General features: G+C 43.6%; 3 protein-coding genes and 1 non-coding gene across 5 annotated transcripts; 2 read left to right on the top strand and 2 right to left on the bottom strand.

The window, feature by feature from the left end:
• Positions 1-24,961: 24,961 nt before the first annotated feature.
• On the bottom strand, positions 24,962-30,067 carry LOC106576860 (cytochrome c oxidase subunit 6B1). 2 transcript variants are annotated; one of them, XM_014154356.2, is made up of 4 exons: positions 29,863-30,067; positions 26,935-27,072; positions 25,865-25,965; positions 24,962-25,174 (listed from the first exon to the last, which is right to left on the bottom strand). In XM_014154356.2, exons 2-4 carry the CDS (start codon positions 27,038-27,040, stop codon positions 25,121-25,123), a joined length of 261 nt encoding a protein of 86 aa, XP_014009831.2. In that variant the 5' UTR covers positions 27,041-27,072; positions 29,863-30,067; the 3' UTR covers positions 24,962-25,120. The 2 variants fall into 2 exon arrangements, with proteins under 2 accessions (XP_014009831.2, XP_014009841.2); XM_014154366.2 differs by lacking the exon at positions 29,863-30,067 and adding an exon at positions 28,388-28,527.
• Positions 30,068-32,036: 1,969 nt separating this feature from the next.
• On the top strand, positions 32,037-45,166 carry LOC106576857 (ras-interacting protein 1). Its single transcript, XM_014154341.2, is given in 17 exon segments — positions 32,037-32,393; positions 33,377-33,507; positions 35,568-36,013; positions 36,414-36,614; positions 36,617-36,673; positions 36,795-37,039; positions 37,155-37,328; positions 37,733-37,937; positions 38,278-38,576; positions 38,806-38,967; positions 39,333-39,373; positions 40,080-40,234; positions 40,554-40,666; positions 40,777-41,071; positions 41,479-41,642; positions 42,093-42,234; positions 44,314-45,166. Coding segments are annotated over 16 exon segments (3,009 nt in total). The 5' UTR covers positions 32,037-32,393; the 3' UTR covers positions 44,493-45,166.
• Positions 45,167-52,760: 7,594 nt separating this feature from the next.
• LOC123739673 (U7 small nuclear RNA) lies at positions 52,761-52,813 on the top strand. The gene has a single exon (XR_006767851.1). It is a non-coding gene; the product is annotated as a U7 small nuclear RNA (small nuclear RNA).
• Positions 52,814-66,336: 13,523 nt separating this feature from the next.
• Positions 66,337-70,178, bottom strand: LOC123733659 (proline-rich extensin-like protein EPR1). Its single transcript, XM_045712847.1, has 3 exons — positions 70,096-70,178; positions 66,813-68,892; positions 66,337-66,351 (listed from the first exon to the last, which is right to left on the bottom strand). Exons 1-3 carry the CDS (start codon positions 70,176-70,178, stop codon positions 66,337-66,339), a joined length of 2,178 nt encoding a protein of 725 aa, XP_045568803.1.
• Positions 70,179-72,089: the final 1,911 nt, after the last annotated feature.

The following is a 72,089-nucleotide window of genomic DNA, read 5'->3' as shown; positions in this document are numbered from 1 at the left end:
TGTTCAGGATTATCATCATGATCTTCATTGAATAAACAGTCTCTAAACATTGAAAATAGTCTCATTAAGTTCCGGCTCCTCAGGATTGAATGTATCAACGGTGTCCATCAGGTCTGGATCTGTATATCGTTCATTCAATTGGTCAGACTCTGTGATGGGCCCATACCTCACCATCTGCTGAGTCACTGCATTCTCCAACGCCTTACTCACCAAACCTCGGACACAGGGAATAAAACAACAACCACATAATACCAGCATACCCATACAAACCATAGCAGCCCCCACAATAGTAGCTACTATGGTTTTCCATTTGCCAAACATTTCATCAAACCACCCTGTCTCAGATGTATTAACCCCAGAGTTCTCAGCCCATTCTTCACTTAGTGCGGTCAACCCAGCCAAGGCTCTAGTTACAGTCCCCTCTTGTGATGTATTATTTGGAATAAAAGTACATCAATGACCCCCCACCATTCTACAAACCCCGCCCTTCTCTTCCAATTCAAGAGCCAACCTATTTTACCAAGTCATGAGGGAGGTGGCAGATAATTGGTCAGAGATTCCCTTCACTGCATCGCTAGTCTGATTTACAAATCTTTGTTGATTATAATAGATATAGTTTATCCAATCCACATTCTTATTTATTGTAACCCGCCAAAAGAAAGCATTTGTGAACCCTCCTCTAGGGATCCCTATGGAATCCATACATATGGGCTACCCTCATCTAGGACCAGACTTCTTTTATTTCTTACTATTTTACTCATCACTGGCCGTTGATGACTAATCCTCCCTGGTTGAATCAATAACAACGGGGCACAAGTACCTACCCACCCTTTTGGTACCATCTGCCTTATGCGTCCTTGGTCAGTACATGCTCACCATACATCAGTTATAGGTGCTGTGAGGTTCAGAATTTTCTCCTGTACTTCCGAATCTAAGTCTGTCACATTCACTACTGTCTTACATCCATTAAAATCTCCCAAATCTCTACTGCCATTCCTGTGTCTATAACACTGATACTCTCCAGGAGTTAGAGTGAACTGAGGTGGATTGGCAGCGCTCTTTAATCTGGCCAACCCCATCCCTGTACAGTTGACCTCTTCCTGATTAGATCCTAAGTCTAACACACAAGAGAGCATCGTCTGTGGCATTGGAACAGTCAACATAGTTGGTCGCCCAGTAGAACATGCATAACAATTAGTTTGGCCCAGAGCCCTGGCCGTGTAATTCATCCATCTTAACCAGAGATTTTCATCTGGTATTCCTTCTATCTCCCCTTGGTTCCTTTCTTGGAGAAGGAAATCCTTCACATCAGGTAGACTAGTGGAACCAAAGGATTTTCCACCTGAATTATCAATTCCTAATAACGGATTTACTACTGTGTATTTCACTGTAGTGTCTGTCAACTTAAATGATATGCAGATATCCTTGCCATACTCATCAGCGCATGCCATATACTTCATTTGCATGTCATTCCTAGTCCCATTTTGTATAGTTACTACTATTCCCAACATACATGAGGGAATATCTTTATTCTGTTCAACACCCCACGTGCACTCCATTTGCAGATATACGTCTCATATTCCCTGCCCCATGTGTGTTTAAACACCTGTGACCAGGAATACATGGACATAGTTGGTTAAAACCTGTTGGGGCTAGGGGTCAGTATTTGCACAGCCGGATAAAAAACGTACCCGATTTAATCTGGTTACTACTCCTGCCCAGTAACTAGAATATGCATATAATTGTTTGATTTGGATAGAAAACACCCTAAAGTTTCTAAAACTGTTTGAATGGTGTCTGTGAGTATAACAGAACTCATTTGGCAGGCCAAAACCTGAGAAGATTCCAAACAGGAAGCGCTCTCTCTGACCATTTCTTGGCCTTCTTGATCATCTCTAACCAAAACAGGGGATCTCTGGCATGACATGACATTTTCTAACGCTCCCATAGGCTCTCAGAAGGTGCCAGAAAGCTGAATGGTGGCTTTGCAAGCCCTGGCTGAAAAACATTAGCGCATTTTGTAAGTGGTCGATCTGAGAACAATGAGACTGGAGGCGTGTGCCCGAGCCGACACCATGTTTACTTTCTCTCTCTTTGAACGAAAACAACCACTCCCGGTCGGAATATTAACGCTTTTTTACGAGAAAAATAGCATAAAAATTGATTTTAAACAGCGGTTGACATGCTTCGAAGTACGGTAATGGAATATTTAGAATTTTTTTGTCACGAAACACGTCGGGCGTGTCACCCTTCATTACCCATCGGATAGTGTCTTGAACGCACGAACAAAACGCCGCTATTTGGATATAACTATGGATTATTTTGAACCAAACCAACATTTGTTATTGAAGTAGAAGTCCTGGGAGTGCATTCTGACGAAGACAGCAAAGGTAATCAAACTTTTCTAATAGTAAATTGGAGTTTGGTGAGTACCACACTTGGTGGGTGTCAAAATAGCTAGCCTGTGACGGCCGGGCTATCTACTCAGAATATTGCAAAATGTGCTTTCACCGAAAAGCTATTTTAAAATCGGACATAGCGAGTGCATAAAGGAGTTCTGTATCTATAATTCTTAAAATAATTGTTATGTTTTTTGTGAACGTTTATCGTGAGTAATTTAGTAAATTCACCGGAAGTGTTCGGTGGGAATGCTAGTCACATGCTAGTCACATGCTAATGTAAAAAGCTGGTTTTTGATATAAATATGAACTTGATTGAACAAAACATGCATGTATTGTATAACATAATGTCCTAGGATTGTCATCTGATGAAGATCATCAAAGGTTAGTGCTGCATTTAGCTGTGGTTTGGGTTTATGTGACATTATATGCTAGCTTGAAAAATGGGTGTCTCATTATTTCTGGCTGGGTACTCTGCTGACATAATCTAATGTTTTGCTTTCGTTGTAAAGCCTTTTTGAAATCGGACAGTGTGGTTAGATTAACGAGAGTCTTGTCTTTAAAATGGTGTAAAATAGTCATATGTTTGAGAAATTGAAGTAATAGCATTTCTAAGGTATTTGAATATCGCGCCACGGGATTACACTGGCTGTTGAGTAGGTGGGATGCAAGCGTCCCACCTAGCCCATAGAGGTTAACAAAGTTAACCATTTTCACATTTCAGTGTCGAAAACATCTTTCAAGCTGTCAGGCATTCCCTTGACAGCAAGAGCCTCTCGGTGGATGCTGCAGTGTATCCAAGTGGCGTCGGGAGCAACTGTTTGCATGCGTGTTACCACTCCACTATGTCTCCCTGTCATGGCTTTTGCGGCATCAGTACAGATACCAACACATCTTGACCACCAAAGTACATTTGATGTCACAAAGCTGTCCAGTACTTTAAAAATATAATCTCCTGTTGTCCTGGTTTCCAGTGGTTTGCACAAGAGGATGCCTTCCTTAATTGACCCACCATAAACGTAACGGACATATACCAGGAGCTGTGCCAGGCCTGCCACGTCTGTTGACTCATCCAGCTGTAACGCATAAAATTCACTGGCTTGTAATTGTTTCAAAACATCTCCTATCATGTCACTGATGTGTCGTGAAACAGTGTTGTTTGATGGAGGCATTGTCTGTATAGTTTTTTTGTCCCTTTCCCCCAGCATTGTCCCAGCGATATCCGCGCAAGCAGGAAGAATTAAGTCCTCCACAACAGTATGGGGCTTGCCTGTCCTAGTCACTCGGTAGCTCACCATATAAGACGCTTTTTTTTACTTTTAATCCTCCTTAGTGATGTCACAAATAATAATTTTTCAGGACCTTTCATGGATTTTCACATATGTTGACATTTGTTTGGTGCTGGAGATAATGAATAGAAGACTGAACAGTGGAGGAATTGCCCTTTAAAAGAGAGACGTGCTTTAAAATATTCAACTAGGACGTTACAAAAATATTACATTGTTAAAAGAGAGAAGTGTCCCACCTAGCCCATAGAGGTTAACACAGGTATAAGGGGGTGTTGCTGTCAGTTATCTCCTTATAATAATGTCCCCTCCCGTTAGTCATATTTAGTACCCTCATCTTAAATCTCGTGTTTTGTCCTTCTCTAACCCCTATTTTATAAGTTACTTTTCATTGCCTGTCCTTATTTTGAGTAGTTTGTTTTTTGCTTCTTAACAATGGTAAAGATTCCGTACGATTTATGCCGACTGGTGATGGATCTGGATGTATCAAAAATATTATTAGTACTATGATGCAGCTTAGGGTCCCACATTTTCCCAAAAATCGCCAACCCCCTCCTGCCTGTAGCCTATCTGCCTGGAACCACCCCATACTCACACTCTAGGAGCACACACAGTGATGACAGGTCGGGTTAGGGAATCTTCGTTAAGGAGGTAACCCCCGAACCCTATTGGTAATCGGTTCTTCTTCTAACTCTGTGTGTGATCAGTAGTGCTCGTATGTGTTCCTACCTTCTTGCAGTGGGTAAGGTGGACCCAAGTGGCTCTCTCAGCTATTCTAACGGCAAAGGCAGTGGTTAACAGAACCTGGTAGGGTCCTTCCCAATGGGGCTGTTTCCAGTCTTTTTGTTTCAAAGATTGGATCCACACCCAGTCTCCAGGCTGTATTGCGTGGGTCACCTTCTTCTGTAATTCACCTGTTGGACACAAAATCTTGGACATACGGGTATGGTTAACAAACAGTCTTCATGTGTTCTGCTAGTATATCCTCAACTTCTATGTCTGCCTGTTCTAATCTCCCTAACTCTGGCATTCTATAGGCTCTACCTGATTAGCTAAATTGTATTCCATTATTTAAAGAAATAGATCCTAGTAAACCAACTCTAGGGATTATATCTTGACCTATTATTTTAGCTACCATAATCATGTCCACCAAGTAAGTTGGGAATGCTTCTACCCATGTACTATTCTTATCTATTATTGCTAACCCCACTTCTTTCCCTCACTTTGGAATAGGTTATAAAATATATCAATGAAGTCCATTTCCAATTGTTGGAATGTGGTGCTCTTTCTCTACCTTGATGATTATTCTATGCACAAATAATACACCTTGAACAATTTTTCTTTTTTAAAAATTATTTGTTATCCCGTATGCTACGAAATGTTTCCAAATTATTTCCATCATCCCCCCTGTTGATACATGGCTCTGCCCATGTATCAACATTGCTGCATACCTAAACAGAGACTTCGGTAATATAGGTAAATTACCCTGATACCAAATACCATCCTTATTCACCGCTCCTAGTTTTTCCCATTTAGAAATCTCCTTTACTGGTGCTCTAGACTGACTATCTTTTAGTAGGGTTTTGTCTATGTTCACTTCCTCTTTCAAATATTGCTGTGTAGGTGTATGTGGTTTAACCTGTCTGGGCTAGGGGCAGTATTTTCACGGCCGTATAAAAAACATACCCGATTTAAACTGGTTACTACTCTTTCCTAGAAATGAGAATATGCATATAATTAGTAGTTTTGGATAGAAAACACTCTGAAGTTTCTAAAACTGTTTGAATGGTGTCTGTGAGTATAACAGATCTCATATGGCAGGCAAAAACCTGAGAAAATTCCAAGCAGGATGTGGCCTGTCTGACAATTTGTAGTTCTTCTTTCTAGTCCCTTTCGAAACTACAGTATCTCTGGGGTTACGTTGCACTTTCTAAGGCTTCCATTGGCTTTCTAAAGCCTTCAGAAAGCGGATTGAGGCATCTCCTGTCTCTGGGCAGAGTATGGTAGCTCAGTTTGTCAGTGGTCTGCCTGGTGACTAAGAGACTGGATATGCTGTTTTTTATTTTCCTCTTTGAATGCAAACACTATTGTCCGGTTGGAATATTATCGCTATTTTACGAGAAAAATACCATAAAAATTGATTTTAAACAGCGTTTGACATGCTTCTAAGTATGGTAAAGGAACATTTAGAATTTTTTGTCTCGAAATGCGCTCACGCGTGAACAATACGGAGGTATTTGGACATAACTATGGATTATTTGGAACAAAAACAACATTTCTTGTGGAAGTAGCAGTCTTGGGAGTGCATTCTGACGAAGATCAGCAAAGGTAATACAATTTTTCTAATAGTAATTCTGAGTTTAATGAGCCCCGAAGTTGGCGGGTGTCAAAATAGCTAGCCGTGATGGCTGAGCTATGTACTCAGAATATTGCAAAATGTGCTTTCACCGAAAAGCTATTTTAAAATCGGACATAGCGAGTGCATAAAGGAGTTCTGTATCTATAATTCTTAAAATAATTGTTATGTATTTTGTCAACATTTATGGTGAGTAATTTAGTAAATTCACCGGAAGTTTGCGGTCGGAATGCATGTTCTGAACATCACATGCCAATGTAAAAAGCTGTTTTTGGATATAAATATGAACTTGATTGAACAAAACATGTATGTATTGTATAACATAATGTCCTAGGAGTGTCATCTGATGAAGATCATCAAAGGTTAGTGCTTCATTTAGCTGTGTTTTGGGTTTATGTGACATATATGCTTGCTTTGAAAATGGCTGTGTGATTATTTGTGGCTATGTACTCTCCTAACATAATCTAATGTTTTGCTTTCGCTGTAAAGTCTTTTTGAAATCGGACAATGTGGTTAGATTAACGAGAGTCTTGTCTTTAAAATGGTGTAAAATAGTTGTATGTTTGAAAAATTGAAATGATTGCATTTTTGAGGTTTTGTATTTCGCGCCACATTCTTCCACTGGCTGTTGAATAGAGTGAGACAGTGACGTGCCACCTAGCCCATAGAAGTTAAAGCCTGTCTTTTTATTTTCTTCATCTGCCTTTCTGTTGCCATTGCTAATTTTATCTGTCTCTTTAACCTCACACTTACAAATAGCTAACTTTTCTGGTAAAAGTACAGCATCTAATAGGTTCAAAATCAACTGAGCATGTGTAATAGGTTTACCAGAAGTGGTTACCATTCCTCTTGTGGCAGAATTCCCAACTGGGGCTGCTCTCTTTGCCAAAACCTTGGAGAATTGCATTATGCATCACTTTCTCTAATTACACCCCCCTGTACCAAGTCTTCAAAGGTGGGAGTAATCTTTTTTATGGCCTCGGATTTCTGTGGGGGTGACAACCACATTCAACAGAATCCTTCAACAGGTTATCTAGACATAACCTGGAGTTCAGGATTGGAATGCATGCCTGCTCTCCCGACATCTCATGTTTCATAACCAATGGAGCAGACAGTCTTTCCACTGTCGGATGTCCGAAAGCTAAACAACCAAAATCTTTTCCTCAATAGTTCTTACTACTTCAGGCTTAAAATATATCCTAAATACTTAACCTCTCTGGGGCAGGCGGGACGAATTCGTCCCACCTACGTAACAGCCAGTTGAATCCTGTGGCGCGATTTTCAAAACCTTTGAAATGCTATTACTTCAATTTCTCAAACATATGACTATTTTACAGCTATTTAACCTCTATGGGACCGGCGGGAAGAATTCGTCCCACCTACGTAACAGCCACTGCCAGCCTGTGGCGCGATTTTCAAAACCTTAAAAATCCTATTACTTCAATTTCTCAAACATATGACTATTTTACAGCCATTTAAAGATAAGACTCTCGTTAATCTAACCACACTGTCCGATTTCAAAAAGGCTTTACAACGAAAGCAAAACATTAGATTATGTCAGCAGAGTACCAAGCCAGAAATAATCAGACACCCATTTTTCAAGCCAGCATATAATGTCACCAAAACCCAGAAGACAGCTAAATGCAGCACTCACCTTTGATGATCTTCATCAGATGACAACCCTAGGACATTATGTTATACAATACATGCATGTTTTGTTCAATCAAGTTCATATTTATATCAAAAACCAGCTTTTTACATTAGCATGTGACGTTCAGAACTAGCATACCCCCGCAAACTTCCGGGGAATTCGCTAACATTTTACTAAATTACTCACGATAAACGTTCACAAAAAGCATAACAATTATTTTAAGAATTATAGATACAGACCTCCTCTATGCACTCGATATGTCCGATTTTAAAATAGCTTTTTGGTGAAAGCACATTTTGCAATATTCTAAGTACATAGCCCAGGCATCACGGGCTCGCTATTTAGACACCCGGCAAGTTTAGCACTCACCATAATCATATTTACTATTATAAAAATGTCATTACCTTTTGTTGTCTTCGTCAGAATACACACCCAGGACAGCTACTTCAATAACAAATGTTGGTTTGGTCCAAAATAATCCATCGTTATATCCGAATAGCGGCGTTTTGTTCGTGCGTTCCAGACACTATCCGAAATAGTAAAGAAGTGTCGTGCGCTTGGCGCAATTCCTGACAATAAAATTCAAAGTATTCCATTACCGTACATCGAAGCATGTCAACCGCTGTTTAAAATCAATTTTTACGTCATTTTTCTCGTAGAAAAGCGATAATATTCCGACAGGGAATCTCCTTTTCGGCAAACAGAGGAAAAAATCCCAAAGGCGGGGGCGGTCGGGGTCACGCGCATAAGCTAGTGTCTCTTGATGGGCCACTTGAGAAAGGCGATAATGTGTTTCAGCCTGGGGCTGGAATGACGACATTCTGTTTTTTCCCGGGCTCTGAGAGCCTATGGAAGACGTGGGAAGTGTCACGTTAGAGCAGAGATCCTTAGTAAATGATAGAGATGGAAAACAAGTTCAACAAATGGTCAGACAGGCCACTTCCTGTAAAGGAATCTCTCAGGTTTTGACCTGCCATTTGAGTTCTGTTATACTCACAGACACCATTCAAACAGTTTTAGAAAATTTAGGGTGTTTTCTATCCATATGTAATAAGTATATGCATATTCTAGTTACTGAGTAGGAGTGGTAACCAGATTAAATCGGGTATGTTTTTTATCCAGCCGTGTCAATGCTGCCCCCTAGCCCTAACAGGTTAAAGACAAGACTCTCGTTAACCACTATGGGCTAGGTGGCAAGCGTCCCACCCGTGGTGCACTCCATCAACAGCAGGTGCATTTCAAGAGCGGCAAATTTGAAACCAAATAAATGTCAAAATTCAAATTTTTCAAACATACAACTATCTTACATCCTTTGAAAGATAAACATCTCCTTAATCTAACCACGTTGTCCGATTTCAAAAAGGTTTTACGGCGAAAGCATAAAGTTAGATTATGTTAGGAGAGTACATTGACAATAGCTGTGTGTAATGTTTTGTCAATTCAAAGACAGGCGTCACCAAAACCATAAAACCAGCTAAAATGATGCACTAACCTTTTACAATCTCCATCAGATGACACTCCTAGGACATTATGTTAGACAATGCATGCATTTTTAGTTCTATCAAGTTCATATTTATATCCAAAAACAGCGTTTTACTATGGCATTGATGTTGAGGAAATCGTTTCCCTCCAATAACCGGCAGTCAAGTCAGCACCACAAATTAAATAATTAAAATTAGAAAACATTGGTAAAATATTATATTGTCATTTAAAGAATTATAGATTTACATCTCTTGAACGCAATCAACTTGCCAGATTTAAAAATAACCTTACTGGGAAATCACACTTTGCAATAATCTGAGCACTGCGCCCAGAAAAATACGCGTTGCGATACAGACTAGCCGCCATGTTGGGGAGATCTAAAATCGAAAATACTATGTAAATAATCCATTACCTTTGATTCTCTTCATCAGATGTCACTTCCAGGTATCACAGGTCCATAACGAATGTAGTTTTGTTCAAAAAAGCTCATCATTTATGTCCAAAAATCTCCGTCTTGTTAGCACATGATCTAAGCCCGCCGGACTTCACTTCATGAACGAGGGGAAAAATATATTTACGTTCGTTCAAACATGTCAAACGTTGTATAGCATAAATCATTAGGGCCTTTTTTAACCAGAACATGAATAATATTCAAGGTGGACGAATGCATTCTCTTTTATAACGTATTGGAACGAGGGTACCCAACATGAACTCGCGCGCCAGAGTCTAATCGGCCATCACCGTTCCATGGCTCTTGTTCGGTCAGATCTCACAGTAAAAGACTCAAAACACTTTGTAAAGGCTGGTGACATCTAGTGGAAGCAATAGGAAGTGCCAAAATATTCCTCAGCCCCTGTGTTTTTCAATGGCATAGGTTTAAAGGTAATACAACACATCAGGTATCCACTTCCTGTCAGAAAATGTCTCAGGTTTTTGCCTGCCAAATGAGTTCTGTTATACTCACAGACACCATTCAAACAGTTTTAGAAACTTTAGGGTGTTTTCTATCCATATATAATAAGTATATGCATATTCTAGTTACTGGGTAGAATTAGTAACCAGATTAAATCGGGTACATTTTTTTATCCAGCCGTGCAAATACTGCCCCCTAGCCCTAACAGGTTAATCTAACCACACTGTCCGATTTCAAAAAGGCTTTACAACGAAAGCAAAACATTAGATTATGTCAGCAGAGTACCCAGCCAGAAATAATCAGACACCCATTTTTCAAGCTAGCATATAATGTCACAAAAAACAAAACCACAGCTAAATGAAGCACTAACCTTTGATGATCTTCATCAGATGACACTCCTAGGACATTATGTTATACAATACATGCATGTTTTGTTCAATCAAGTTCATATTTATATCAAAAAACAGCTTTTTACATTAGCATGTGACTAGCATTCCCACCGAACACTTCCGGTGAATTTACTAAATTACTCACGATAAACGTTCACAAAAAACATAACAATTATTATAAGAATTATAGATACAGAACTCCTTTATGCAATCGCGGTGTCCGATTTTAAAATAGCTTTTCGGTGAAAGCACATTTTGCAATATTCTGAGTAGATAGCCCGGCCATCACAGGCTAGCTATTTTGACACCCACCAAGTTTGGTACTCACCAAACTCAGATTTACTATAAGAAAAATTTGATTACCTTTGCTGTTCTTCGTCAGAATGCACTCCCAGGACTTCTACTTCAATAACAAATATTGGTTTGGTTCCAAATAATCCATAGTTATATCCAAATAGCGGCGTTTTGTTCGTGCGTTCAAGACACTATCCGAAGGGTAACGAAGGGTGATGTGCCCGGCGCGTATCGTGACAAAAAAATTCTAAATATTCCATTACCGTACTTCGAAGCATGTCAAACGCTGTTTAAAATCAATTTTTATGCGATTTTTCTCGTAAAAACGCGTTAATATTCTGACCGGGAGTTGTTGTTTTCGTTCAAAGACAGAGAAAGTAAAATGGACTCTTCACGTGCATGCGCGCACCTGTCTCATTGTTCTCAGATCGACCACTTACCAAATGCGCTACTGTTTTTCAGCCAGAGACTGGAGAGTCATCATTCAACATTCTGGCGCCGTCTGAGAGCCTATGGGAGCCTTAGAAAATGTCACGTTACAGCAGAGATCCTTTGTTTTGGAAAGAGATGACAAAGAAGGCCAAGAAATGGTCAGAGAGGGCGCTTCCTGTTTGGAATCTTCTCAGGTTTTGGCCTGCCATATGAGTTCTGTTATACTCACAGACACCATTCAAACAGTTTTAGAAGCTTTAGAGTGTTTTCTATCCAAATCAATTAATTATATGCATATTCTCATTTCTGGGCAAGAGTAGTAACCAGATTAAATCGGGTTCGTTTTTTATCCGGCCGTGCAAATACTGCCCCCTAGCCCCAACAGGTTAAGAGTGTGCTCCTAATCTCAGCTCGTTACCTGTATAAAAGACACCTGGGAGCCAGAAATCTTTCTGATTGAGAGGGGGTCAAATACTTATTTCCCTCATTAAAATGCAAATCAATTTATAAAATTTTTGACATGCATTTTTCTGGTTATTTTTGTTTTTATTCTGTCTCTCACTGTTCAAATAACCAACCACTAAAACTATAGACTGATCCTTTCTTTATCAGTGGGGAAACTTACAAAATCAGCAGGGGATCAAATACTTTTTTCCCCCACTGTATATCAATTTCACAGCCTTGTTGTGTTCAATTTCTTACACTGCCGTCTCATGTGCTTAAATTACAAATATGTCTAAGAGCTTTAAACTTAAATTATCAGTTATACAAATTTCCTTCAAATCAGTATCACAAATGACCTTAAATTCCCCATCCAAATGGCCCTCTCATGAAGCTGATCAGACCACAAAGGAAAGCCATGATAGAGGTCAAAAGTCATACCACCCTTTCAACAATGTGTTTCTTACTTTTTTAGACAAATTAAAGAAAAACCGTCAAACATTATCTACACGTTGTATCCCAGGTTCCCAGAACATTCCCTTATCAAAAGAATTCACATGTTTAATTAAACTCCAAAAATAAAATTCTAAAATTCCATGTGTGTATACCCCTTTAAGATATCGTGGCTCTAGGAAACATTCCAAAGAGAAATAATGAAGCATTCATTTTCCCAGAGGAAAAAAAACACAACCATTTGGTCAGCAATCATTATACTACACTGATTCAGAAACCCAAAAGTTGACTACAAACAAAACCTAATAATAATTCCACTGTACTCCCTCCAATCATTAGTTTTAAAATTCCTCAATGGTTATGTGTACTTAATTGAACATGCGCTACCATTGGATACAATACTGTACTTCGAATCTATGAAACTCCCCTATTTAACCTACTACTTGACTAGTTTGACCCAAGCTTGCTTTACAACATTTAAACCCCTTCAGTCTATCTGCAAACAGGCTCTCAAAGTGTTTGATAGGAATACTCTGCCATTAGACACACACAACTGTGATTAAGGTGCACTGTCCCTGTAAAAAATAAAATTAACTCAACCGGTAATCCACTTTACTGACCTGACATTGTTCCACGTAACGGAAACAGATTGTAATATTAGAATACATTAACTTCCTGTTTAATTAACTTCCTGTTTAATTGGTGTTACTAAACAATTTAACCTAGAATCAATAACCAGAAACTATCACAAAACTTTTACGATTCAACTATCCAGACCTGAATTGCTTACAGCCAATATATAGCCCAGCGCGCATAACCGTCTTCTTTTTTACCAAAATATAACCCCTACTCAACCAACGTTCTGCCTTACCTCTATCGTAAGATTAAAACATATGTTACAACTTTCTCCTCTCTTTCGGCTTCACACTTATGAAATGTCCAAGACTTTAAAAGTACCATGTAAATCGCCAAATTTATAAAATACTTCATTCAACTGTTTTAGAATAAAAAAACACATTTCGGTGGGTACAACTCTATCGCAATCACCTATCCGCTCATTATTATAATTAATTAGATTCAGGTAACTGTCTCTTCTTTGATTCAGATACTTAAAAACAACTCCATTCCCTTTATTTCATTTCAGCCGACCATTTAGGCAACGTACTACATTGAATTCGCCTCACTATTATTTTGAATGAATTAGTCCTTCAATTTAAACTAAACAAGCTATCAAAACGTTCGGTTTATATCTTAAACAAACACTAACAACCGTATCGTTCCAGGCAAAACATACCAATAGTTGAATGACAATAAGTAACTCAAATTTTAATCCACTGGTGCATAGGCCGGGAAATGAACCCTGGCCTCCTGCACGGCAGGTGTGAATTCTACCTCTGAACCACCAATGCTAATGCTTAGGGTTGCAATTTTGGTGGTTGTGTCCTACTCGGTCACAATGTTTACAGGGAGCCTTACACTCCCAGGCGAAATGTCCTGTCTTATTGCAATTGAAACACTTTCTATCGTCTGGTTCTATCCATTTTCTACTCTCCCTGTTTCCCCCTTTCTCTTTAAAATCTTTCCTGCTCTTTCCTGCAATGTCAAATATTCTGCTCCTGTCTGTTCTTTCTTACTTTTCTTTTCCCTGAAGCCTCCGTTATGCTTATCTACGATTATCTCGAGAGTTACTATCAGATGCTCTCCTTCTTTCTGTTCTTGCCTTCCTTCTCTCGTAGGTGCCTTACAGTCCCGTGAGATATGTTCCTTTTTATTACATCTTGAACACGGCCCCTTACACTCCCACGCAAAATGTCCTGTTTTATCGCAATTATAACACCTCCTATTATCAGACCCTGTCCATTTTCTGCCTTCTCTGTCTGGTCCACTTCCCTTAAAGCCTCCCTTTTTCTGACCTACAACTTCCCCAAGAGTATCTATTAGGTACTCGGCTCCTTTCAAGTCTCTCTTACTTTTCTTCTCCCTTTCATTCTGTTCATGGTGAATTGCATACCTCTTTACTTCGGCCAATGTATCTGTTCCCCACCCAACCAGAGTCTTTTTTATTGCTTGGCAATTTTCAGGTCTCATACCACTCAAGAAAGCTATTTTTAGCTGTTGGCGATATGGCCCATCTCCTCCTCTCCCAGGGCCAGGTTGGATCAGTCCACTATTTGTATTAAACACGTCCCTCAATCTTTCCAAATATTGACTAACTGTCTCACTGTCCCCCTGTCCACATTCCTGGATTTAAAAAAAATCAGCATACCTGTGATAATAATCCCTAAGATTATTGCATAGTTGATTGAGTTTATCCTGATAATTTCCGTCTGCAGTCCACTGCGGAACAACTCTGTCCCCCTGTCCTGGGGTCCAGTCTCCCTTCACGGCTACCCAATCTTTTCCCACTATCTGTCTAACTGCTCGTTCCAGCTCCCCGGTATTTAGTTTAAAACTTTCGGTCAATCCTTCCATGTCCCCCTAAACCCCTCTATTTCTGTCTTTGGGTGTACTATTCCCTCTACAGCACTTACAGCACTTACTACATCTCTCTTACGGGTCCTTTGTCTTTTCTCACCTCCATCCTTTTCGGCTATCTCTCCTAGAGTGGCCATTAGATACTCTTGGCTACTTCATTCTTCTTTCTTGACGACTTCCTTTTTCTCAGATTCCATATATCTCTCGTCCCCGGTTAATTCCGGGACCTCTTTGGAGGTTTTACTACCTATTATTAGTTAACCCTTCCCATTTTAGTAAAAGTATTTGATCCCCTGCTGATTTTGTACACTTGCACACTGACAAAGAAATGATCAGTCTATAATTTTAATGGTAGGTTTATTTGAACAGTGAGAGACAGAATAACAACAAAAAAATCCAGAAAAACACGTCAAAAATGTTATAAATTGATTTGCATTTTAATGAGGGAAATAAGTATTTGACCACCTCTCAATCAGAAAGATTTCTGGCTCCCAGGTGTCTTTTATACAGGTAACGAGCTGAGACTAGGAGCACACTCTTAAAGGGAGTGCTCCTAATCTTAGTTTGTTACCTGTATAAAAGACACCTGTCCACAGAAGCAATCAATCAATCAGATTCCAAACTCTCCACCATGGCCAAGACCAAAGAGCTCTCCAAGGATGTCAGGGACAAGATTGTAGACCTACACAAGGCTGGAATGGGCTACAAGACCATCGCCAAGCAAGGTGACAACAGTTGGTGGGATTATTCGCAAATGGAAGAAACACAAAAGAACTGTCAATCTCCCTTGGCCTGGGGCTCCATGCAAGATCTCACCTCATGGAGTTGCAATGATCATGAGAACGGTGAGGAATCAGCCCAGAACTACACGGGTGGATCTTGTCAAGGCAGCTGGGACCATAGTCACCAAGAAAACAATTGGTAACACACTACGCCGTGAAGGACTGAAATCCTGCAGCACCCGCAAGGTCCCCCTGCTCAAGAAAGCACATATACATGCACGTCTGAAGTTTGACAACTGGGTGAAAGTGTTGTGGTCAGATGAGACCAAAATGGAGCCCTTTGGAATCAATTCAACTCGCCGTGTTTGGAGGAGGAGGAATGCTGCCTATGACCCTAAGAACACCATCTCCACCGTCAAACATGGAGGTGTAAACATTATGCTTTGGGGGTGTTTTTCTGCTAAGGGGACAGGACCACTTCACCGCATCAAAGGGACGATGGACGGGGCCGTGTACCGTCAGATCTTGGGTGAGAACCTCCTTCCCTCAGCCAGGGCACTGAAAATGGGTCGTGGATGGGTATTGCAGCATGACAATGACCCAAAACACACAGCCAAGGCAACAAAGGAGTGGCTCAAGAAGAAGCACATTAAGGTCCTGGAGTGGCCTAGCCAGTCTCCAGACCTTAATCCCATAGAAAATCTGTGGAGGGAGCTGAAGGTTCGAGTTGCCAAACGTCAGCCTCGAAACCTTAATGACTTGGAGAAAATCTGCAAAGAGGAGTGGGACAAAATCCCTCCTGAGATGTGTGCAAACCTGGTGTCCAACTACAAGAAACGTCTGACCTCTGTGATTGCCAACAAGGGTTTTGCCACCAAGTACTAAGTCATGTTTTGCAGAGGGGTCAAATACTTATTTCCCTCATTAAAATGCAAATAATTTTATAACATTCTTGACATGTGTTTTTCTGGAGTTTTTTGTTGTTATTCTGTCTCTCACTGTTCAAATAAACCTACCATTAAAATTAGAGACTGATCATTTCTTTGTCAGTGGGCAAATGTACAAAATCAGCAGGGGATCAAATATTTTTTTCCCTCACTGTATATGAGATCCGGCTCGAAGGACCAATTGTTAAGGGAATTGGTTAAAGATACATTTAATCTTTAACCAATTCCCCTAGGTTTGTAAGACCCTGGGTTCACTAATAATTGGGCAAAGTCTCAGATTTTATAAAAAAGGTTCAAAGATCTTTATTCATGAGGGCTCTCAAGTCAAAAATGAGGACTCAGTCCTTTTATAATACACACATACATTCCTATCTTTAGACCACTCCCTTCTCAAACAACCAGTACTTTTCCACTAACCACAAAGAACCATAAAAGTTGTCACATTCTTCAAGGCTTTCACCTCCCCTCCCCCGTTGGGACCCTCTTGATTTTAAACCCTCTAATGATTTTCTATTATCTACTCTACAACTTCACTCTGTTTACATCCCTACTAAAGAATATAACATCATAGTATTACAATACTAACAGATCTACCCACATCCTGGTTTTATCTTCTCCTAATTATCAAACATTTCACCCTATCCTACAATTTCAGAGTGGAACACTTAAGTCATTATTCTAACCCATACAAATTATTCTAACAGTCCATTACATGAAATCCAAATAAAAATCTATTTAAATTGCAGATTGTAATGCAACAAAATAGGAAAAATGGCAAGGGGGATGAATACTTTTGCAAGGCACTGTACATGTTCAAATTACTTCTAACCTGTACTCCCGCACACTCACCCGGTACCCCCTGCATATAGCCTCATTATTGTTATGCTATTGTGTTACTTTTTATAATTTTTTACTTTAGTTTATTTGGTAAATATTTTCTTAACTCTTCTTGAACTGCACTGTTAGTTAAGGTCTTGTAAGTAAGCATTTCACGGTAAGGTCTACACTTGTTGTATTCGGCGCTTGTGACAAATAATGTTAGATTTTTTGAGAATAAGAGACTTGCTTGGGCCAAGAAACACAAGCAATGGACACTAGACTGATGGAAATCTGTCATTTGGTCTGATGAGTCCAAATTTGAGATTATTGGTTCCAACCGCTGTGTCTTTGTGAGACACAGAGTCGGTGAACGGATGATCTCCGCATGTGTGGTTCCCACTGTGAAGCATGGAGGAGGAGGTGTGATGGTGTGGGGGTGCTTTGCTGGTGACACTGTCAGTGATTTATTTAGAATTCAAGGCACACTTAACCAGTATGGCTACCACAGATTTCTGCAGTGATACACCATCCCGTCTTGTTGGCGTTTAGTGGGACTAACATTTGTTTTCAACAGGACAATGACCCAAAACACACCTCCAGGCTGTGTAAGGGCTATTTGACCAAGGAGAGGGATGGAATGCTGCATCAGATGACCTGGCCTCCACAATCACCCGACCTCAACCCAATTGAGATGGTTTGGGATGAGTTGGACCGCAGAGTGAAGGAAAAACAGCCAACAAGTGCTCAGCATATGTTGGAACGCCTTCAAGAGTGTTGGAAAAGCATTCCAGGTGAAGCTGGATGAGAGAATGCCAAGAGTGTGCAAAGCTGTCATCAAGGCAAAGGGTGGCTACTTTGAAGAATCTCAAATCTCAAATATATTTTGATTTGTTTAATGCTTTTTTGGTTACTACATGATTCCATATGTGTTATTTCATAGTTTTGATGTCTTCACTATTATTGTACAATGTAAAAAAATAATAAAGTAAAGAAAAACCCTTGAATCAGTAGGTGGGTCCAAACTTTTGAATGGTACTGTATGTTTTTGGAATGTTCGTTCAAATCACCTCATATTTTTTATTTTAGCTGTTCAGAAATATGAGGTAGAGACAGATGCCTGCTATATTACCTTTCATCCTCTCGGCATCAGCTTTCTGGCGCTGTTTTGAATGTGACTCGATGGTTCATTGTTCCTTGCATGCGATTGCTCTGGTGTTGGGCAGACCCATTGCCAGGATAAGGGGGTAGTTGAAATCATCAAGAGGGCAACATTTTTGGGGGCTCTTGCATTGAAATGATATTGAATTGTGCTTGTATCACGCTATACCACAATAAACAAAGTTAAAATTATGAGACTGAGATCATTGAGTGCTTTTGAAGTGACAGTGAGGTTGGCGTAAAATCTGTAGTCTATCTCAGCGAACAGAACAAAACAGAGGTACGAAGTAGTAGGCATAGTAAACTAAATATCAGATCAATAAAGGCATGACCTAATCTACTAAACAAAAATATAAACACAACATGTAAGGTGTTAGTCCCATGTTTCATGAGCTGAAATAAAAGGTCTCAGAAATTTTCCAAATGCACAAAATACTTACTTTTCTCAACTTTTGATCACAAATTTCTTTACATCCCTGTAAGTGAGCATTTCTCCTTTGCCAAGATAATCCATCAACCTGGCAGGTGTGGCATATCAAGAAGCTGATTGAACAGCATTATCATTATACAGGTGCACCTTGTGTTGGGGACAATAAAAGGCCACTCTAAAATGTGCAGTTTTGTCACACAACACAATGCTGGCAAATTTTGAGAGAGCGTGCAACTGGCATGCTGACAGCAGGAATGTCCACCAGAGCTGTTGCCAGATAATTTAATATTAATTTCTCTACCATGTCGTTTTCGAGAATTTGGCAGTATATCCGACCGGCCTCACAACCGCAGACCACGTGTACCCACGTCAGCCCAGGACCTCCATATCCGGCTTCTTCACCTGCATTATCATCTGAGACCAGCCACCTGGACAGCTGATGATACTGAGGAGTATTTCTGTCATAAAATAAAGCCCTTTTGTAGGGAAAAACTCATTCTGATTGGCTGGACCTGACTTCCCAGTGGTTGGGCCTGGCTCCAAAGTGGGTGAACCTATGCCCTCCCAGGCCCACCCATGGCTGTGCCCCTGCCCAGTCATGTGAAATCCATGGATTAGAGCCTAATGAATTGATTTCAGTTGACTGATTTCCTTATATGAAGTGGAACTCGACTTTTCTGAACACTTGCAGCCTCATTGATGCTCTGTGGAACTTCCTGAGTAATCGATCATTCCATTCTCTCCAAAACATTTTGTAAGATCCCCCTCAAATATGAATTGGATTAGTTAAGCTTTCATTCGGTGTAGCATGCTTCTTCTCTGCTGACTGAACACGTTTCTCTAAGTGGAAAATTAGTTCTCGCACTTAGCTTCCTCAGTGACAATCCCACTAATAAGCCCTATGATTTCATTTAGAATAATGTGTGATGTGTATGTGGCATTGTGGGGTGTAGTGCTAAACACCTTGGCAAGTTCCTTGTCTTTTCAGAGAGTATATTCCATCATAGATAGAAAAAAGTCCACTGCCACCCTCCCCTCTTGACTCTATTGTGTCCAATGTCCCCCCTCAGTGGTTGCTGGTTTGAAACAAGGAACTCAATAAATGTCAACAATCGCCGACACTTACATGTGATTTCTTGCCAGCTGCACATCATTAACAAGTGTTGACACCTGAGTACCCATACCCAAACTAAGTTTTCTTTCCACAGTACAGTGCATTTCAAATGCTCTTCGCGTTATGCATGCCTAGCGAATCCATTAGTATCAATAGCATGCTTCCAGTTAGAATACCTAGATTTGGTGAGGGCCTTGTCTGCATTAACATTGGACCCAACACAGAACTTTGGACATGGGATTTTTTTTTTTGCATCTGCAGTAACCAAGTATTCCAGACACTCTCTTCCTATGAACCAGTTACTATTAAACAAATGTTTTTGGACAGAAAACCTACAGCTAGGGTAGGATTCTAGGCTAACCTGAGCTGGCTCCTCTGTTCCAAGATCGTCAGGAACAGTCAGAGGTGTAATGGGCTGCGGAGCCATTATCCTGGCGGAACTTGTGAAAGAGGGGGAAGGCTCTGCACGCGGAGCTAGCTGGAGCTCGGCAGCATCATCGCTGCTGGGCTTGGCGGCGGCCTCTGTGGTTTGATGCTGCTGCTGCTCATTGCGCTCCTTCGGCTTTGTTTGGATACTTTGGCGGAGCCAATGTTTGATATCCATCGTGACAGTGGGAGATTAGTTGGTTTGAGCTAGCTAAATAGGCTACGGCTAATAACACTAACACTTTTTACAGATAGCTAAGAAGCTAACTAAACTATGTATTGGTGTGAGGCAGAGTTGAGTGATGCAGCTTCAATGGTAAACTTGTCCCCACCCATATAAATCAAAATAAAATATTACAGGAGGAGGCGAATCACGTTATTCACTTAGCCTACCACAGATGAGAAGCGTTTTTTCCGGTATGGTCTTGGCGGCATACAGCCTGGGAGACGAGCTGCCGGTTAGGCGCTGTTCAGGGCTTAAATGCCAGACGAGCCATCAGCTCTGAGTCGATGAGTTCAGTAAATACTGTAATGTGTGGACCAGTGGCGCAACAATATTTTTGTTTTTGCGCTTGACTGAATCTGGGGGACGACGTGCTCGGGAATGCGTGCGGATCGCGAGATTGAGAACAAACAGCCCCGGTGAATGGAAGCTTTGTGCTGCCCACCGCAAACCCGAGAACAAAAGACTATGGCCACTGAGTTCGGACACAAAAGCACGGTCATGCAGAAATCATGAGACCGGCACAGTGGGTGGTAAAACAACAGTAAGAATGGCCTGCTCATTTTAATCTCGATCAACACTTTCTAATCTTCATTGCCCACCAATTCCCTGTCTGGAACCTGACAAACTCTCCTGCCTAGACTACTGCATAATAATTTGTTTACTAAACATTGCTGTTCGTACCAATTCTGCTTTTTTTAATGTAGCATATTACTTTTATTATCCCTCACAAATGGCCCAAAAAAAGTGTTTATTATGCTTAGCCAACCCACTACCTCTCTAAATTCAGAACTCCTCCAGCAGAACAAAGAGGGAGAAGAACAGAGATAAAGAGAGAGAACTCAGAGAGGACAGGACATACTGTAGTGGCAGTGACAGGTGTGCTGACCTGGAAGATGGATGGATGTCTAGGTACAGAACAGAGGAGCAGGCTGCGTACAGAGAGGGCCTGACCAGGGCTTGTTGGAGCTGGCCGGTGGTGCATTATGGAAGAGGGTAGGGTGAGGGTATGAAGTGAAGAATGTTCTTAATTAGAACAAACGAGGCCTGGACTCTGCCAGAGAGTGGAGGAACACAGTGAATGAAAGGACTAGACACTGTTCTCTCTGCTAGTAATGGACCTGTCAACATACTGCTGCAGTTACAGTGTGTGTGTGTGTGTGTGTGTGTGTGTGTGTGATTTCTAAAGAATTTAATGCAGTGTGCTGCTGTTTCATTTTGTGTATGCACTTCTGAAAAACTTCTTACATTGGAGTCATTTAGCAGAAACTTAACCAGAATGACTCACGGTCAGTGCATTCAAATATATTTAGTAGGGTAAAACAACCACATATCACAGTCATTGCGAGTACTCTTCTTCAAAATAGCCGTTATCAGCAGAATCAGTGCAAGGAAGATAAGACAAGTTCAGGTATGAGTGCAAGAAATATAAGGTTGGTGAAGAGTTCTGTTTTCAGTTGTTTTCAAAACTTGGGGAGGGATACTGCTGTTCTGTCTTTCTCTGTCTGCAACTGTGAGTCTTGAGCCAACTTCCTTTTCTGAAACAGGAAACTGTGAAATGAGAACCGGAAGCAGTCACCAAGTGCAGCAGACAGATTCTCAGAAGTGTGATCATACAGTGAGAGCCAACCACTGTGACTTCCATTTGCATCCTCCATCCTGCACGAAACCCTAGACGTCATGCCTATGAAACCCTGCCCATTCTCCAAGATGTCACTGCCTATGAAATCCTGCCCGTTCTCCTAGAAGTCATGCCTATGAAACCCTGCCCGCTCCCATAGAGGTCATGCCTATGTAACCCTGCCCATTCGCCTAGAGGTCATGCCTATGAAACCCTTCCCGTTCTCCTAGAGGTCATGCCTATGTAACCCTGCCCGTTCGCCTAGAGGTCATGCCTATGAAACCCTTCCCGTTCTCCAAGACGTCATGCCTATGAAACCCTGCCCGTTCGCCTAGAGGTCATGCCTATGAAACCCTTCCCGTTCTCCTAGACGTCATGCCTATGAAACCCTGCCCGTTCTCCAAGACGTCATGCCTATGAAACCCTGCCCGTTCTCCTAGATGTCATGCCTATGAAACCCTGCCCGTTCTCCAAGACGTCATGCCTATGAAACCCTGCCCGTTCTCCAAGACGTCATGCCTATGAAACCCTGCCCGTTCTCCTAGATGTCATGCCTATGTAAGAATATTTTAAGATAATACACAATGCAGAGGACGAGAGGACTAAAGGTCAAGAGAGTACTAACAATCATTAGGGAATTATCAATGGAAATAGTTGGTTTTCAGTTCAACATTTGTTTAGAATCTGTGTAGGAATGTCAGTCCTGGACTCATAGCTACGTGTGCCACATTTTCATTGGTCTGAATCGTCTGTACATTGAGTTTAAAATAGAATACTTGTTATTTGGCCATTGGCCCAATTTTACTACAAGGAATTGTAATCGGTCAACCACAGGCTAGGGCTGGGGGTTATAAATTACACCGTGTCGCTTTGTTCTGTGGAGAGAATCACAGGGGAGAATCACTGAGGACAGGGGAGAATGAACATCCATCATCTACCTCCCCACATGATTTATCTCTTTCAATAAACCTATTTTCTTCCCCCTGATTTTCTTTGGGGTCGGTGTTATTAAAGAGTAACATCAACTGCTAACACCTATGAAACCCTGCCCGTTCTCCTCCAAGACATCACTGCCTATGAAATCCTGCATGCCCTCTAAGACATCACTGCCTATGAAACCCTGCATGCCCTCTAAGACATCACTGCCTATGAAACCCTGCCTGTCCTCCTCCAACACATCACTACTTATGAAACATCTATAAAATGAGAGGGATGTAGAGGAGGCACCTTCACTACTGAGAAGGAAAACCCTGCAGAAGAAACAGTTTCAACCATCCATACAAAAGCAGAATGACATGCATTGCTTAAGTCTAGTTTGGAATGTGTTTGCTTTCAGTCCAAAAACAAGTCAATCCTGACAAATACAAAAGGAATTTGGTTGTTTGACAGGGACCCAAAAGTTTGATTACGTGGGATTGACAGACATGACTTTTGTGTAGTCTATCACTCTCTCCCTCCTCTCTGTCACATTCTGTCTGTGGTCTCAGAGCTGTTGCCAGGGAAACCAATCGGCCAACATCTCCACTGGTCACGTGGTCTCGCTAAGCCAATAACATTGCCATGCCAGGGAGCTATGAAAGCCTGCTATAGTCAACAGAGGGAGGGGGAGAGAGAGGTGTGTTACGTGCACTCAGACACACTCCATATCCACCCTACTGATGTGGTCATGATATATGGCACAACAACAAAAAAAAAAAATCAGCAGACATTCTCACTGATCAGAAAGCTCTTCAAGATTGCCAGTATGAAGAAACTGGTTACTTAGCAGAAATGCATTGAATTGATCCAACACTGCCACCCTGTGTTACAAAGTGGGCATTGCATTGAATTTATTTCTAGTAATGACTACAGCCATCATATGGAGATTAGCTGCTATGGAAGACTTAGAAGCTGCAGAATCAATGTCAGTCTATGCTGTGCACTGAGCCCAATCATAAAATGTATAAGATTGATTGGAATTTCTCAGTCAAAAAAATTTGCATTCCTAATGACCAACAACTTTTCAATAGACCGACTATCACAGAAACATCATTGTAACTCAAACATGTCCAGCTGAATTAAGTGGTATATCAAAGTAAAAAGAACCCTGTCAAAATAGCGAGAATGGGTTGTATTTTCAACATTCAGTGTCTCTCCTGGCTCAAAGTAGATGAGATTGACCACATCACTCTTGTAAGAAACATACTGTTGAAAATTCTAAATTGTTTGTATCTCACTTACATACAGATGACACAGTACTTACCCCACCAGACATGCCACCAGGGGTCTCTTCACGGTCCCCAAATCCAGAACGCACTCAAGGTAATGCACAGTATTGTATCGAGCGATGGTTGCATGGAACTCACTTCCAACTCGGGTCACTCAGGCAAGCGGCAAAGTTAGTTTAAAAAAACAACAAAGTGAGGCAAAACCTTACAGCCTCTGACCCTGTATGACAGGAATCATAAACTAGATTCAGCCGCGGACCAAATTACAAATAATTTGTAGACTGCAAATTGACCACATAAAAAAGTCAAACGTTGCTTACGTTCATATACAATCATATATATCTCTATTATGTGTGGGAATACTTTGGATTACCAAAATTTAAATCACTGATTTGCTGGTGTGTTTTTAGTCTTTTATGTCCAACAATAAAAAATTAAATAACTTGGGGGTCCAAATAAAATAACCTGCGGGCCTGATTCGGCCCACCAGTTGGAGAACCCTGCCGTATGACCTAAAATCTTGTATGTATATGCTGTGTATATATATGCAGTACAGGACTTTTTTTAGTTGTATTGTTCTTATTTAAAATGTGTTTCTGTTCCTGTATATCAGTGTTATGTATTTTGCCACGTTTTAGGTTTTGTGTGGACCCAGGAAGATTAACTCCTGCAACGGCTAATGGGGATCCTAATAAAATACCAAATGAACCACCACCAGACAGGTTCAAAACAGGTGCGCATTTTTATTAAGTGTTTGTTACATTAGTAACACTGTTAATAACATTTAGAATGGTGTGGTACGAGGTCAACACATGTCCTTAGGCACGCTACAGGGGTCAAAGTTGAAGGTGTGGCTAACAGAATGTCCTGAGGTCAGCCATTTTAGATCTTGCCGGGAAAGCTTCCGGCCTCTATCTGGTCGTCCCACTTGGCGACCTGCAGGAGGAAATGCGCTCTTAAGGTTAAACTGTTAAACAGTGTAACTTACAGTTATAACACGGTAGCTACTGTAGCCTTCATTCTGCCTTCACTTTACACCCATCCCATGCTTTCAGATCTATGAAAAGTGTCTAAGGGTAGGGGGTAGGAATCGACTTCAGACTGGGACCATGGTCAGTTATTGGACTCACAACAGAGTGTATAAACACTTGCAACATAACAGAGTGTATAAACACTTGCAACATAACAGAGGTCCACACTGTATACCAACTACCACTTCAGGTAAGGACATTTGAGACACAGAAGAACAGGTACATTCATAACTGTACCACTCAGTGGACATGTCAGAACAGACTGTTGGCAGAGTTTAGACATGCCGGAACTACTAAAGGCTTCTATGGAATGTGGTGCTCAGACTGTTGGCACATTGTGAATAGTTGAGGCACTGCTAATGTGAGTGAAAGTAGGTTCTAACGTGAGCTGATTAAAGTGATTAATCATCCATCTCTAGCGGAGGTCCAATCATTGCTGACAATACTACACAACCATGGGAAGGCAGTTAGGGGGCATTGTGTGTATGCCCACTCCTTTAGGCTCTGTTTGAATAGTTTGCCACTCTATAGCTCTGCTTAAACTTATAAAGGAGTGCCCGCCCCATACTATGAGCCACAGTGGCAGCATACGTACCCAGCTCATGGGACAGATACTCTTGTAGACCCTCTGGTACCAGTCACAGGGAGCCACATCCTGGCCCTTGTCTGACAAAGCTTTGTTGCACCTGTGGAAGTCTAGAAAGAGAGGGAGGAGAGAGTTAATATTGACAGAATGAAGTGGTAAACATTAAGACAGTTATTACAACTTTTACTGACACTGGTGTTACGTTTCTGAACCTAAAACTCTAATAGCAAACAGCCACCACAAATGAACCCTTATCTGATGTGCTAAACAGTGGGGTCCCGTGTGCCTCAGTCGGTTGAGCACGGGCGCGTGCAACGCCAAGGTTGTGGGTTTGAATCCCACGGGAGACCAGTATGAAACAAAATAAATAAAATATATGCACTCACTACTGTTAGTGTGCTAAATGACTAAAATGTCAATGAAAAAAGGGGAAAAAAAGTACACCGACAGATACATTAGGCTATCCTTACTAAATGAGTGTTGAAGACCGAAAAGATCTGGCATACCCAAGTAGTACCCTTGCCTAACGGACATATCAGTCAGTACAGACAGTTGGCTTATGATGGCGTACCTTGGTGAATAGCTGAGGGACAGCCAACATTCTATCTGGTCTAATGTGAACTGATAGTGATTTAGATCACTCTGTCTGAGGTGCTTCTCATGGGGCTCTTATCAACCAAAGAAGTTGGACATGCATCAATGCTTCGAGAGCAAATACCACCGTTTACAATGCACATCAACTGCAAATCATCAACTGCATGATTCAAAGTGCAGGCAAATGAGTTTAAAATTGGCCTTCAGATAACAATCCTTGTTTTGTTAACCAACCCAGATCTTTATCTTTGTGAACAAAATTGCTGGGAAGGGAACCAAGAGTGTTCAGGGTGGCAGAAGAGCCTGATGGCTAGAAGTATCCTGTCCTTGCACCATTGTGTGTGTGTGTGTGTGTGTGTGTGTGTCAGTTGGGAGGTAGAAATGAGCAGTAGACTGCTGGCAGGCGCTGGAGAAAGAGGGGGAGAGGGAGATATAATGTGTGTCAGGTCAGAATACAGAAGTAGTTGATCAGCTAGCTAACTTACCCAGATAGTTCTGAAAGCAGTTGCGGGTCTGGTTGGTGTTGGGGAAGCGTGCGTCGAAGGGAGCCGTCCTGTAGTTCTTTATCTTCTCCTCAATAACGCCAGACATGCTGGCTAGCTGGCGGTCTCACTATGTCAACACTGAAACACATCGATAGGGAGATGAAACTAAACATGAGTTGTACACTAGTCTCACGAGGCCATCCTTCCAAATCGGCTCTCGTTGACTGGCGTGGGCTTCCGAAGCTAACTACACACAGTAGGAAATTATCTTGTTGTCATGATAATAGAATATGGAATGGACTAATTCAGATAGGCCTATTAGCTAGCAAAATACTTATCCATGAAAGCCTGTACAGCTGTCTATTTGACTAGGTCATAGCTAGTGCAATGACAACTCACAACTAGGACAGACAGACCGATAGAAAGCTTGTTTATTTTATTTATTTCATCTTTACTTAACCAGGTAGGCCAGTTGAGAACAAGTTCTCATTTATAACTGCAACCTGGCCAAGACAAAGCAAAGTAATGCAACAAAAACAACAGAGAGTTACACATGGGATAAACAAACGTACAGTCAGTAACACAATAGAAAAATCTATATACAGTGTGTGCAAATGTAGTAAGATTAGGGAGGTAAGGCAATAAATAGGCCATATTGGCAAAATAATTACAATTTAGCATTAACACTGGAGTGATAGATGTGCAGATGATTGTGTGCAAGTAGACACACCGGGGTGCAAAAGAGCAAATAAAATAAAATAAAGAAGAACAATATGGGGATGAGGTAGTTGGGTGTGCTATTTACAGATGGGCTGTGTACAGGTACAGTGATCGGTAAGCTGCTCTGACAGCTAATGCTTAAAGTTAGAGAGGGAGATAGAAGACTCCAGCTTCAGTGATTTTTGCAATTCGTTCCAGTCAATGGCAGCGGAAAACTGGAAGGAAAGGCGGGCAAAGGAGGAATTGGCTTTGGGGATGACAGGTGAAATATACCTGCTGGAGAGCATGCTACGGGTGGGTGTTGCTATGGTGACCAGTGAGCTGAGATAAGGCGGGGCTTTACCTAGCAAAGACTTATAGATGACCTGGAGCCAGTGGGTTTGGCAACGAATATAGTTGAAGTCGGAAGTTTACATACACTTAGGTTGGAGTCATTAAAACTCGTTTTTCAACCACTCCACAAATGTCTTGTTAACAAACTATAGTTTTGGCAAGTCGGTTAGGACATCTACTTTCTGCATGACAAGTAATTTTTCCAACAATTGTTTACAGATTATTTCACTGTATCACAATTCCAGTGGGTCAGAAGTTTAGATACACTAAGTTGACTGTGCCTTTAAACAGCATGGAAAATTCCAGAAAATTGTATCATGGCTTTAGAAGCTTCTGATAGGCTAATTGACATAATTTGAGTCAATTGGAGGTGTACCTGTGGATGTATTTCAAGGCCTACCTTCAAACTCAGTGCCTCTTTGCTTGACATCATGGGAAAATCAAAATAAATCAGCCAAGACCTCAGAAACAGAATTGTAGACCTCCACAAGTCTGGTTCATCCTTGGGAGCAATTGCCAAACACCTGAAGGTACCACGTTCATCTGTACAAACAATAGTACACAAGTATAAACACCATGGGACCACGCAGCCGTCATACCGCTCAGAAAGGAGCGTTCTGTCTACTAAAGATGAACGTACTTTGGGGCGAAAAGTGCAAATCAATCCCAGAACAACAGCAAAGGACCTTGTGAAGATGCTGGAGGAAACAAGTACAAAAGTATCTATATCCATAGTAAAACGAGTCCAATATCGACATAACCTCAAAGGCTGCTCATCAAGGAAGAAGTCACTTCTCCAAAACTGCCATAAAAAAGCCAGACTACGGTTTGCAACTGCACATGGGGACAAAGATTGTACTTTTTGTCCTCTGGTCTGATGAAACAAAAATAGAACTGTTTGGCCATAATGACCATCGTTATGTTTGGAGGAAAAATGGGGAGGCTTGCAAGCACCACCATGTTGTGGGGGTGCTTTGCTGCAGGAGGGACTGGTGCACTTCACAAAATAGATGGCATCATGGGGCAGGAAAATTATGTGGATATATTAAAGCAACATCTCAAGTCAGGAAGTTAAAGCCTGGTTGCAAATGGGTCTTCCAAATGGACAATGACCCCAAGCATACTGCCAAAGTTGTGGCAAAATGGCTAAGGACAACAAAGGCAAGGTATTGGAGTGGCCATCAAAGCCCTGACCTCTATCCTGTCAAATTTGTGGGTAGAACTAAAAAAGCGTGTGAGCAAGGAGGCGTACAAACCTGACTGAATTTTTACTAGAATTAAATGTCAGGAATTGTGAAAAACTGAGGTTAAATGTATTTGGCTACGGTGTATGTAAACTTCCGACTACAACTGTATGTAGCGAGGGTGGGTCGTATATGGGTTTTGGTGACAAAACGGATGGCACTGTGATAGACTACATCCAATTTGCTGAGTGGAGTGTTGGAGGCTATTTTGTAAACGACATCGCCGAAGTTGTAACCTTAGCTAGCTTGATTTCAGTCATGGAAGGTGACTTATCAATCCTTATTTTCTGGTAATTAACGTTAACAAATAAGTAAAATAATTTAATGGAGATTTCTGACTAGCTAGAAAGTTTAGAAATTACAGCTCACTAACCACATCGAATGAACTAATGTAGCATAGCTTGCTAGCATAGTTGACATAGCTTCAAATGTATTTGTTGGCTTGCTTGCTGGCTAGCTACATTAGCTTAAACTCAGCTAGCTAGCCGGCTGTATATCAAAACAGTGGCACGGCACACGTTATTTCCAAAGAATTGAAATACTTCCACACAAACAAAACAATACCGACCATCAGTATATTAATTGAAAGAGACAAATTCTTATGATTTTCCGGCAGTTTTCCACGACCTACCTTGGACTGTTTCTTGTGTCCTCTCTCACCGGAAGACCGTAACGCAGTGTATGCTGGGATGTTGTGAGTGGACTAGCAAGTGTAATCACCATGGTATGGGAATGAGAATAAAGTCATAGTTTCCCAGGTTTTTATGCATAATTCTTTTCTCTATTGTCTATAAACAATGATTAGAAACACAAATTATGGTAATCACTTTGGGATTTTTAAGCCATATGAAGTGTAATCACTGAATTTAGCATAATTTATTTACACTAAGAAGATCATGTCAAACATGTCAGTGATAGCCTAGTACAGTGTTTCCCAACGCCAGTCTCCCATTACCCCCAACAGCACATTTTCTGCTGTAGCCCCAGACAAAAACACCTGATCCAGTCCCAAATCAAAAGCCTGATCTCCTGCCTCAAATCAACAGGATGATATTCCGTCCCAAATCAATAGCATGACCTCCTGTCCAAACTCAACAGCATGATATCCTGTCCCAAATCAACAGGATGACGTCCTGTCCCAAATCAACAGCCTGACGTCTGTCCCAAATCAACAGGATGGCCAATGCTGTGAGTCATCTATTTTTACCCCTGCCTTTCAACATCTAGAAACCTCTGCAAATCTCTGTCCTCCAGCAGCGTTGTCTTGCTCATAAAAGTTGCTCACACATTTGTAAGCATTGTAGGCTGTGAGAAGAACTTGTTTGTTTTGTTAAAAAAATACAGGGCCCACAGTAGCAGGCCAAAATGGACATTGTGATAAAGCTTTGCCCAGGCTAAAAAAAGATCCCCCGCAACTGTGTCAGTATGTCTAACAATAGTAAAGATAAATGGCTTCTAACTCTTCTCTGTTCCCAAAGAAAAGAGAGAGGAGAACAAGGAAAAGAATACTATGTAGGCCCACACCTGAACTGTGCCAAGTTTAAAGTGTCATTCTTTTAGTTGACAGTTATTCCAACGAAAACCAACAGAGTTGCCTACCTGGAAAAGGGGATGAGCTGTCACCCGTGCGTCAAAAGCAAACATAACAAAGAAACTCCATGACGCAAAGGAGTGTTCACAGGCTGCTGTCACCCGTCCATCCCTGTCTGTGAGCACCTCTCCAAACCAAAGACCTCACTCAGGGTGTCTGGACGAGCTCACTACCTACTCAGTGGAAGTACACTGTGTGGTTTGGCACACTGTCTCATTTCGAAAGGAAGCGTCTAGTTTTTGTTTGTTTTGGTAGTACCTGTAATAGCCTATAATTTCAGTTGCATAGTTTCAATCTTTATTGTACATTTATTAACACATTGTAAGAATGGATGTCTACATACATCCCTTCCACTATATGTTATTATAGTGGAAGGGATGTATGTAGCCTTAGCCAACTGGTTCAGATATTATGATGAATCCAATGTAACTTTCTCTTTCTCCTTTTCTTGCTCCCCCTTGCTCCCTGCCTGTCCTCTCTTTTCCTGTCATCATCTTCCTGTTGTAGACAAGGTCAGAGGTCACAGGTGTCCCTCTTTCTCTGACTTCCTGTCTCACTGTTTCCTTCTTCCTCTTTTCAGCAAAAACCTGCTGCTCAAATTATGTCCTTTCTAGAAAACATTATAGGCCTGTTTCTTGATGCACTACAATGCAATTTCTTGGGCAATCAAAGATCTGAACTCTGGACTACACTTCAAAAGCAACATTCCTGTGGACAACTAGACAAAGGGTATACGTTCTGACTGACTGCTATCATTTTTAAGCTGGGAGCATAAACCTCTTTTCTCTCAGTGGCTGTGTTAAAGTAATTAGTTGTCCAAATTAATCACAGATTCTCACTGCCCCCAACCCCCTCCCCCTCCTCCACCCAATCTTCTCCGTACCCAACCCCAGCGCTCTGAAGCACCCTAATGCCAGAGACAATGGTCTAACGGAATCCGACCGGTGTCCACAAGTGTGCATGTGTGCTTGGGGGAGACAGGGGAATGCTGGATTAACCCCTCCTCTATTCCTAGTCTTATCTCTTTATAGTGTGTATGTACAGTATATACAGTATGTCCAGGGAGGGTACGAGGGGCCAGCAAGTGTGTGCATCACAAAATAATCTCCCAATTTCCTCTCTCTCTCTCTCTCTCTCTCTCTCTCTCTCTCTCTCTCTCTCTCTCTCTCTCTCTCTCTCTCTCTCAGGATATAGGTGTTGTCCAGCTTGAAGGAAGGAAATTCTGTCACTTAGAACAATGGGCCTGTTTCTCTATCTATAGACCCACAGAGGCAGAGAAAGAGAGAGAAGGAGCCGTTACCACCATTACCTAGAAGACAGACAGAAAACACAAAGAAAAAGAGAGAAAGTGGAGAAAAATATGTTCTGATTTTAAAGAGAGAGACTATATTGATGAAGAGAACGTGTTCAAGAGAAAGAGAGATACCTGTGGCGCAGATAGACGTTTCGAAAATGGAGTTTTTGTCTTGGGGAAAAAGGAAAATACTGAGTTGTTTTTAACCATTTCGTTTTTTTCTGTTGAGAAGGACTAATAAAACACTTATACGAAGAGGGAACTGCAGTCGTTCTCGGTAAGTACTTTCAAATTCGCTTTTATTGTAGAGGGCATATTGTGTTGCATTGGTTCGTTACTTTTCCATTAGATTTTTTAACATTTGAGCTGTCATCCATGATAAGCTAGAGGTCACAATATTGATCCTTTTCCAGCGTAAAATGTTGCTGATATGTTCTTGCTGTTTCTTTTGCCACATTGCATTATAAAAAGTAGAATAAAAAATGAAAATAGATTAGTTGGGTTCAAATTTGAACCGCTCTACTTTCATTTTTCAGTTTGACACATATCATTTTAGAAGGATAGAAGCTGCCCCTAAGCACAGATCTAGTATCAGTTTTCCCTCCCCAAACTCTACATTCCACCGTTACGAGTGAAAACTTCAGACTGACCTTAGGCTGAGGTACAGACATGTAGTGACCTTAAGAGTGGGGATTTCCCTTTCAACATGACAGCTGGATCTGAGGCCTGTACAACACACTTTCTGTTTGGATAAGGAGGAATGACACACATTCAATTTAGAGTACCTTTGTGACAAAGATGTCATTTACAGTGCTGTAACGTAAGAATTTGAGATGATTTGAGCCAAGTGTAACCTATCTACCATTTAATTTTTTTAATATATTTTTTTAACAATGGGGGGAAACAATCACTTCCACAGCCAAATTGCTTTGGTGTGTAGCAATGAACAATTCTACAAGGATCCGGAGGATCTCAAACTATTCATGATGATATCATTATTTGATAAGTTTAGGATTACATACCCCCAGTTGGGTTGTTTGGAGGAAAATGTCAGTCTTCCTCCCCCTGATAATTCAACCTTTGATTTATGTCCAAATAAATCAAGGGCCTGTTTCAGGCCCACATGAATAGAATGTAAAGCAGTATAGTCCACACACATCTTAATTAATTAACTCAAAGATTATGACCATTTGATCTATGTTCTTTGAGTTCTCACATTACACAATACCTTTCTCTCTCGCTCTCTCTTTTGGTTCTCAGATGGATCAGATGGAGGGGACTGACAGTCCTCGCTTCAGGAAGCTCCATTTCCCTGTGGGTCTGTGGATCAACTCTCCCAGGAAACATTTTGCCAAGCTGGGGGGCCGCTGGCCCAGCGCTGCCTCTGTCAAGTCAGTCTCTCTGCTACCTACAGTTGAAGTCGGAAGTTTACATACTCCTTAGCCAAATACATTTAAACTCAGTTTTTCACAATTCCTGACATTTAATCCTAGTAAAAATTCCCTGTCTTAGGTCAGTTAGGATCACCACTTTATTTTAAGAATGTGAAATGTCAGAATAATAGTAGAGAGAATTATTTATTTCAGCTTGTATTTCTTTCATCACATTCCCAGTGGGTCAGAAGTTTACATACACTCAATTAGTATTTGGTAGCATTGCCTTTAAATTGTTTAACTTGGGTCAAACATTTCGGGTAGCCTTCCACAAGCTTACACAATAAGTTGAGTGCATTTTGGCCCATTCCTCCTGACAGAGCTGGTGTAACTGAGTCAGGTTTGTAGGCCTCCTTGCTCGCACACGCTTTTTCAGTTCTGCCCACAAATTTTTGACAAGATTGAGGTCAGGGCTTTGTGATGGCCACTCCAATACCTTGACTTTGTTGTCCTTAAGCCATTTTGCAAGTATGCTTGGGGTCATTGTCTATTTGGAAGACCCATTTGCGACCAAGCTTTAACTTCCTGACTGATGTCTTGAGATGTTGCTTCAATATATCCACATAATTTACCTCCCTCATGATGCCATCTATTTTGTGAAGTGCAACAGTCCCTCTTGCAGCAGAGCACCCCCACAACATGATGCTGCCACCCCCATGCTTCACGGTTGGGATGGTGTTCTTCGGCTTGCAAGCCTCCCCATTTTTCCTCCAAACATAACGATGGTCATTATGGCCAAACAGTTCTATTTTTGTTTCATCAGACCAGAGGACATTTCTCCAAAAAGTACGATCTTTGTCCCCATGTGCAGTTCCAAACCATATTCTGGCTTTTTTATGGTGGTTTTGGAGAAGTGGCTTCTTCCTTGCTGAGTGGTCTTTCAGGTTATGTCTATATAGCACTCATTTTACTGTGGATATAGATACTTTTGTACCTGTTTCCTCCAGCATCTTCACAAGGTCCTTTTTGCACCAAAGTACGTCCATCTCTAGGAGACGTGTCACCTTCCTGAGTGGTATGATGGCTGCGTGGTCCCATGGTGTTTATACTTGTTTACTATTGTTTGTATAGATGAATGTGGTGCCTTCAGGCGTTTGGAAATTGCTCCCAAGGATGACCAGACTTGTGGAGGTCTACAACGTTTTTTCAGAGGGCTTGGCTGATTTCTTTTGATTTTCTCATGATGTCAAGCAAAAAGGCACTCAGTTTGAAGGTAGGCCTTGAAATACATCCACAGGTACACCTCCAATTGACTCAAATGATGTCAATTAGCCTATCAGAAGCTTCTAAAGCCATGATGACATTTTCTGGAATTTTCCAAGCTGTTTAAAGGCACAGTCAACTTCTGACCCACTGGAATTGCCATACAGTGAATTATAAGTGAAATAATCTGTCTGTAAACAATTGTTGGAAAAATTACTTGTGTCATGCACAAAGTAGATGTCCTAACCGACTTGCCAAAACTATAGTTTGTTAACAAGAAATTTGTGGAGTGGTTGAAGAACGAGTTTAAATGACTCCAACCTAAGTGTATGTAATCTTCCGACTTCAACTGTATGTACAGAACCTCAATGTCACTTAGTCCAATGTTGATTCTCAACGATTTTGTTCTAGTTCAGCCCTAACACATCTGACTCAACTAATCAACTTATCACACATCATCCCAGGTCTCTTAACTCCGTTGGTCTTTTCGGTCTGCTGACTCGCTGTTTTTTCAGTTTGTTCTGTATTCAGTTTGTTTATCCTTCAGTCCTCCTCACTATATCTCCAGCCACAGTCAAGTTAAATGTCTGACATGTTTTTGCATACAATAAATGAACCAAGACAACAGCTCGTTATGGACTGATTTGATTGTATGGTCATGTGTCACATGTCATGCAGTGTTCCTTGAATCCTGTGACCATTTTCTAGCAGTTAATATTGTCTATGTTCAGCTCTATCAGCCATAACTCCCAGCTGACATCCCCTACTCCTCCTCTCTCTCTTTCCTTCCCCCTCCTCTCCTTCTCTCTCACTAGGTCCACCACCAGCTCTGACGCAGCGTCCCTCCACGAGACCCCCTCTGCCCCTTCCTCTTCCCTCTCCATCTCCACCCCCTCCCTCGCTCCCCCATCCCCCTCTCCCTCTCCGGCCTTCCTCCGGCCCCGTCCCGCCGGACCCCAGTCCCGCACCAAGCGTCTTTCCCACCTCTTCCTGAGGGGGCGCTCCAACAGTGACCGAGACAAGGCCATAGGGGAGAAGGAGAGGGAGGTGTGGGCCCACTCTGCTGCCCCTTCCTCCCACCACTACCTGCCCCCTGCCTCCTCCACAGCCCCAGGCCTCATCAAGATCTATGGGGATGCTCTGTCTAGTGGGGCTAACTACCGCTCCTTGCTGGCCACCGCCCACTCTACTGCCAAACAGCTCATCGCCCAGGTCATCACCCGCTATACGGAGAGAGAGAGGGAGGAGACGGACAATGCAGGTAAGAGGCAGAAAGAGAGAGAGAGTACATACCGAGTACAGTACAGGGATTCATGCAAGAGAGGGGTGAAAGTACAGATAAACATGGGATTAGATTATTGTATGATTACCACACAATAACTATTATAGCCAAATGCTTTGGGACTTTCAGTATGTAGCCTATGCCTGTCATGGCAAAAGGACAGAAAATGACGGTAACTGCAGAGAAAGGGCCAGTGGCTTACTGGTATTCATATTCCTTGTTGACACATTTCATTGCACCATGAAGTCAGGCATCTAGCCAGAATTGTTCCAGTAAATAAACCACAGCTGTGAACACTTCAATTGAGCAATAATGTCCATTTTATGCAAGTCATATTCATAGGAAAAATTATTAGCCTGGTCGCCCTGCCTCCTCCTAGCCCTGCAGAAACACAGCCCGGAAGACTTCCTGTTGTGTGATGTCATTGGAAAGCCCATCCAGCAACCGGATGGAGCCGTCCAATGGGAGACAGAGTGTCGTAGGGGTGTGGCTGAATGGGAATGCCCGCTGCTATTGGTGGACATGTGGCGGCCCAAGGATGGGTTTGAACGCCGCTTTGAGATCCAGAGACGGGATGACTACAAAAAGAGGAGAAGGAGAAAGAGAAGGAGCGAGAGAGGGAAGGAGAGAACCACACAGGTAAAAGGACAATATAGTGTCTCTTGATGACCAGCTCTTGCATCTGGGATTTCCTACAGTCATCCAGTGAAAAGTGTAGTTTCTTTGTTTTTAATGATATGTCTGGTTGTCGTGGTAACAGGTGTACGTTGGAGGAGGAGCCGCATACAGTCGGGGGGCGGGGCTGAGGAGGGCGAGCGAGGTCATCGAGGACGGAACTCGGAACTCAGGAGGAGCATCAGCGACATGAACCTCAGCCTGAGGCGTCGCCAAGGAAACCACGTTGGCAATGACCCCCGTCGCTCCGGAAACCACCCTAACAACAGTGCAGGACTCCAGGACAGGAAGAACATTGTGAGCATGATAGCTCCATTGGAGCACGGAGAGGTGAGGATGAGGGGATGTGTTTCAACACATATTGCAACATGATAGCAACAGGTCAACCCCACCTAATCTCAGCAGTGCAGCAGTCTGACCATAAAGACTCCTCCCTCTGTCTTAGATGATGAGGTCAAAGGTCAGAGACGAGGTGGAGCGGAGGAACAAAGCAGACAAAGCAGTGGAGGAGGAGAAAGACTACTCAGCCTGCGACCTGGAAGTGATGTCACAGAGCCTGATCCTCCCGCCCATGGACCGACCCTACTTCCTGTTGCTGCAGGGCTACGACCAGAGCAAGGTTAGACCTGCGCCTCCCAGATGATCACACACACACACCCTGAACATGACATCATACCTGCATTCCCCTAATCGCCACATACCATCACTGTTTTCAACTTCCCCAGCCTCTCCCATTCAACCCTGAGCACAAAACAGACTCACAGCAACACAATACCTTTGGAGACACACAAAACCCCACTGTGTACATCACTCCATCTCTCACAATGACCTCACACAGGTCTTCATTGTAGCAAACTGTGACACACTTCATACCTTATCTCCTGACCTCCGCACAACTTAAGATCTCCAAGATGTCCCCTTATCATAACCATGGCCTTCGGATGATAACAGACTCCCTTCTCTCTTTCTTTCTTATTTTCTTCTTCCGTTCTCCTCTGTGTGTGTTTTCTGTGTTTTCTACAGGACTTTGTTTTGTACATCATGGCAGGGCACACACACGTTTTTGGGCGGAAGCCAACAATGAGGGAGAGAGAGAAGGACAGAGAAAGGGAGAGGAAGGGGAAGAGGCCTCTGAAGGTGGAAACGTTCCTCTCTGCTCCAGACATGCTGGCCAGGCACCTGTTGGTCAGGAGAGATTCAGCCGTACCCGACGCTCCCTCTGGGCAAGGTAGGTCTGGTCCACAAACAACCCTAGTCCTAAATCCTGGCCCTACCCCTGTGATGTTTGCAGACCTGAACAAACAGAAAAGTGCCTGCAAAATAGGGAGCCTTTTCCATATGTGCTTACATCTATCCAAAGAAGTAACAATTCCTTACTACACGTTGACACCTGATTTTACAGTATTTCCCTGTCCACAATCAACCTCTAGAGATCCTACCACTAGACACTTCTTGATACCCCCTTATATATGGTTAGAAAACTGTCATACCTTTTTATAAGCAGTTTATGAGCAGAACTTCAATTATAGTGTTACTAGTTAATCAACCTATTTTCTCTCTCCCCCCAGCTCTGATGCGTCCCTTCAGAGGAGGAGCTGTCACACACAACGGAGAAGCTCTCTACCGGGAGGCGGTGCTTAAACCTGGGGACGTGATTGGCATAGGAGGTCATTTTCTCTTCCTGTATCGTGACCCCCGCATGACCCCGGCACCTCCGCTGGCATTGGCGCTGCCTTGGCAAGCCGACGTTCCCTCCACCTGCTGCCTCTCGGGATTGGTGGACAGACAGGAAGCGTTGAGGCAGTACCTGGGGTCCACTGAGGCTCTGCTGCGGTTCCAGCCTCGCCACACTGACGCTCTGCTACAGGTGACAGAAGAAAGACCCCTGTGTCTGTTAGTTACACCACTGTGTCTGCTACCTGTCTGCTACAGATTAGAGTAGAGAACTGTGTTATATAAGTGGGGGGGGGGCGGTACCTGAAACTTAAAGTATCTATTGTTACCACATATATTACTTTCTTGGTTGATAACGGGTACATATGAGCTGAAACAGGACTATAAATTAAAGCCACTGTTTCTCACTCTTTCTCCATCAGGAGATAATCTCTAAGAACTCCTCTCCAGACTCAGAGGGCGGGCCTTTAGCCCCAGCCTTTCTCCTGTCAATCATAATTGACCACGCCTCCAAACACCTGGATCCCGCCCTCACGCCTCAGTTGCTGCTGAAAGCAGCCAATCAGATCAAAGGGATTGTTTGGGTGAGTTCATTTGAAAGACTGTCTAGGATCATCTCAGTTGTAATAACGCTAACTAGCCGTAGCTCAGTCAAGACTGACAGAGAAAGATACACACCAGATAAAATAGGATTGTAAAGGACTATAAAGCCAGCCCCAGATTGACACGTCTTTCTCTGAAACCCTGTAGACTGTGAACAGGGATTCAATCAGACAGACAGATGCCTGTCACTTTAGATGAACAGAACAGGGGATGAGCTGATGTCACTTCCTTCTGGAAACTGTGTTGTAATTGTCCTGGTGGCCTGTCCAGACTTTTTAATCCCCCCCCAAGCCAAGACGTGTCTCTCCTCTCATGTCCTCTCTTCTCTCTCCAACTCTTTTTACAGGATAACATTAAGGAATTTGGGGATAAGCATCCCACGCAAAAGTAAGATCATTTCTGCTCAACGTCATATTTCAGCTGTTTCCTGTGTTTAGAACTTCCCTTAGGGCTGTATTAGGGGGAATCAAGAGCAGTGATTGTCCAACTTGTGTGTCTAAATAATGTGATGAACATGCAGATACTATTTAGCATTATGCAAGGATTCATGATTAAAATATGTGACGTTTACACAAAGTATAAACTGTATATGATACTGATAATCTAATCTGTACACAAATATCTATTAATATTAATGTTCATTTAGCAGATGTTATCCCAAGCAAATAGCAGTTAACAGATGTAATGAGATGTAGTGGGACCCTGGGTCCCACTTTATTTGGATAGTCTGGATTGTCCATCTGTAGATGCTCTACATATGATCATGTTATCAACAAACTATCTGTTGATAAGTAACTGCATGCTAAGGTTACGGTTAGGGTTAAGTTTAGAATAAGAGCTAGGATAAGGGTTAAGTTGAGGGTTAGGTTAGGTTAGGGTTAGTAGACAGTTTGTTGAAATGTTACTGATAGTCTGTAGAGCATCTGCAGATGGACTATGCAAATAAAGTGTTACTGAACCCCGTCAAAGCATGCTTATTAAAATAGATCAAGGACTTGCTGTAATTCCTTGAGATAGATGAATAGATAGTGACAACAACTTCTATAACGCTGTGTGTGTTCTGTTCTGTTCTGTTCTGTTCTGTTCTGTCCAGTTCCACAGAGCAGGAGGTTGAACTGAGTGCGCCCAGTGCTCAGAAGCTGTCCTCTGACCTTCGACCTCTGATGTTCTGGATGTCCAATGCCACAGAGCTCCTCAACTTCTTCCAGGTCAAAGTTGAGGCTATGGAGAGAGACTGGGAGTTTGAGGGTGAGATACCTGTGTCATAAGTGTCCGTTTCCTCTTGGTCAATGCAGATCACCATCGATCATCTGCCAAAAAAGCTTCTTTCTACAATAAAAGCATTTTGTAATATTAACCTTGTCTCTCCTTTTGACGTCACATGGCTGTTTTATCTTTGTGTCTTCCTCTTCCTGTGTGACATTCCTGCTATCATCATTTTGCCCCACAGTAGTCAAAACAAGAGTTAGTTTCATCATTGAGAAGTGAAATATATTTTGTATTGTTCTGCAATAACAGTAGTTATATGAAAGTAGTTAGAAGTTAATGCATATATATTTACCCTCAGCTCCTGGTGACCCGGTGTTGTCAGCTGACCTGGACACCTGCTCCGAGGCCCTGGCGCAGCTTGATGACGTGATAATGCACACCTTCCAGCAGTGCGTGTACCACCTCACAAAGGTGAGGGAGGTTGAGTTACCTCACACTCAAGACACAATCAAGTTACTGTACATAATTATATCCTGATCTATACATTAATTAATCTCTCTCTCTGTCGCTCTCTCTGTCAGACGCTGTACTCCCTCCTCCCAGCTCTCCTGGACAACAACCCTTTCTCCAGCCTGGAGAAAGAGAAGGAGAGAGATGAGGCGAGGGAGATGGAGGGGGGTGAGGGTGGTGGAGGGGGGGGGGAGGGGGATGACGTGTCCTCCCTCCCCCCTACGGTGGCTGGGCTGGTGGAGGTGTACCGCTGCTCCCTGATGCTGTCCCGGGAGGCCTGCCTCTCCCCCCCACTCACCTCCCAAACCTTCGGCTACCTCTTCTTCTTCACCAACACCTCCCTGCTCAACACACTGCTGGAGAGAGGTGAGAGGGCAGGGGTCATACTGGGGCCCAAGGTCAGGGGTTGGTCTGAGGAAGCTGCAGTCATGAGCTAAGTGGGTTCCACATTACACATGCAGAAATTGCTTTACGCTACACAAGCCATTGTTTGTGCACGAACCATTTAGTGTAGAGGTCATAAGGGGATGCGCGCTACCAAGCACAGCGAGACAGAGAATCTGGGTGCGGCTCTGAAATAACTTGTACTTTCCAACCCTGGTTCAGATGTGCACTAACACACACACACACACACACACACACACACACACACACACACACACACACACACACACACACACACACACACACACACACACCCTCTCTTTCTGCCTCTTCTTCCTCTTCTCTCTCTCTTTCTGTCTCCCTCCACCCTCTCTCCCTCCCTCTCTCAGATGGTCTGTTCTCCTGGTCTAGAGCGGTCCAGATCCGTACAAACCTGGACCTGGTTCTGGACTGGCTGCAGGGCGCAGGACTTGGAGATATCGCCTCTGAGTTCCTGAAGAAGCTGTCCGTCACAGTCAATTTCCTGTGCGTCCCTAAGACCCGCCTCATCCAGGTAAAAATAATGCTGGTTTAGCCAGTTAACAATCAGTCGATTTAGCAAGATAATGACCCAAATCAAAACATTCTGGATATAGAATCATGTTTTGGTCTCGTTGTTGTTGTGTTGTTCTTCCTCTAAACCTATTTGACTTATCACACATCCACCCCTAGCCCCTACCTCTAGACACTTCCTGATGCCTTCTCCTAAAGCTGATTGGATCAGATAGGTATAAACTGTATGATAACCGCTCTAGGAAGCCAGATAGACACGTTTTTCCATTAATTTGTTCACACCCATTTAGTTATTTTCAGATATAAGGGGTCATCTAGAGGTGACAAGGGGCTAGGGGTAGATTTTAGATTTGGCATCCTATCTCAGTTGTAGACATTGCTGATATTGTCCACTTTTCCTCCTTCTCTGTTTTGTTGCTCATTGGTTGTTCTCTTGTCTCTCCCCCGCCAGTCATCCTGGGCCAGCCTACAGGAGGACCACGCCTTGCTAAGCCCCACTCAGCTGCACCATCTGCTGACCCATTACAAGCTGGGACCGGCCAGAGCCCCACCGGCCTCCTGGGCCCCTCCCCCTGGGACGGAGCTCAGTGGAGGTGAGACACGAGAGGGGAGGGGTTGGGAGTCCTGGAGGGTCATTATGTAGGAGCTAATGCTGCATTCATAACCAAGTGGGAAGGTTGTATTTACCATATACGACTGGGAAAAAAATCCATGTGAACACTCCTCCAACTAGTAATTACTAGTGGGAAACTCGTCTATCATCCCTAAGCTCCGACTTCTCCCACATGCTGATCTCTGACATCACCTACTAAGGAATAGACTTTGATAACAGCATTTTCGGTAGTTAAATGTAACAACAAAAAATGTATTATAAATAACAATCTATTAATATGGTTTTTGAACACTATAATTTGTTTACAAGCATGATAGCTCTACTTTTAGATTATGGTTAGAAGCCTCTTGGCTAGACCCTAGACCCACTCCAATTTGCATACCGCCCCAACAGATCCACAGATGATGCCGTCTCTATTGCACTCAACACTGCCCTTTCCCACCTGGACAAAAGGAACACCTATGTGAGAATGCTATTCATTGACTACAGCTCAGCGTTCAACACCATAGTGCCCTCAAAGCTCATCAACAAGCTAACGACCCTGGGACTGAACCCCTCCCTCTGCAACTGGATCCTGGACTTCCGGACGGGCCGCCCCCAGGTGGTAAGGGTAGGTAACAACACATCCGCCACGCTGATCCTCAACACAGGGGCCCCTCAGGGGTGCGTGCTCAGCCCCCTCCTGTACTCCCTGTTCACTCATGACTGCTCGGCCAGGCACAACTCCAACACCATCATTAAATTTGCTGATGACACAACAGTGGTAGGCCTGATCACCGACAACAATGAGATAGCCTATAGGGAAGAGGTCAGAGACCTGGCCGTGTGGTGCCAGGACAGCAACCTCTCCCTCAATGTGATCAAGACAAATGAGATGATTGGGGACTACAGGAAAAAGAGGACCGAGCACGCCCCCATTCTCATCGACGGTGCTGCAGTGGAGCAGGTTGAGCGCTTCAAGTTCCTTGGTGTCCACATCACCAACAAACTAACATGATCCAAGCACACCAAGACAGTTGTGAAGAGGGCACGACAAAACCTATTCCCCCTCAGGAGACTGAAAAGATTTGGCATGGGATCCTCAAAAGGTTCTACAGCTGCACCATCGAGAGCATCCTGACTGGTTGCATCACTGCCTGATATGACAACTGCTCGGCCTCAAACCGCAAGGCACTACAGAGGGTAGTGTGAATGGCCCAGTACGTCAATGGGGCCAAGCTTCCTGCCATCCAGGACCTCTATACCAGGCAGTGTCAGAGGAAGGCCCTAAAAATTGTCAGACTCCAGCCACCCTAGTCATAGACTGTTCTCTCTGCTACCACACAGCAAGCGGTACCGGAGCGCCAAGTCTAGGTCCAAGACGCTTCTAAACAGCTTCTACCCTCAAGCCATAAGACTCCTGAACATCTAATCAAATGGCTACCCAGACTATTTGCATTGCCCCCCCCTCTCCACACCACTGCCACTCTGTTGTCATCTATGCATAGTCACTTTAATAACTCTACCTACATGTACATACTACCTCAACTAACCGGTGCCCCCGCACATTGACTCTGTACCGCCTGTATATATTGTTAAACTTATTCTGCTGCTCTTTAATTACTTGTTACTTTTATCTCTTATTCTTATCCATATTTTTTGAAACTGCACTGTTGGTTAGGGGCTCGTAAGTAAGCATTTCACTGTAAGGTCTACACCTGTTGTATTCGGCACATGTGACTAAAATATGATTTGATTTGGTTGATGAAGCTTGTTGGCCATTAGCCAATCGGCGTTTCTCAATGAGTTTAAAGCATGTGAATGCATCTAACTGGTATTTACGACTTCACAACTTCCAACTTGGTTATGAACACAACATTAGATACAACTGCAAACTTGCGATAAGTAGAATGTTCATGTAAATTATGCATTTATGTCAATTACAAAATGTTTGTGATCTCAAGTCAGGATTCAGCCCTTAGACATTCCGAACATTGTAAGTACACATGTATAGAAGGGGTATGATTTCTTCCTAAGAATCTCAGACCACTAAATATCTATTCATGCTTTTCTGTCCAAGACATCTTCGAAAGTTTCCTGGACCACCCCCCTCTTATCCTGCCAAATGAGACACCTCAGCTGGACCTCTCCCAGCCAATCCCCAGCCCCGAGCTACAAAAGGAAGTGACACGCCTGCGCAACTTCCTGTGGGGACTCGACCAGGATGAGCTGCCAGCCAATCAGAGGACCAGGCTGTGAGTGCTGGAAAGTTAATCTCTGGGTAGAAGCTACCCTTAGGCACAGTTCTAGGATCAGTTCACCATCCGCCTTAACCATGAAGGGAGAAAGACACAAAACTGATCCATGTTCAGCATCTAGGGGCAGCCTCATCCATCTCGGGCAACTTTGATATTAACACTATATTGAACCCTCTGTTGTAAGGCAGATGCAATGGATAGGAATGGCAACTGGTGTGAGGAATGGCAACTGGTGTGAGGAATGGCAACTGGTGTGAGGAATGGCAACTGGTGTGAGGAATGGCAACTGTCAAAATAAAGTCATAACACAATGTAATAGTTATCTAACTGTAAGACAATACAACTGTTATTTTACTGTTCTCTAAACACTTTATTTTGTAACTCATTGCCTGAATGCAGTGGTTGCCTGAAAAAGAAAAGTCCTGCAAAATGATGCATAAATTATGGTATGACTATGTTATTATGTAAAAGATATCCCTGTAGGTCAGCTTTATACTGGATGGATGGATGCTCACATATATTCTCATATAAAGAATATAGTAAATGTGTATTGTCACAGAACATTAGATTGTATACCAAAGTAAACACTAACACTATGAAGGAAACTGTTTTACCATGTGTATTTTATTTTCTAACTGACTGTCCTCATATTATAAATAAAATGTTGGTACCCTATGACCTGTCCATAGTGTTTCCTTTGTTATGGCTGTTCTGTCCTTGTTTGTTTTTTTTACTTTGATTGTACCAAACTACTCAACAGCCAGACAGGGTCTGGAAAGGTGAATGTCCCGACTCATTTTGTAGCCGGGGTGCCAGAATGAAAGGACCACAAGATGGCGACGCAGCACTCAGTCAACCCCTAGAATGATGACTCAACAGTTACTAGACTAGGGAATTAGCGGGGGTCCCTGTCAATCAATCCGATTTCCGAAATATCATATTTCCTGTGTGATTAATAGGTTATTCCAACATAGACATAACATACGCACGATGGTGCTTCCATGGCTTAGGAAGCAGATGACGACCACACTCGATGATGCCTGGCTGTGCCAAGGTGAACTGTCTGAGGGGTCAGAGAGAATGACTCCAATGCAGTGGGTAAGATTTTTAATTTCCTTTCTGTGCGGTGATGACACACGCTGAACAGTCTAATCAGTTTGTTCCTTTATTTCATTAATGCGCCATATCCGATAGTTGGTCTCATAAAATGGCCAGTAGCTCGTTTAAGTGAAATTAGTGCTCGGTTTTCGTGGACGGGCAGCAGACGAGTGATGTCAGACCGTGTGGTGTGAGTAACATCTGTTTGTGTGACGGCCTGCGAGCGTCTCATAAACCATGTTACTGTAAGTAACCTAACTATTTGTTGTCACTCGGTAGACTCATGCCGAATTTCTAAATAAACAAAGTAGCCTACTTCCCCATAATAGCCTAGTGAGAGTGGAAAAAGTAGTCTGTCAATTTATCTTTCTTCTTCAGTTTTGGAGCATCCTCAAATTCCCACGACTTAATGAAGTGGTATTTAGCGTAAATCTCAAGAAGTTGTGCGTGATTTTTCCTATAATGCTTTGGCTGGTAGCCAAACCTCTTACTTTCTTCCGGTCAACAACTTTGGCTCAACGCTTTTATGGTAAAAAGCCCGAAAACAGTCCCGTGAGAGAAAGGACTTACATCATCGTCACTGTCTCCAATTCTAACTGGGGTCCTGTCACTGTCTTACTCGACTGTTATCAAAAAACATGCATGCGATGTTATTGCTTCGAGTCAGTTATAGATTGTGAATCATCTCTACGAGGCCCCTGTGGTTAAATTGATCAATAAGTGACTTTGTAATCTCTCTCATTTGAAATTCAATGCGGTGTATGAGTGAGAGTGAGTGAGAATGTGTGTCTGTGTGTGCAAATTTGTACTTTCCAGTAATTTAACCCAGATGTATGGAAAATAGATCTGGAGGGGAGAGTAACCACACTGTGCTGATTGTGTAATATTGTGTCCAGTTTATATGCTCTACAGTTAACCTCTCTGATCCCTGTCTGAGTTTGAATGTGTGTCATGTCTAAGGTTTGGTCATTAGTCTGTGTGTGACACACACTCACACATCCATATATGCACACCGACACACACACATCACACCAGTAGCTACACATTCAGCTGCATTGATATGTGCATACATTCTGTCATATGGATGTAAATAGACATACAGGGAGAACTATCTTCTCTTTCTCCTTTTCTCTCTCTCTTACTCTTTCTCTCTCACTCTCTCTCACACACACACACACACACACACACACACACACACACACACACACACACACCTCTGTCCCCAGGTGCAGAGTTCCACACCTGTTGGAGCGTTTCTCTGTAATTAGCTCAGGACAATTATCATTGGTGGGAGAAGGGGGGCAAGGGAAGGGGGGCGAAGACAATGGACCAGTTATTCTCTCCCTATCATCTCCCTCCTTCCTTCTCTCTCTCTCTTCTGTCGAGTAATGAAAGATTCTTCCCCTCTTCAAAGGGACATGGCTTCCTACATAACAGCTGAGTCAGAAGAGAACAGAATGGATAGAGAGAGAAAAAGAAAGAGAGCTAGAGAGAGGGAGATAGAGAGGGAAGGGAGAGAAGACTAGGCAGACCAATGTAGTAGTAGTGTTGGTACTAGGCCCACAGGGCCACAGTGATTTTCCTTATTGTGAAACGCATCAGAGTCAGTCTCAAGAAGCAGAGAAAGTGTCTGTGTCATGTAGTGTGAACCAGTTTCACGATGTCTATCATTTGAGGTTGGCAGTATTGTGACTCTCACACACTTACAGTAAATGTTACACAGCTCCAGTCTTCAGGGGCCAGTACTGACGCTGATAGCCTCTCAGCTAACACTCCACTTCAATCCTCTGTCATCACTGCTAAGTGTCATATAGAGAATGGACTGTTTTGTATTTGGAGCCCAGGGAAATCCCAGTTGCTGTACATTTGGTGATAGAGGCTGAGGTGAATTGGGTAAGAGGGAGGATTGGTGTTCATGTACTTTCTCAGTAGCTTGGTACAGGAGTTATAGTTCTACCTCTTCTTTCTCAGTAGCTTGGTACAGGAACTAAAGTTCTACCTGTTCTTTCTCAGTAGCTTGGTACAGGAGTTATAGTTCTACCTCTTCTTTCTTAGTAGCTTGGCTTGGTACAAGAGCAATAGTTCTACCTCTTCTTTCTTAGTAGCTTGGTACATGAGTTATAGTTCTACCTGTTCTTCCTCAGTAGCTTGGTACAGGAGCTATAGTTCTACCTGTTCTTTCTCAGTAGCTTGGTACAAAAGCTATAGTTCTACCTCTTCTTTCTTAGTAGTTTGGTACAGGAGCTATAGTTCTACCTGTTCTTTCTCAGTAGCATGGTACAGGAGCTATAGTTCTACCTCTTCTTTCTCAGTAGCTTGGTACAGGAGCTATAGTTCTACCTCTTCTTTCTTAGTAGTTTGGTACATGAGTTATAGTTCTACCTGTTCTTTCTCAGTAGCATGGTACAGGAGCTATAGTTCTACCTCTTCTTTCTCAGTAGCTTGGTACAGGAGCTATAGTTCTACCTGTTCTTCCTCAGTAGCTTGGTACAGGAGCTATAGTTCTACCTCTTCTTTCTCAGTAGCTTGGTACAGGAGCTATAGTTCTACCTCTTCTTTCTCAGTAGCTTGGTACAGGAGTTATAGGTCTACCTCTACTTTTTAGTAGCTTGGCTTGGTACAAGAGCTATAGTTCTACCTCTTCTTTCTTAGTAGCTTGGTACAAGAGCTATAGTTCTACCTCTTCTATCTCAATAGCTTTGTACAGGAGCTATAGTTCTAACTCTTCTTTCTCAGTAGCTTGGTACAGGAGTTATAGTTCTACCTCTTATTTCTCAGTAGCTTGGTACAGGAGTTATAGTTCTACCTCTTCTATCTCAGTAGCTTGGTACAGGAGCTATAGTTCTACCTCTTCTATCTCAGTAGCTTGGTACAGGAGCTATAGTTCTACCTGTTCTTTCTCAGTAGCTTGGTACAGGAGCTATAGTTCTACCTCTTCTTTCTCAGTAGCTTGGTACAGGAGTTATAGTTCTACCTCTTCTTTCTCAGTAGCTTGGTACAGGAGCTATAGTTCTACCTCTTCTTTCTCAGTAGCTTGGTACAGGAGCTATGTAGTTCGACTACTTCTTTTCCTCCTTACTTATTGTTTGCGCCACATACAAACTTAACGTCTCTGCTCAGGGATTTCTGGCGCTTCGTTTGACAGGCGTTATGTAAACCAGCTGATGCGGTTTAGATAGGTGGGTGTGTGAGTTTTAATAGGCCAGGCTTGTTAAAGTGCTGGAGGAGTGGGCGGTGTTGCTGCTGTGCCACTCCTGAACTTTACTTTTCAAACTCCATTCAAGTGAATTAACCCCTGGGAATCTTTGACAATCAAGACAACTGAGGGGGAGCCAGGGGCATGGGGGAAGAGGATACCTAGTCAGTTGCACAACTGAATGCATTCAACTGAAATGTGTCTTCCACATTTGGCCCAACCTCTCTGATCGACGTCCATGTCATCAGCACCCGGAGACGTTGTTGTTGGGGGTTAACTGCCTTGCTCAAGGGCAGAACGGCAGATTTTGACCTATCGATTACTGGCCGAACGATCTTAACCGCTAGCATACCTGCAGCCCCCACAGGGAGGGAGAGAGACGGTGTGTGTGTATATGTAGGAGTGTGTGCCTTCTCCTTCACATCAGGGCTTTATGTGGCCGTGAAGGCCTTCTCTGGGCCTCTCCATGGGTTGTGACAGCAAGGGGTTCAGTCAGGGGTGCAGGGATAGCCCCCGGGGGTGACCTGAACAACACCCGCTCCTCTTAGAATGAGATGCTAATGTGGTGCAGTCGACTCACCCCCTCTCTACCCCTCACCTCCAATGTACCAAATCAGTGGAAGAGAAACTCAACGAATATCCCTGACACCACACGCACGCACGCACGCGTGCGCACGCGCACACACACACACACACACACACACACACACACACACACACACACACACACACACACACACACACACACACACTAATATGGAAAAAAGCCTGTTTGGAACGAATATGAGGGCAAATATTATTCTTCCTGAGCGTAACCACGGTGAGCACCTCTGACCTGGCAGTGAAAGTGCTGAAACAAAAAGCCCAAAGACTTTTTCTGCTCCTTCAAACGAGTGCTACATAAAATAAACACGGCCATCAGATCACCAGTCTGTGAACATGGGGCAGCATCACCCCGCACCGCCTGCCCAGCCTCGTGCTCTATGGGAGTTAAGTGTGGGGTCCGCTCAGTCAACATGACGCAAAATGGAACAAGCCTCCAACAGAAGCCCCCGGGCTGACGGAATAAGGCCCCTGCCCACAGTCCCCAAGCCCCTGAGAAAGGGAGAAAAAGAGAGGAAAGGGTAGAGAGGGAAGACGAGAGGAGAGGTGCCGACATTTTAGGAAAAGACCACCAGGCCCCAGTCTGCAGCACTGACCCCCTCCCCAATACACACACAACCGTCCAGAGAGCCAACAACAGGACAGACAGCCGACAGAGAGAGAGAGCAGGAGAGACAGAGAGAGAGAGAGAGAGAGAAAGCAGGAGAGAGAAAGAGAAAGAGAGAGAGAGAGCAGGAGAGATGGAGAGAGAACAGGGCAGCAGGGTGGTTGGTGGCTGGAGCTGCCTGGGAGACTGTGGGGCTTAGCTGGCTAGCCAGGCTAACAGTGGGCAGCCACACAGCCTGTAGGAGCTGACCTCACAGGGGTTCTTTATAAGCTGTGTGTGTGTGTGTGTGTGTGTGTGTGTGTGTGTGTGTGTGTGTGTGTGTGTGTGTGTGTGTGTGTGTGTGTGTGTGTGTGTGTGTGTGTGGAGGAGCTGACGTAACCTGCTGCGTACAGGAGAAAACACATTTGTCCCCTGGGGAGACCTGGGCTTCTCTTCTGACCCTTCTGCCCCAACCATAACCTCAGAGAGATTACACACACACTCACACACATCATTTCACACACACAGAGATTTATACACAAACTAAACCTCCTAGTCCATCTCTAACCTCATACACAGATTCCACTCTCCAAGTACCTCATAGAGGGATTCTGATTCCACACCCTCCGTCCTGTTCTAATCCAATAAACTCTCACATAATACATGGCTTCTGCTTACTGATTATTAGAGGAATCATTCATTGTTGCACCAGATACAACATAGGGGATTGTATATGGCAGTAGGGCAGGCTGCTTTACTGCCACATGACATGATGAACTCAGTGAAATCTGGGCTAAGGCTAGATGTGAGTTTTACTAACACACATATGCATATTGCAAACACACACACACACACACACACACACACACACACACACACACACACACACACACACACACACACACTAACAGCAACACACCCAACGTCAGTTACATACCATGAGGCAGCAGATCACCTTCTATTGCTTCTAGGGTAAATAGTGTATGAAACTCCTCCCTACACCATTTCTCATCCCTATCATCAAATATAGACTACTGTACAGTACATACCATATATAGACTACTGTACGGTACATACCATATATAGACTACTGCACAGTACATACCATATATAGACTACTGTACAGACATTCCATATATAGACTACTGTACAGTACATACCATATATAGACTACTGTACAGTACATGTCATATATAGACTACTGTACAGTACATACCATATATAGACTACTGTACAGTACATACCATATATAGACTACTGTACGGTACATATCATATATATAGACTACTGTACGGTTCATATCATATATAGACTACTGTACAGACATTCCATATATAGACTACTGTACAGTACATACCATATATAGACTACTGTACGGTACATACCATATATCGACTACTGTACAGTACATATGATATATAGACTACTGTACGGTACATATCATATATAGACTACTGTACAGTACATATCATATATAGACTACTGCACAGTACATACCATATATAGACTACTGTACAGTACATACCATATATAGACTACTGTACGGTACATACAATATATAGACTACGGTACATACCATATATAGACTACTGTACAGTACATACCATATATAGACTACTGTACGGTACATACAATATATAGACTACGGTACATACCATATATAGACTACTGTACAGTACATATCATATATAGACTACTGTACGGTACATACCATATATAGACTACTGTACGGTACATATCATATATAGACTACTGTACGGTACATATCATATATATAGACTACTGTACGGTACATACCATATATAAACTACTGTACAGTACATACCATATATAGACTACTATACAGTACATATCATATATAGACTACTGTACAGTACATATCATATATAGACTACTATACAGTACATATCCTATATAGACTACTGTACAGTACATACCATATATAGACTACTATACAGTACATACCATATATAGAGATCATAGATCACAGTCCCCCCACCCACCCTACAGCGTAGTTTCAGGCCTCACCTCGCCGTGCGGTATGTGCTTGCTCACGGATGAAGGCTCCTGGGAGGTGATGTAATCCAAGGGAAACGGGGGGAACTACCCTGGTGGTAAAGTAATTTGATCCCTCCCTGGGCTATTTAGCTGCTGCCTAAAACTATTACTTTCTGCTCTCAGATCAGCCCCAGCATGCACAGAGAGGAGATTAAAGCCTCCTAGCTGCTCCGAGTGCAGCTCAGGACCCAGCGACTCCCAGCGATTAGCCTAATCACGTCATGTGGAGTTGGATGAAGTTGTTCATAGGAAGTGATCCAATGTCAGTTTTGAGTCCCTTCCCTGCTAGGGGGTACTCTGATGTCAGTGCAGACAGAGGGTACAGTGGAGTGAGACAGCACAGGAACTGGACCTACTGACTCACACTGCCCACATTAACAAATACTACCGTACTACACACTGTAGTATCCCTCGATCATGTGTAGTACTTTCTATAGAATGTTATAGTATACTGTAAAATACTATTGTAAATATTCCAGTATTATCCACAAAAAAGACAATGAATACTACATAACAGTCCTCAAAAACACTACAGTTTTTTTAACTATAGTAAATACTACAATATTTAATTTGCATATACCCTGCCCATTCCCCTCCATCCATAAGTGAGAAACCTAAATGCCAAGTATAGACCATATATTGTGTTCCCTACAGGTTATAGAAAAGAGCAGAAGCTCTGAACTATCCATTCAGAACCCAGTCCAAACTACCTACTTACAGGTTTTGGTAAATGTCCTCTTTTAGTATTTCTCCAGTAGGTTTCCTCAAGGAGAAAGCCTCCACCTCTATGTCAAAGATAATAAAACTGAAACACTTTAGTAAATACTATAGTAATGTTCCCAAAAACACTACAGTAAATACTACAGTATACTACAGTCCGCAAAAACACTACAGTAATTACTATAGTATATACTAGAGGTCGACCGATTAATCGGAATGGCCGATTAATTAGGGCCGGTTTCAAGTTTTCATAACAATCGGAAATCGGTATTTTTGGACGCCGACTTGGCCTTTTTTATTTTTTATTTTTTTAGACCTTTATTTAACTAGGCAAGTCAGTTAAGAACACATTCTTATTTTCAATGACGGCCTAGGAACGGTGGGTTAACTGCCTTGTTCAGGGGCAGAATTACAGATTTTTACCTTGTCAGCTCAGGGATTCAATATTGCAACCTTACGGTTAACTAGTCCAACGCTCTAACCACCTGCTTTACATTGCACTCCACGAGGAGCCTGCCTTTTACGCGAATGCAGTAAGAAGCCAAGGTAAGTTGCTAGCTAGCATTAAACTTATCTTATAAAAAACAATCAATCAATCATAATCTCTAGTTAACTACACATGGTTGATGATATTACTAGTTTATCTAGTCTGTCCTGCGTTGCATATAATCGCTTAGGTACACTTTGCACCAACCATAAACATCAATGCCTTTCTTAAGTATATATTTTTAAACCTGCATATTTAGTTAATATTGCCTGCTAACATGAATTTCTTTTAACTAGGGAAAATGTGTCACTTCTCTTGCAAACAGAGTCAGGGTATATGCAGCAGTTTGGGCCACCTGGCTCGTTGCGAACTGTGAAGACTATTTCTTCCTAACAAAGACAGCCGACTTTGCCAAACGGGGGATGATTTAACAAAAGCGCATTTGCGAAAAAAGCACAATCGTTGCACGACTGTACCTAACCATAAACATCAATGCCTTTCTTAAAATTAATACACAGAAGTATATATTTTTAAACCTGCATATTTAGCTAAAAGAAATCCAGGTTAGCAGGCAATATTAACCAGGTGAAATTGGGTCATTTTGCGTTCATTGCACGCAGTCAGGGTATATGCAACAGTTGGCTCGTTGCCAGGCGGCCCAAACTAATTTGCCAGAATTTTACGTAATTATGACATAACATTGAAGGTTGTGCAATGTAACAGGAATAACGTTTTGTTTTCGAGATGATAGTTTCCAGATTCGACCATATTAATGACCTAAGGCTTGTATTTCTGTGTGTTATTATGTTATAATTAAGTCTATGATTTGATAGAGCAGTCTGACTGAGTGATGGTAGGCAGCAGCAGGCTCGTAAGCGTTCATTCAAAATAGCACTTTCGTGCGTTTTTCCAGCAGCTCTTCGCTATGCATTGCGCTGTTTATGACTTCAAGCCTGTCAACTCCCAAGATTAGGCTGGTGTAACCGACGTGAAATGGCTAGCTAGTTAGCTCTGAGACTTGGAGTAGTTGTTTCCCCTTGCTCTACATGGGTAACGCTGCTTCGAGGGTGGCTGTTGTCGATGTGTTCCTGGTTCGAGCCCAGGTAGGAGCGAGGAGAGGGACGGAAGCTATACTGTTACACTGGCAATACTAAAGTGCCTATAAGAACATCCAGTAGTCAAAGGTATATGAAATACAAATCGTATAGAGAGAAATAGTCCTATAATTCCTATAATAACTACAACCTAAAACATCTTACCTGGGAATATTGAAGACTCATGTTAAAAGGAACCACCAGCTTTTATATGTTCTTATGTTCTGAGCAAGGAACTTAAATGTTAGCTTTTTTACATGGCACATATTGCACTTTTACTTTCTTCTCCAACACTTTGTTTTTGCATTATTTAAACCAAATTGAACATGTTTCATTATTTATTTGAGGCTAAATTGATTTTATTGATGTATTATATTAAGTTAAAATAAGTGTTCATTCAGTATTGTTGTAATTGTCATTATTACAACTTTTTTTTTTATCGGCCGATTAATCGGTATCGGCGTTTTTGGGCCCCAATAATCGGTATCGGTATCGGCGTTGAAAAAGCATAATCGGTTGACCTCTAGTATATACTACAGTATTTATACTATACTAAACTTTAAATACCAGGGTTTGGAACATAAATTATTTTCCAATTGTTCAGTTCCAACAGAAACACATTTTTTTTCTGGTGTTCTGGACAGAAAATAAAGTTCTGATCCCATTCAAACAAAAAAGGTAATGGTTCATATAGTATATTTTTGTCAACAGTGTTTTACATTTTAGCTTATTAATTTACTCCACCAATTAGCACTGATAGAGCAGCTTGCTGCGGAACGGGTTAGAAAGTTGTTGACATGTTTCATTGGTCAGATAGGCCTAAGTGCAGGTGCAAGATGCGACTGTCGCATCTTGCACCTGCACTTAGGTGCGACTTAGGTGCGACTTAGATGCGACTGTCGCATCTTGCACCTGCACTTAGGCCTATCTGACCAATCAAACATGTCAACAACTTTCTAACCCGTTCCGCAGCAAGCTGCTCTATCAGTGCTATATACAGTGCCTTGCGAAAGTATTCGGCCCCCTTGAACTTTTTGACCTTTTGCCACATTTCAGGCTTCAAACATAAAGATATAAAACTGTAATTTTTTGTGAAGAATCAACAACAAGTGGGACACAATCATGAAGTGGAACGAAATTTATTGGATATTTCAAAATTTTTAACAAATAAAAAACGGAAAAATTGGGGGTGCAAAATTATTCAGCCCCCTTAAGTTAATACTTTGTAGCTCCACCTTTTGCTGCGATTACAGCTGTAAGTCGCTTGGGGTATGTCTCTATCAGTTTTGCACATCGAGAGACTGAAATTTTTGCCCATTCCTCCTTGCAAAACAGCTCGAGCTCAGTGAGGTTGGATGGAGAGCGTTTGTGAACTGCAGTTTTCAGTTCTTTCCACAGATTCTCGATTGGATTCAGGTCTGGACTTTGACTTGGCCATTCTAACACCTGGATATGTTTATTTGTGAACCATTCCATTGTAGATTTTGCTTTATGTTTTGGATCATTGTCTTGTTGGACGACAAATCTCCGTCCCAGTCTCAGGTCTTTTGCAGACTCCATCAGGTTTTCTTCCAGAATGGTCCTGTATTTGGCTCCATCCATCTTCCCATCAATTTTAACCATCTTCCCTGCCCCTGCTGAAGAAAAGCAGGCCCAAACCATGATGCTGCCACCACCATGTTTGACAGTGGGGATGGTTGGTTCAGGGTGATGAGCTGTGTTGCTTTTACGCCAAACATAACGTTTTGCATTGTTGCCAAAAAGTTCGATTTTGGTTTCATCTGACCAGAGCACCTTCTTCCACATGTTTGGTGTGTCTCCCAGGTGGCTAGTGGCAAACTTTAAACAACACTTTTTATGGATATCTTTAAGAAATGGCTTTCTTCTTGCCACTCTTCCATAAAGGCCAGATTTGTGCAGTATACGACTGATTGTTGTCCTATGGACAGAGTCTCCCACCTCAGCTGTAGATCTCTGCAGTTCATCCAGAGTGATCATGGGCCTCTTGGCTGCATCTCTGATCAGTCTTCTCCTTGTATGAGCTGAAAGTTTAGAGGGACAGCCGGGTCTTCGTAGATTTGCAGTGGTCTGATACTCCTTCCATTTCAATATTATCGCTTGCACAGTGCTCCTTGGGATGTTTAAAGCTTGGGAAATCTTTTTGTATCCAAATCCGGCTTTAAACTTCTCCACAACAGTATCTCGGACCTGCCGGTGTGTTCCTTGTTCTTCATGATGCTCTCTGCGCTTTAAACGGACCTCTGAGACTATCACAAAGCAGGTGCATTTATACGGAGACTTGATTACACACAGGTGGATTCTATTTATCATCATTAGGTCATTAGGTCATCATTTAGGTCAACATTGGATCATTCAGAGATCCTCACTGAACTTCTGGAGAGAGTTTGCTGCACTGAAAGTAAAGGGGGTGAATAATTTTGCACGGACAATTTTTCAGTTTTTTATTTGTTAAAAAAGTTTGAAATATCCAATAAATTTCGTTCCACTTCATAATTGTGTCCCACTTCTTGTTGATATATATATATATATATACTGTATGTTTATTGTCACATACACTGGATAGGTACAGTGAAATGTGTTGTTTTACAGGGTCAGCCATATTAGTATTAGGGTTAAGTGAGACGGCTGCATCACTACCTGATTTCTTGACCGCAGGAAGCCCAAACAGATATAATATTAGACTAAAACATAATCATTTCAATCATCTGTATATGAGCACGTGTCTCTCTATTCTGCATGATAATACTTGGGAACAGAATTCTTCAATTAAAATCACTTGTCTGAGACCTGATGACTCGTGTAAGCTCCCACAAGCTAACACCGCTTTATCTCAGCGGGGTAAACGCTATCTTGAGTCATACGGGTGACCCAGGCTCGATACCCAGTCGGTCACAAAGAGGGTACAGTGGAGGCAGGTGGGACAGGAGAAAGGGCTTATTGAGTCACACAGAGGTGCTGTCACTCACAGCTAACGACTCACCACTCAGAAATCAGGTAGTGAAGCAGCCGTCTCCTCCTCTTCCTCGTCAATGTCAGACCTGCCCAATCACACACAGATTAGCTGGGTTTGTCCTTCCTGTGTCATGCTTCTCTCTCTTCCCCCTGGCTATGGTCTGTCTGTCTGTTGCATTTGTGTCCTACCTCTGTCTCTCTATCGGGTCGTCCTATCCCATCCCTCTATCATTCATCATTCCTCTCTCTTTCTTTGTCACGGTAACGGAATTCTGCTGAGAATCCGATTGTTCACTTAAAATGTATGCCAAACAAAAACCATTGATTTCAAAGTTTAACAAACCATACAACTCTATGAACAAGGACTACCTTTATCAATTTACACAAAACCTTTTACAGATTCAAAGTTTGGTAACAGAATTTTTGTAAAATCTCCCTGTTTTTTATGTGTCCAAGTTTTCCAAAAACTCTGCCAAATATCTTCTCCGAATTAAGATTAGCGATGTCTGCAGAAACAATGGGGTGTCAACTATGACATGACACATTGACTTTGAAAATATCTCTTTTGGTTATTGAACTACAGTAAGTGAAGTGGATTTACACCCGTTAAGAAAATTGCAGTAATGGAATTTAATCGTGGATCCCTGATCTGTACAACACAGAAGTGCATAATTATGGATATGAATGTCATTCTCTTCATGGTGATGTATCCTAAAGGTACTCTAAGGTATACATATGTAATATCCTCCTGGCTATTATTTGAATGACATCTATGTTTCACAAGTTTGGACATCAAAGTACAGCACTTTAGAACTCAGTACAGAACAGTAGAGTTCAGTACAGTACAGTAAAATAGTGTATTGTTCAGTACAGTAGAGTTCAGTACAGTATACTTCAGTACAGTAAAGTAGAGTATACTTCAGTACTGTACTGTACATTATAGTGTACTCATCTCTAGTGTGCTCTACTGTGTACTGTACTGTACTGAAGCATACTGTACTGAACTCTACTGAACTATACTCAACTTTACAGTACTGTGCTGTACTGTGCTGCACTGTACTGTATTGTACTGTGCTCTTCAAACATGTGAAACCAACTGTGGTTTGTGATTAAATTGATTTCCCATTGTAGAGAATTCAATAGCAGAAATTCCATTACCAATTTTTCTGGAAATTCCGCTACCGATTTGGAAATGGTGTTTAGAGATTTGATCACTTAATAATTCATTAACAAAATTGATATCAGTAAAACACTATAACTAATTGATAGGTTACTTACCAGTTACTTCTGTGAACTTTCAATATCCTCCCTCCTCACGAGGGAGAGAAATTCGAAAATGTCTTAAAGATATGTGGGTTTTTGGTAAAGGAATTTCAAGGCACAAGGCAATGTTTCTTAAACTTGCAGAAGAATTTCTACAAAACAAAATAGAAGTGTTGAAATTAGCAGGAGGGGGTCTTCAACATTATTGTGTTTAGATGTATTTCTGATAACTTTTAAGTCTTTTTCTGGTAGATGTTTCCTAAAACCCCTTTTCCATCTGTGTGACCAGAAATCAAAGCCTTTACTTGTTCAACATTTTTGGGATGGAAAATGGTTGAAAAATGTATACAGTACATTCGAAAAGTATTCAGACCCATTTACTTTTTCTACATTTTGTTACATTACAGCCTTAATCTAAAATGTATTAAATTGTTTTTTCCCCCTCATCAATCTACACACAATACCCCATAATGACAAAGCAAAAACTGTTTTTTTGAAATGTTAGCAAGTTTATTACAAATACAAAAACTGAAATGTCACATTTACCTAAGTATTCAGACCCTTTACTCAGTACTTTGTTGAAGCACCTTTGGCAGCGATTAACGAGTCTTCTTGGGTATGATGCTACAAGCTTGGCACACCTGTATTTGGGGAGTTTCTCCCATTCTTCTCTGTAGATCCTCTCAAACTCTGTCAGGTCTCTCCAGAGATGTTCAATCGGGTTCAAGTCCAGGCTCTGGCTGGGCCACTCAAGGACATTCAGAGACTTGTCCTGAAGCCACTCCTGCGTTGTCTTGGCTGTGTGCTTAGGGTCGTTGTCTTGTTGGAAGGTGAACCTTCGTCCCAGTCTGAGGTCCTGAGCGCTCTGGAGCAGGTTTTCATCAAGGATCTCTCTGTACTTTGCTTCGTTCATCTTTCCCTCGAGCCTGACTAGTCTCCTAGTCCCTGCTGCTGAAAAACGTCCCCACAGCATGATGCTGCCACCACTATGCTTCACCGTAGGGGTGGTGCCAGATTTCCTCCAGACGTGACGCTTGGCATTCAGGCCAAAGAGTTCAATCTTGGTTTCATCAGACCAGGAAATCTTGTTTCTCAAGGTCTGAAAGTCCTTTAGGTGCCTTTTGGCAAACTCCTAGCGGGCAGTCATGTGCTTTTTACTGAAGAGTGGCTTCCGTCTGGTCACTCTACCATAAAGGCCTGATTGGTGGAGTGCTGCAGAGATGGTTGTCCTTCTGGAAAGTTCTCCCATCTCCACTGAGGAACTCTGGAGCTCTGTAAAAGTGACCATCATGTTCTTGGTCACCTCCCTGACCAAGCCCCCCCCCCTTGGTGGTTCCAAACTTGTTCCATTTAAGATTGATGGAGGCCACCGTGTTCTTGGGGACCTCAATTCTACAGAAATTTTTTGGTACCCTTCCCCAGATCTGTGTCTCTACATACTCCTGTCTCGGAGCTCTACGGACAATTCCTTCAACCCCATGGCATGGTTTTTGCTCTGACATGGGACCTTATATAAACTCAGCAAAAAAGAAATATCCTTTTTTCAGGACCCTGTCTTTCAAAGATAATTTGTAAAAATCCAAATAACTTCAGGGTTTAAAGGGTTTAAACTGTTTCCCATGCTTGTTCAATGAACCATAAACAATTAACGAACATGCACCTGTGGAATGGTCGTTAAGACACTAACAGCTTACAGACTGTAGGCAATTAAGGTCCCAGTTATGAAAACTTAGGATACTAAAGAGGCCTTTCTACTGACTCTGAAAACACCAAAAGAAAGATGCCCAGGGTCCCTGCTCATCTGCGTGATCGTGCCTTAGGCATGCTGCAAGGAGGCATGAGGACTGCAGATGTGGCCAGGGCAAAAAACTGCAATGTCCGTACTGTGAGACGCATAAAACAGCGCTACAGGGAGACAGGACGGACAGCTGATCGTCCTCGCAGTGGCAGACCACGTGTAACAACACCTGCACAGGATCGGTACATCCGAACATCACACCTGCGGGACAGGTACAGGATAGCAACAACAAGGAACGCCAGGAATGCACAATCCCTCCATCAGTGCTCAGACTGTCCTCAATAGGCTGAGAGAGGCTGGACTGAGGGCTTGTAGGCCTGTTGTAAGGCAGGTCCTCACCAGACATCACCGGCAACAACGTCGCCTATAGGCTCAAACCCACCGTCGCTGGACCAGACAGGACTGGCAAAAAGTGCTCTTCACTGACGAGTTGCGGTTTTGTCTCACCAGGGGTGATGGTCGGATTCACGTTTATCGTCGAAGGAATGAGCGTTACACCGAGGCCTGTACTCGGGAGCAGGATCGATTTGGAGGTGGAGGGTCCGTCATGGTCTGGGGCGGTGTGTCACAGCATCATCGGACTGAGCTTGTTGTAATTGCAGGCAATCTCAATGCTGTGCCTTACAGGGAAGACATCCTCCTCCCTCATGCGGTACCCTTCCTGCAGGCTCATCCTGACATGACCCTCCAGCATGACAATGTCACCAGCCATACTGCTTGTTCTGTGTGTGATTTCCTGCAAGACAGGAATGTCAGTGTTCTGCCATGGCCAGCGAAGAGCCCGAATCTCAATCCCATTGAGCACGTCTGGGACCTGTTGAGGGCTAGGGCCATTCCCCCAGAAATGTCCGGGAACTTGCAGGTGCCCTGGTGGAAGAGTGGGGTAACATCTCACAGCAAGAACTGGCAAATCTGGTGCAGTCCATGAGGAGGAGATGCACTGCAGTACTTAATGAAGCTGGTAGCCACACCAGATACTGACTGTTACTTTTGATTTTAACCCCCCCCCTTTTGTTCAGGGACACATTATTCAATTTCTGTTAGTCACATGTCTGTGGAACTTGTTCAGTTTATGTCTCAGTTGTTGAATCTTATTATGTTCATACAAATATTTACACATGTTAAGTTTGCTGAAAATAAACGCAGTTGACAGTGAGAGGACGTTTCTTTTTTTGCTGAGTTTAGGTGTGTGCCTTTCCAAATCATGTCCAATCAATTGAATTTACCACATGTGGACTCCAATCAAGTTGTAGAAACATCTCAAGGATGATCAATGGAAACAGAATGCACCTGAGCTCAAATTCGAGTCTCATAGCAAAGGGTCTGAATACTTATATAAATAAGGTTTTTCTGTTTTCGCTTTGTCATTATGGGGTATTGTGTGTAGATTGAGGAAAAATGTTTATTTCATCAATTTTAGAATAATGCTGTAACGTTACAAAGGGGTCTGAATACTTTCCGAATGCACTGTATATGCCTTCATTTCTAAAACAATATAAACTCTCAGTTTTCATTTGACACCCTATTTGACATGCTCCTATGAACTTCCTATGTTGGTGCTCATGGGTAATTTAACATGGAAATGACCTCATTCCATTCTCTTTCCACTGGCGATTGTCAGTCTTTCTGCCATCATTGCGTTATATCTCTCTTTCTAGCTGGTCATCCTGTCGCTTCCCTTCCCTCTCTTATTCATCCTCCCCCCTCTCTCTGTCATCCCTTTCTCTTTCCCCTGGCGATTGTCAGTCTGTCTATTTTCTTTCTGTTGTCCCTTGTTTCACTCTATTCCTGGGGAATTTCCATCTTATCTATGACCAGGGAGCATTCCTGACATTCCAGCCATTCATCCTGGCACTGCAAGGGGTCCAGCCAGATGCAGGGGCGTCACTAATACAAAACAGACAGTGACACAGCCAGGGCCAGCTCGACCTGGCCCCACTAACACCAACACTGACCTTCTCATAGACCCACAGAGAGGGAGATGGAGTAGTGGAGAGAAAGAGAGTTGGGGAGAGAGAGATGGAGAAATAGGGAGTGAGAGAGGGATGGGGAGAGGGAGATGTAGAAATAGGGAGTGAAAGAGAGACGGAGAGAGGGAGATGGAGTAGTGGAGAGAGAACGAGTTGGGGAGAGAGAGAGATGGAGAAAGAGGGAGTGAGAGAGAGATGGGAAGAGGGAGATGGTGAGTCAGGAAGAGATGGAGGTGAGGGATGGAGATAGAGGTATGGAGAAAGAAAATGAGAGAAAGAAAAACAGAAAGCAAGGAAGACAACGAGAGGACAGACAGAGAGGTGGAGACAGACAGAGAGAGTGGGCGGGTATGTAATCGTAGTGTATGTAAACTGACACAAAAATAGAATGTTGAAGAATAACTTTCATTTCCAGCCCCTGACTCACTGCCTGATATTGTTAAAAGGAGGCCAGTGAAGAGTTTGTTGCTTTTCCGGCAGAAGTTGTGTGTAATTGGGAGCATTAGTGGGGTCAAAGTGCGTGTAAACATTCTCCACTAGAATAGAAGAGTTAAGATGACTGTCATGTCTTACTACTGACTCACTAAACTGATCATGATAAAGGTGGTTAAGTGGCTTCATACAAAACCTAGTGAGTTTCAGTTGTTACTGCACAGGTGAGACAGTGAGAGTTGAGAGAAATGGGGGCAGAGAGGTCAAACACTTACAATGAAAGATGTTTTTCTGGAAGATATCTTTAAACGGAAAGATACCCAATACTCATTATTACTAAGTCTGATAATGATTAATGAGGGGAATGCAGGCGGAATGCACGCTACCCTATTACATCATAGATATTAAGGAAGTAGGAAGTGATTGGACAGGTCAGGGTGTATGTAAACATTGACGTTTTTCTTTACATAGTATCATGTAAGTAGCATATAAATGCAAACTCATATGTTGAGGATTAATATAATCTCTACAAACAAAGATTTACAATTGGGTTTTATGATGAAACATGAAGATAATTCACAGATTCTGCAGTTAATTCACACACAGACAGGAAATAGAAAAATGAACAGGTGAACATGCAGTCATAAAAACTCTAATAAATCCTTGTTATGTGCTGTTGTTATCTGTGTGTGATTTATGATGCTTGGGGTTTACTGGGTTCTATTGTAATGTCCGGTGATGGAAGGGCTGATGTGCGTCAGTGTGGACAGACACCCAGCCAGGCCCTGTCAGATGTGTGGGGAGGAGAGAAGGAGGAGGACAAGGGGGAGGAGAGGTGGAGGAGGAGGGGGAGAAGGAGGAGAGGTGGAGGACGAGGGGGAGAAGGAGGAGAGGTGGAGGACGAGGGGGAGAAGGAGGAGAGGTGGAGGAGGGGTTATAAATGGTTTAAATGGTAGATTACTGAGGTGGTGTGAGCTCTAATTACTCTGTAACAGACGTAAGCGTGTGTGAGTGTGTGTCCACAAAAGGGCATCCTTTTGTGTGTGTGGGGGGGGGGGGTTCACGTTGACACGGTTACTCAGTGGGACAGACTGCGACGTCACAGAATTCCTGTTTCCTTTGTCCGTCTGCCCCCCCTCCTCCCCCTGGGGTGTTTGTCAGCAACTCTCAGCTTCCGTAGAATAACATCAGACTCAGAGTGTGGCTGACGCAGGGAGCATGGCACAGAGAGCAGAGGTGGTCAGCTCTGTTACACTACACACACACACACACACACTCACACTCACAGACAGAGACGGTGAGGGAAGACTGACAAAGAGAGAGAATGCTCAAGTAAAGTCTCCTGGGTGACTTTGCTACACGCTTAAGAATGTGCTAAAAATAAGATCCCTCACTCACTCTCTCTTTTTATTTTCTCTCTGTCTTTCTCTTTTTGCAAGTAGACCTCCTAGAGTTGCAGTGTGGGGTCACTCTGGGGAGATGGTGTAGCAGCCAGCCAGGCAAGCTGATGAAAATGATCAACTGTTACTGGGCTGCTGAGAATGTTGTGTTGCGTTGTGTTGCGTTGTGTTGTGTTGTGTTGTGTTGTGTTGTGCTGTGTTGCGTTGCGTTGTGTTGTGTTTTTGTATGTGTCGTTTTTGTTGTTTAGGGCTTCTTGTCTTTACAGATCATTAAGCCTTCAGTAAAAGTATGGCTACTGTCTAGCATGTTACACTATTATTGTATTAAAGGCACACCTGCAGGAGGGGGAGAGAGAGAGAGAGAGAGAGAGAGAGAGAGAGAGAGAGAGAGAGAGAGAGAGAGAGGGTAAGATGAAGGTAAGAGAGATACAGAAGAGATGGACAGAGAAGGTAAGATAGATTGGAGAGAGAGAGAGGGATGCAGACAGGACACACACAATGACAGGGGAGGAAAGAATGTTTAGGGCGACTGAGAATGGCGGTGAGAGGAGAGGGAGCTCTGAAACTGGCGTGGCATCCCCAGCGCATTAACACTGGCCCGAGATGGAGAGAGCAAGAGGGAGGGAGACAGCCGGGCAGATGGAAAGAGTGTTTGCACAGTAAAAAGTTCCTTTTTGCGTGGGTTGCCTGCTTCTCCCCTCCCTTCCCCCCATCCTTCCTCCTCTCCCTCTCTGTCTCTGACCTATTGCTTCAACTCAATCATTCATAGATTTCTTCACTTGCAGACGCAAGACAACTTGGAAGGAGTGAGGGAGAAAGAGAGAGAGAGAGAGAGAGAGAGAGAGAGAGAGAGAGAGAGGAACGTGAGTGGGAGAGCAACGCACAGTGAGAGGGAGGGAGGAACGGAGAGGGTTTTCGGCTGGCACTCACAGTCACACACACACGCACACCGTGTTCTGTCACATACCATAGAGTTCGGGTTAATAGAGAACAGATTAAATGTTGTTCATTCCTACTCTCATTTCTCTCCCTCACTCTCTCTTTCATCCCTTCTTCCTTTGCAGAGAGAGAGTCTGTTAGCTGATAGAGGACAACTGTAATAATGATGCTGGTTAATGTCCTCTTCTAATGAGCCAATAAAAGGGAGCAGAGCAGATGCTCCATATCACAACACAACCCAATACAGGACAACACAACACAATACAGGACAACACAACACAATACAGGACAACACAACCCAATACAGGACAACACAACACAATACAGGACAACACAACCCAATACAGGACAACACAACCCAATACAGGACAACACAACCCAATACAGGACAACACAACACAATACAGGACAACACAACCCAATACAGGACAACACAACACAATACAGGACAACACAACCCAATACAGGACAACACAACACAATACAGGACAACACAACCCAATACAGGACAACACAACACAATACAGGACAACACAACCCAATACAGGACAACACAACACAATACAGGACAACACAACCCAATACAGGACAACACAACCCAATACAGGACAACACAACACAGGACAACACAACCCAATACAGGACAACACAACCAACAGGACAACACAACCCAATACAGGACACCACAACCCAATACAGGACAACACAACCCAATACAGGACAACACAACCCAATACAGGACAACACAACACAATACAGGGCAACACAACCCAATACAGGACAACACAACACAGGACAACACAACTCAATACAGGACAACACAACCCAATACAGGACAACACAACCCAATACAGGACAACACAACACAATACAGGACAACACAACCCAATACAGGACAACACAACCCAATACAGGACAACACAACACAGGACAACACAACCCAATACAGGACAACACAACTCAATACAGGACAACACAACCCAATACAGGACAACAAAACACAATACAGGACAACACAACCCAATACAGGACAATACACAACCCAATACAGGACAACAAAACACAATACAGGACAACACAACACAATACAGGACAATACAACACAATACAGGACAACACAACACAATACAGGACAACAAAACACAATACAGGACACCACAACCCAATACAGGACTACACAATACAGGACAACACAACCCAATACAGGAAAACAAAACACAATACAGGACTACACAATACAGGACTACACAATACAGGACAACACAACCCAATACAGGACAACAAAACACAATACAGGACTACACAATACAGGACAACACAACACAATACAGGACAGCACAGGACAATACAGGACAACACAGGACAATCAAGGACAGGACAACACAGGACAACACAATACAGGACAACACAAGACAATCAAGGACAACACAACACAGGACAACACAATACAGGACAACACAACACAATACAGGACAACACAACACAGCACAGGACAACACAACACAAAACAACACAGGACAACATAAGACAACACAACACAGGACAACCCAACACAACACAGGACAACCCAACACAACACAGGACAACCCAACACAGCCATATCTGCATGTAGAAGGCAGAGAGAGACAAATGGAAAGGAAGAGAGCAATTGACATGCATAATTTGAAAATCACATCCGTGGGGAGTTTTCCTAACTAAACTAGCCAAAGGTGACGGGGGTGAATGGGCAGGAGCAGGGGGGTAGGAGGTGGAGGAGGAGAGGGGGGTGAATGGGCGGGAGCAGGGGGGGGTAGGAGGTGGAGGAGGAGAGGGGGTGAATGGGCAGGAGCAGGGGGTAGGAGGTGGAGGAGGAGAGGGGGTGAATGGTCGGGAGCAGGGGGGTAGGAGGTGGAGGAGGTGACGGGGGTGAATGGGCGGGAGCAGGGGCGTAGGAAGTGGAGGAGGAGAGGGTGGTGAATGGGCGGGAGCAGGCGGGTAGGAAGTGGAGGAGGAGAGGGTGGTGAATGGGCGGGAGCAGGGGGGGTAGGAGGTGGAGGAGGAGAGGGGGGTGAATGGGCGGGAGCAGGGGGTAGGAGGTGGAGGAGGAGAGGGGGGTGAATGGGCGGGAGCAGGGGGGTAGGAGGTGGAGGAGGAGAGGGGGTGAATGGGCGGGAGCAGGGGGGGTAGGAGGTGGAGGAGGAGAGGGGGATGAATGGGCGGGAGCAGGGGGTAGGAGGTGGAGGAGGAGAGGGGGTGAATGGGCGGGAGCAGGGGGGGTAGGAGGTGGAGGAGGAGAGGGGGGTGAATGGGCGGGAGCAGGGGGGTAGGAGGTGGAGGAGGAGAGGGGGTGAATGGGCGGGAGCAGGGGGGGTAGGAGGTGGGGGAGGAGAGGGGGGTGAATGGTCGGGAGCAGGGGGGTGGGAGGTGGAGGAGGAGAGGGTGGTGAATGGGCGGGAGCAGGGGGGGTAGGAGGTGGAGGAGGAGAGGGGGGTGAATGGGCGGGAGCAGGGGGGTAGGAGGTGGAGGAGGAGAGGGGGGGTGAATGGGCGGAAGCAGAGGGGTAGGAGGTGGAGGAGGAGAGGGGGTGAATGGGCGGGAGCAGGGGGGTAGGAGGTGGAGGAGGAGAGGGGGGTGAATGGGCGGGAGCAGGGGGGTAGGAGGTGGAGGAGGAGAGGGGGGTGAATGGGCGGGAGCAGGGGGGTAGGAGGTGGAGGAGGAGAGGGTGGTGAATGGGCGGGAGCAGGGGGTAGGAGGTGGAGGAGGAGAGGGGGTGAATGGTCGGGAGCAGGGGGGTAGGAGGTGGAGGAGGAGAGGGTGGTGAATGGGCGGGAGCAGGGGGGGTAGGAGGTGGAGGAGGAGAGGGGGGTGAATGGGCGGGAGCATGGGGGTAGGAGGTGGAGGAGGAGAGGGGGGTGAATGGGCGGGAGCAGGGGGGGTAGGAGGTGGAGGAGGAGAGGGGGTGAATGGGCGGGAGCAGGGGGTAGGAGGTGGAGGAGGAGAGGGTGGTGAATGGGTGGGAGCAGGGGGGTAGGAGGTGGAGGAGGAGAGGGGGGTAAATGGGCGGGAGCAGGGGGTAAGAAGTGGAGGAGGAGAGGGTGGTGAGTGGGCGGGAGCAGGGGGGTAAGAAGTGGAGGAGGAGAGGGGGGTGAGTGGGCGGGAGCAGGGGGGTAAGAAGTGGAGGAGGAGAGGGTGGTGAATGGGCGGGAGCAGGGGGGTGAGAAGTGGATGAGGAGAGGGTGGTGAATGGGCGGGAGCAGGAGGGTAGGAGGTGGAGGAGGAGAGGGTGGTGAATGGGCGGGAGCAGGGGGTAAGAAATGGAGGAGGAGAGGGTGGTGAATGGGCGGGAGCAGGGGGTAAGAAGTGGAGGAGGAGGAGAGGGGGGTGAATGGGCGGGAGCAGGGGGTTAGAAATGGAGGAGAAGAGGGGGTGAATGGTCGGGAGCAGGGGGGTAAGAAGTGGAGGAGGAGAGGGGGGTGAATGGGCGGGAGCAGGGGGGGTGGGAGGTGGAGGAGGAGAGGGGGTGAATGGGCGGGAGCAGGGGGTAGGAAGTGGAGGAGGAGAGGGGGGTGAATGGGCGGGAGCAGGAGGGTAGGAAGTGGAGGAGGAGAGGGGGGTGAATGGGTGGGAGCAGGGGGTAGGAGGTGGAGGAGGAGAGGGGGGTGAATGGGCGGGAGCAGGGGGGTAAGAAGTGGAGGAGGAGAGGGGGTGAATGGGCGGGAGCAGGGGGTAGGAGTTGGAGGAGGAGAGGGGGTGAATGGGCGGGAGCAGGGGGGTAGGAGGGGGGGGGGTGAATTGTTGTATATCTCTTGGACGGAAGACAACAGCACATTAACCGTGATCACTGACTGTGAGAAAGAGAGAGTGAGAGACGCCACTTTATTGCAAAATGACTATCCTCCCCATGTGTCACTAGTTTATTCTCTTTTTCCCAAAAAACATCAACACGCTCACTCGCTCTTTGACGCATGTGGGGAGAGGGGGTAGGGAGGAAATGATGGTGTGTGTAGGGGGGTGGTGAGTTAGGGTTACCACGACAGTTGGTCAGATAGGATGCCCTACTGGAATCATGCACTCTGAGGCAGGAATGGAAGGATGGCGTGAGGGAGGGGATGGAGGGAGGGATGTCTGAGAGGAGTGAGGCGGAGGTTATGGAGAGAGTTAAGGGGTTGTCCATCTACCCAGTCATAGTAGAGTAAACATCAACAGTAGTATACTATGTCGGCCTCTCGTCCGTTCCCTTTGAGCGTAAACGCTGTTTATTCTACAGCTTGGTGGAATTCCCTGGAGGAGGAAATGGTGGAGCAACATCAGCATGATGAAATGATTGACTCCCAAAATCACGTTTGCCATTGGAGCTTCCTGTTTTTCCAGCGTTGCGTCATATTCAACATTCCCTCTGTTTACACATCCAAGGCTGTGAGGTAGGCAGGATCAGAGCCTTAACCTTCACCTCCATTACACTACAGTCACTTACAGGAGACATACAGTAACCAATGGTGTCATTTAGAACAGGAGTTTTACACTATATAAACCAATTATAATACCAGAAGGGTTATTTGAACAATACCAACATATTCAAATGTATGTAAATGTAAAAAAGTATGATAAATATTATGAAATTATTGAAATGTGCCCTTATTGTAAACCAGGGATGATCAAGTCCAACTCCCAGCCAATCAGAGCGCATGGATCAAACCCAGCAGACACTCTGACCCATCAAAAGGCTTCATATGACAGTGAGGAAACCATGTAAGAGACAGTCGCGTGCAGAACTACACGGCGCCAGGGTTTGTCAGGGCTACGCAAAGATTGACTAACCCAGTAAAGTTGGACTAAGTGAGTCAGGTTTGTCTGGCCAGGAGGCCAAGGGAAGGCCATGTCACAGGTTCCCTACTCTCACTCTCTGATGTCTTACTAATGTTTCATACACACACGGACACAGTCACAGACATAGGGAGGGCTTTAGTAAGCCGTGACACAGTCACAGACATATGGAGGGCTGTAGTACGCCGTGACACAGTCACAGACATATGGAGGGCTGTAGTAAGCCATGACACAGTCACAGACATATGGAGGGCTGTAGTAAGCCATGACACAGTCACAGACATATGGAGGGCTGTAGTAAGCCGTGACACAGTCACAGACATAGGGAGGGCTGTATTACGCCGTGACACAGTCACAGACATAGGGAGGGCTGTAGTAATCCGTGACACAGTCACAGACATATGGAGGGCTGTAGTAAGCCTTGACACAGTCACAGACATATGGAGGGCTGTAGTAAGCCGTGACACAGTCACAGACATAGGGAGGGCTGTAGTAAGCCGTGACACAGTCACAGACATATGGAGGGCTGTAGTAAGCCGCGACACATTCACAGACATACAGTGGGGGAAAAAGTATTTGATCCCCTGCTGATTTTGTACGTTTGCCCAATGACAAAGAAAGGATCAGTCTAGAATTTTAATGGTAGGTTTATTTGAACAGTGAGAGACAGAATAACAACAAAAATATCCAGAAAAACGCATGCCAGAAATGTTATAAATTGATTAGCATTTTAATGAGGGAAATAAGTATTTGACCCCCTCTCAATCAGAAAGATTTCTGGCTCCCGGGTGTCTTTTATACAGGTAACGAGCTGAGATTAGGAGCACACTTTTAAAGGGAGTGCTCCAAACCGCAGCTTGTTACTTGTAAAAAAGACACCTGTCCACAGAAGCAATCAATCAATCAGATTCCAAACTCTCCACCATGGTCAAGACCAAAGAGCTCTCCAAGGATGTCAAGGCTGGAATGGGCTACAAGACCATCGCCAAGAAGCTTGGTGAGAAGGTGACAACAGTTGGTGCGATTATTTGCAAATGGAAGAAACACAAAAGAACTGTCAATCTCCCTCGGCCTGGGGCTCCATGCAAGATCTCACCTCATGGAGTTGCAATGATCATGAGAACGGTGAGAAATCAGCCCAGAACTACACGGGAGGATCTTGTCAATGATCTCAAGGCAGCTGGGACCATTGTCACCAAGAAAACAATTGGTAACACACTACGCCGTGAAGGACTGAAATCCTGCAGCGCCCGCAAGGTCCCCCTGCTCAAGAATACATATACATGCCCGTCTGAAGTTTGCCAATGAACATCTGAATGACTCAGAGGACAACTGGTGAAAGTGTTGTGGTCAGATGAGACCAAAAGTGAGCTCTTTGACATCAACTCAACTCGCCATGTTTGGAGGAGGAGGAATGCTGCCTATGACCCCAAGAACACCATCTCCACCGTCAAAGATGGAGGTGGAAACATTATGCTTTGGGGGTGTTTTTCTGCTAAGGGGACAGGACAACTTCACCGCATCAAAGGGACGATGGACGGGGCCATGTACCGTCAAATCTTGGGTGAGAACCTCCTTCCCTCAGCCAGGGCATTGAAAATGGGTTGTGGATGGGTATTCCAGCATGACAATGACCCAAAACACACAGCCAAGGCAACAAAGGAGTGGCTCAAGAAAAAGCACATTAAGGTCCTGGAGTGGCCTAGCCAGTCTCCAGACCTTAATCCCAAAGAAAATCTGTGGAGGGAGCTGAAGGTTCGAGTTGCCAAACGTCAGCCTCGAAACCTTAATGAGTTGGAGAAGATCTGCAAAGAGGAGTGGGACAAAATCCCTCCTGAGATGTGTGCAAACCTGGTGGCCAACTACAAGAAACGTCTGACCTCTGTCACAGACATATGGAGGGCTGTAGTAAGCCGTGACACAGTCACAGACATATGGAGGGCTGTAGTAAGCCGTGACACAGTCACAGACATAGAGAGGGCTGTAGTAAGCCGTGACACAGTCACAGACATATGGAGGGCTGTAGTAAGCCGTGACACAGTCACAGACTTATGGAGGGCTGTCGTAAGCCGTGACACAGTCACAGACATATGGAGGGCTGTAGTAAGCCGTGACACAGTCACAGACATAGAGAGGGCTGTAGTAAGCCGTGACACAGTCACAGACATATGGAGGGCT

Source organism: Salmo salar, chromosome ssa02 (assembly GCF_905237065.1).
Source record: "Salmo salar chromosome ssa02, Ssal_v3.1, whole genome shotgun sequence".
Lineage (NCBI taxonomy): Eukaryota > Metazoa > Chordata > Actinopteri > Salmoniformes > Salmonidae > Salmo > Salmo salar.
Note: the sequence above shows the minus strand (reverse complement) of the source record. Positions and strands in the feature narration are given on the sequence as shown.

What these genes read in the sequence shown, in the direction of transcription:
- LOC123733659 (XM_045712847.1), bottom strand. Translation starts at nt 70,178, where the DNA reads ATGGCTTACTACAGCCCTCCATATGTCTGTGACTGTGTCATGGCTTAC. An exon ending in GTCTGTGACTGTGTCACGGC is followed by an intron (nt 68,893 to 70,095) that starts GTACTACAGCCC and finishes CTTCCGTCCAAG; the next exon opens with AGATATACAACAATTCACCC.
- LOC106576860 (XM_014154356.2), bottom strand. Translation starts at nt 27,040, where the DNA reads ATGTCTGGCGTTATTGAGGAGAAGATAAAGAACTACAGGACGGCTCCC. An exon ending in CTGCTTTCAGAACTATCTGG is followed by an intron (nt 25,966 to 26,934) that starts GTAAGTTAGCTA and finishes CTCTCTTTCTAG; the next exon opens with ACTTCCACAGGTGCAACAAA. An exon ending in GTATCTGTCCCATGAGCTGG is followed by an intron (nt 25,175 to 25,864) that starts GTACGTATGCTG and finishes TTCCTCCTGCAG; the next exon opens with GTCGCCAAGTGGGACGACCA.